Source organism: Callospermophilus lateralis, chromosome 1, assembly GCF_048772815.1.
Source record: "Callospermophilus lateralis isolate mCalLat2 chromosome 1, mCalLat2.hap1, whole genome shotgun sequence".
NCBI classification, from domain to species: domain Eukaryota; kingdom Metazoa; phylum Chordata; class Mammalia; order Rodentia; family Sciuridae; genus Callospermophilus; species Callospermophilus lateralis.
The window spans coordinates 86627455-86692693 of record NC_135305.1 but is presented as its reverse complement, the minus strand read 5'-3'; the positions used below and the strand labels follow the sequence as shown (position 1 = coordinate 86692693).

General features: G+C 44.3%; 1 protein-coding gene and 1 pseudogene across 6 annotated transcripts; one reads left to right on the top strand and one right to left on the bottom strand.

Annotated features, from left to right (window-relative positions):
• The first annotated feature begins 4684 nt into the window (after positions 1–4684).
• Positions 4685–60647, top strand: Nod1 (nucleotide binding oligomerization domain containing 1). 6 transcript variants are annotated; one of them, XM_076835974.2, is made up of 13 exons: positions 4688–4982; positions 23717–23799; positions 25480–25790; positions 27615–27789; positions 29602–31426; positions 33852–33935; positions 35352–35435; positions 36236–36319; positions 39164–39247; positions 40139–40222; positions 43219–43302; positions 51912–51995; positions 60464–60647. In XM_076835974.2, exons 3-13 carry the CDS (start codon positions 25596–25598, stop codon positions 60555–60557), a joined length of 2877 nt encoding a protein of 958 aa, XP_076692089.2. In that variant the 5' UTR covers positions 4688–4982; positions 23717–23799; positions 25480–25595; the 3' UTR covers positions 60558–60647. The 6 variants fall into 6 exon arrangements, with proteins under 6 accessions (XP_076692130.1, XP_076692112.2, XP_076692089.2 ...); XM_076835987.2 differs by lacking the exon at positions 60464–60647 and adding an exon at positions 56077–59533 and having other exon boundaries at positions 4692–4982; XM_076835997.2 differs by lacking the exon at positions 51912–51995 and having other exon boundaries at positions 4687–4982.
• LOC143411850 (U6 snRNA-associated Sm-like protein LSm5 pseudogene) lies at positions 26123–26666 on the bottom strand (annotated as a pseudogene).
• Positions 60648–65239: the final 4592 nt, after the last annotated feature.

Sequence of the window (65239 nt, the reverse complement as noted above, 5' to 3'; positions counted from 1 at the left end):
GGCCATACTTATGGCAGGCTTAAGGGTATAAAAGGGAAAACTGTTAAGAGACCATGGAGGCACCCTTATCACACAGGTGCATAGGAAGTTGTTTCTCTAGGATTTGTTTCACCATGCTCAGTCTCCCAGGTATTTGGAGACTGATGCAGCTGTCAACCAAGGGGGTCCAGTTACTTACTGCTCAAGCTGGCAACAGACCTTAGCACCATCCATATGGTACTGGTTCTGCAGGAATGTAGGATGCTGGAGTTAAGGGGTCATGTTTCTATCAAGATTTCAAAGAAAGGCATGGGAATCCAGGCAAGACGTAGCAGGATTAGAATCCCTGCCTAGAGAGGGTGATTCATGAAGCTATGAAAAGGAAGTCAAAGCTGCAGTGGAGACTCCTGGGATTAATAGATGCCAGTAATGAGGAACGTATGTCTGCAAAAGAAAGCTTTTGGATGCAGCAGAGCCAACCCAAGAGAGAGGCCACGTGAACTGCAAGCAGCAAGGGCATAATGGCAGGGCTTCCCAAATCCTTTGGACCCCAGTCTCACCACCATTTTTCCCAGATACTGAACATAGAGCTACAGGACTTCTTTGCTCAGCTGGGTTTCAGTTTTACATCCCTTCTTTCTATGTCCCTATTTCTTCCCTTTGGAATGGGAATGTTTATTCAGTGCCATTATATAGAAGCACGTTACTTGCTTTTGATCTTTACAGAGGCTCATATCAGAGGAGACTTTGGACTTGGATTTTTGGAAAATGCTGGGACTGTGAAGACTATGGGAACTCTTGGAGATTAACTAAATGCATTTTGCATTGTGATATGGGCACGAGCTTATCACAGGGGTGGGGGTATTATGGTTTGGATATAAGCTATCCCCCAAAAGCTCATGATTAGATGTTGAGAGCTGTAACCTAATCAGTGGTTTAATCCATTTGATAGATTAATAATTTGAAAGGACTACTGGGTGGTAACTATAGGCAGGTAGGGTATAACTGGGGGAAGCAGGTCACTGGGGCAGGTCTTTGGTGTTTACATCTTATCCTTGGCTCCTCAAGGTCTTTCTCTGATTCCTGACTTCCATGTGCTAAAGAGCTTTATTCCACCATACCCTCCCACCGTGATGTTCTGCTGCTTCTTGGTCCCACAGCAATGGAGTCATCCATCCACAGACTGATCCTCTGAAACTCTGAGCCAAAATAAACTTTTTCTCCTCTTGAGTTGTTCTTGTCAGGTATTTTGGTCACAGTGAAGAGAAGCTAACATGTGAACCATGTCAAAACTAAAAATATTTTTTCTTTATGAAGGCCATAATAAGTGAATGGAAAGATAAGCAAGGAGTAGAAGAAAATATTTACAAACCACTTATAGAAAACTTAAACTTATCTTAAAACTCAACAGGGGGAAAGAAAGCAAACAATCTAATTAGAAAATAAGCAAGAGACAAAGAGATACCGATGACAGCCAGGTGCAGACGCAAATGTCTGTAATCCCAGCAATTCGGGAGGCAGAAGATTACAAGTTCAAGTACAAGTGCAAGGCCAGTCTCAGGAAATGATTGAGGCCCTAAGCAACTTAGTGAGACTTGTCCCAAAATAAAAAATAAAAAGGGCTGAGATGTGGCTCAGCACCCCTGGGTTTAATCCCCAGTAAAAAATAATAGTAATAATAATAATACAGATAGCAAATAAGCACATGCAAAAACGTTCAACAAGCAAAGTAAAAAAATAATAATGTATCACTATCACTACACACCTATCCAAATGGCTAAAATGAAAAATTTTGACAGCACTAAATGCTAGTGAGAATGTTACAAAATAATTACTCATCCAGTTGCTAGTGGAAATGTAAAATTAGCCATTCTGGAAGATAGTTGCTCCCCTGGGTATTAACCAAGGAAATTGAAAACTTATGTTTACACATACATTATGTTATGAATTCTTGTAACAACAATATTTAAAATAGCCCCAAACTGGAAACAACCCAGATGTCCTTTGAATGGGTGAATGATTAAATGAACTATGGAAATTCATACCATGGAATTTCTGATCAACAATAAAAAGGAAAGAATTATTGATTCATGCAAAGACCTGGATGAATCTCCATAGAAAAATGCTAGGTGGAAAAAAAATCTTTCCCAAACTTATTACATAATATATGATTCTATGTATTTAACATTCTTGAAATAGCAAAAGTATAAAAATAGATAGCAGATTAGTAGTTGCCAGGGGTTAAGGAAGGGTTGAGGTGGTATAAAGGCAGTGTGTGGTTGTAGTGGTAGAAATGTTTTATATCTTGACTATATTAGTGTCCATGTTCTGGTTGTACTGTTACACCTAGCTTTGCCGTATGTTGTTATAATTGGGGAAAACAGGGTACATGCATTTGCATTCTTTCTTCGAATTACATGTGAATTTATAATTATCTCAAAATTTAAAAAAAAAACAAAAGAAATAAGCTGTTAATTTTTTTTTAAATTATGGATTCAGCAAAGAACAGGAGACTATTAAGTACAAACAATAGGGCTGGAGTGTAACTCAGTGGTATAGGGTGTGCTTAGCATGTATGAGGCCTTGAATTTGATCCCCACCACTGCAAAACAAACAAGAAAACTAGAAATAGAACTTAAAAAAAAACTTAGAAAATAAATATTGTTAAAATGAAGGACTTTTTAAAAATTTAGTTTTTACTTATTGGTGGACACAATGTCTTTATTTTACTTTATGTGGTGCTGGGGATCGAACCCAGTGACTCATGCATGTTAGGTGAACGTTCTTCCTCTAAGGACTTAAGGACTTGTTTTTTATTGCTATTTTTGTTGTTATTTGTTTTTTATTGCTATTCCAAGTTATCATAAATTTAATATTTTTGTGATAGTAGAAGCAAATGTGACTCCATTTTGTTTTATGACTTCATCCTGTAAAACAACCGTGCCTAGTAGAAGGGTCATGACTGGGGCAAGATGTTCTTTTCCTTTTGCTATAGACACCTTTAAGAACATGGAACTACCTAATGGGGAATTGTTTCTGTAACTAGGATAATGGGGTTCTGTTTCTGTAACTGGGGTGATTGGGCTAACTGATTGGTTAGGCTTCCTGCCACTAGACTGCACTGTCCTGCTTCTGTAACCTAGCTTGCTTGCGTTGGCTGGACCCCCCAACATTCCTTTTGCGGTTTTCAGGCTTATAAGGAGCGCCCTTGCAATTGTTCGGGGCTGATCAGGGGAACAGCTTTATGTTCTGGTCAGCCGTCACCGATGTGCTTCAATTAAGGCTTGATTCGATTATACGTGAGTGGTCTGGAAGTCAGTTTATGAAACCCCGGGACGAAGCTTTAACTATAACATTTTAATATTATCTTATGGTTCTGAAAGTCAGCTTTTCAAAATGTGTCTCCTGGGTTAAAATCAAAGTGTCAGCAGAACAGCAGTTCTTGGCTCACGTTCCTTTTCTTTATCTTCAAAGCCAGCAGTGTTGGCCAGTTCCTTCTCAGGCTGCTATTTTTCTGGTCCTTATTGGCCTCCTTCTTCCATTTAGGTGGACCCTTGGGATTACAGTGGGCCATCTCAATAATCCAGCATAATTTCCCAATCTCAAAGTCAGCTGATTAGTAACTTTAATTCCTGCAAGTTTAATTAACTGCAACTTCAGTTCCCCTTTGCCATATTCACAAGTTCCAGGTTTAGGACACTGACATCATGATAGGGGGTTGGGGTCACTATTCAATCTACCACACATAGTTTAGAAACCAATCCAAGCCAGTGTATGCCTATAATCCCAGCGGCACTGAAGGCTGAGGCAGGAGGATTGCAAATCTAGACCTTATCTTAAAATAAAATAAAAAGGCTGGGGGTGGGGAGTAAAGCTAAGCCCTGGGTTTAATCCCTAGTATAACAAAAAAACATACGATAAAAATTCAAACATTTACAAAATAACATTTGAAAGACTTGAAGTTACTCAGAATGCAGCAGGAGAAACCAGATGTAGAAAATATAAATGACAGGTTAAAATACATAAAAGATACAGTTCAGAATCCTAGAGGAAGTTTTTTGGTTTTTATTTTTTCCTCATATAAGGATGAGGTGGAGGAATTAAAATCTAGACTTCATTTTTGTACTTGCAAGTTTGCACGTTTTACCCCCTTGTGTTTGTGAAGTTTCCCTTTTGAGTTAAGATCTTGCTCTCCTTTTCTCAGAAGGCAGCCTTTGTTTGGAATTTTAATATGCCTAAGTATATGTGGTCACATGATCGAATGCACTTCTTTAGTGTGAATAAGTGACAACATTTTATGGCATCGATAACGTGTTTAAAAATATCAGGCAAAGTTATTAGCATGTTAAAAATTCCTTTTCAACTTGGGAAATGAAAAGAATATTAAATATGCATTGTTAATAACAAGCTTAAGGACACACAAGAAGAAAAGCTAAGATTTTTTTTTAAAAGTCTAAATCAAAGTCTATGCTCAGTTGCAAATTTGATTACTTTGAATGAGTTTTCATCCAGGTGGAGCACACGTGCCATTTTAACCAGAGCTCCCGGTTACGTCCAGGCATCGACTCTGGTTGCTCTTTAGGGGGCGGGCCTTGGCTCCCAGAGGCCGTGGCCAAGCTGTCACGACGAGTTCCCAGCTTGTCACCCCTCGGCGAACTCTGAGGCCTGTCCACTCGCCTTTGTGCGGTGGCGCGGGCTGCGTGTCTTTCGGCACAGAGCGCCCCTCGGGTTTCAGCGCCAGTCCACCCTGGCCCGCCCCCACCCAGCCTCGGCCTCCCGCAGGAGCCCGCCAGACTCCCGGCGCCGCCAGAGGGGCGCGGCCGCAGCAGCCGTCCCGACCAGTTCCCGTTCCGGGACCGCGAGGCGGCGGTGCCTGCTCTGCCCTAGCGCTGCTGCCGGCGCGGCGCTCTTGGGGCCTCCGCGCTCCCGCGGCCACTGCGCTCCCGGCGCACCTGGCGCTGGGTCTTGCCTGCAGCCGCTGCCTGTTCTGCAAACTTGGCCAAGTAAGTCTTAGGCGATCGCGCGAAGAGACTGGGGGCCGCAGGCGAGGAGGCGCAGGGAGGCGAGATCTGCTTGCGGGTAGAACACAACAGTGCTCTGGAAGAGCTCGGGTGGACGAGGTAGAGAAACCCAGGAGTTGGAGAAATGCCGCCAAAGTTCAGAAACGGGCACTGAAGCGTCAGCGGAAATGTTTATCTGGCTGTGGTCTAGCTGGCCTTCTCTGTACTGCGGGCAATTTAGAGTCACCTGGGGGGCATTTTAAACATCCAGATACCCAGGCCACACCCTAGATCAATGCAGTCAGAATCTCTAGGTGGGACCCAGGCATCTGTATTGTTGAAAAGCTCCCTGGGTGACTCCAGTGTGCACCAGAGTTAGAGGACCCAAGGGTGGCTTCCAAGAGAAGTTGGGAGCCTTCCTGGAGTCCAGCCATCAGATACGCTGGCTTCTTCCAGTGCCCTGTTTGGCCCTGAATCTGAGGTAGGACTTCCCTAAGTGTTCAACTGGCAACAAAATTAGGAAATGAGACAATGCTTGGCAGGGTCGCTGAATATCATATGAAAAATTGCTTCAAGTGTGCAATCTTTTGGTACATGGAACACAGAATGATAAGAATGATTAATGATGCCCTTTTGGTTCTGCAGTCTGTGAAATGCCTGGATTGCTGGTTTTTTGAAATTTAGTCTTGGGGAAGCTAAGTGCACCCTTGACAATTTCAACACCTTAGGCCCTAAGGGTGAAACCAGAGGTGTACTTGCCTGAGGGTGGGGTTGGTCTTCTCTTGAAAGCTCTCAGTTAAGATTTGCCTGTCTCTGCCTCAGAAGTTAGAAGTGGATTCTCTGTCCTCACCTGGGGGTAGACCCCAGGAGCAGATAGCTGTAACTCTCGGAAGCAGAGCCATTGGATAAGGGTCAGGCAGCTCCCCAGATGTGCTGGGCAGGTGAGAAAGGTAGATTTAAAACCACAGTAAAAAGGTAGAAGAGGGGTCTTTCAAAGGTTGCAAGAAAAGAGGGAATGGAGGAATGTTCAAGCTTTGGAGCCCACTAACCCTAAGTTCAAATTCAGATTCTGACACTTCTGTGATCTCTGACCTTTGGCAAGTTACTAGACCTCTCTGAGCCCATGTTCGATTACCTATGGAATAAGAGTAAAGTAGGAGCTCTCTCCAGAGGCTAACATCTTTTAGTGACATGATGTATATCAAACATCAGGCAGGACACACGGCAGGTACTCTGTCATTGGTAGTTACTAGTCACAGTAGTGGTAACTTGTGTCCAACAATTGTTTATTTTATTATATGATAGTGTTGGTCCAGAAGGTGTCTCCTTCAAAGTTTTATGCCTGCTGGGCCTGGTGGCATACCCCTGTCATCCCAGAGGCTTGGGAGACTAAGGCAGGAGGATTGTGAGTTCAAAGCCAGCCTCAGCAACTTAGCAAGGCCCTAAGCAACTCAGTGAGATCCTGTTTCTAAATAAAATACCAAAAAAAAAAAAAAAAAAAAAGGATGTGGCTCAGTGGTTAAATGCCCCTGAGTTCAATTCCCAGTACCCTGCAACCACCAAAAAAAGCTGGTCCTGCTCTTCTCCCGCCCTGCTGCCCTGCTTAGGGGAGGGATCCAGGGTATCTTCCTCCTCAGGTCTTTGAGGTCTGGGTCCTCAGACTACTATCACCAAGAGGGCTTATTAATGGCTCTAGTCTATAAGTTTATTCCATGTGATGGAAATAAATTTCTTCACAAAAGAAAGCTGTCCTGAATCTTCAGTCTTCCCGCACCTCACTGCCTCCTACATCCCCAAATGGCCTCCAGTGGGGGCTGTCAGCAGAGACTCCTGTGGCATACATGTGTATCTCCTGCGGGCTGCCATCTCAGATCATGCACCTGCTGTTCCTGTTTTGCTCCTGACTCTTGGCCTAGGGGTAGTGACTCTTTCTTTGATGACCAAAGACAGTAAGAAGTCTAGATCATGAAGCCCAAATCCTATAGCTGCTGATGCCTGCACCCCAGCCAAAACTTTCACCCCTCAGTGTGATATGACAGTCACTTTGATAGCAACAGCAGCGGCACCGTTTAGACTTTACAAATATAAACAGTGAAGTCGTAGAAGTATGAAGAGTAAGATTTATAGTGTCTGTGTGATCCCTGATATTAGCTTAAACAAGATACCAGGGCCTTATCTTTTATCAAAAAAAAAGTTCACTATTTGTTAAAAATCTAAGATACAAACCTAGGATTTGAAGTTCAAGTTACCAGTTTCTTCTACAATTCTTTTTTTTAGGGGGAGTGGAGAGTTAGGCAAGATGAAATTAACTAACATTTCTACTTGTGCTGAATTTTTGTCATGCAGAAGCTATAGGTATTTTGCAAGTTTCCAGGCCCTGGTATTTTTTGTTTTTTTGACATCATGGGGAAGTCAATTGCATGTCACACAAAGGATCTTCTTTCAGCCATCTATAGGTCTGAACTTGTTTTGGGGAACACTCTTCTTCATTGCATCAAATGCTCACTGAGTTCTGGCATGGGAGCACAGGCCTGTAATCCTATTGACTTGGGAGGATCACAAGTTTGATGCCAGCCTGGGAAACTTAGCTAGACCCAGTCTCAAAATAAACAATAGGCATGGGGGCAGGAAAGATGGTGGAATGAGATGGACATCATTACCCTCTTTACATGCATAACAATGTGCGACACTACATTGTGTACAACCAGAGAAATGAAAATTGTGCTGCAGTTATGTACAATGAATCAAAATGCATTCTGTTGTCATATATACCTAATTAGAATAAATACATTTTTTAAAAAAAATAAAAAATGAAAATGGCTGGGGCTGTATCTCAGTGGTAGAGTCCCTGGGTTCTATCTGCAGTCCAGGGGTGGAAGGAGTATTTGTTGAGGATAAGTGTTCTTTCCAAATTTGACTCTTGTGGAAAGTACTGTGTAGCTGCTACCATTTCAGTGAATTGATGGATTTTACCCAGTGCTAGGAAGTTTATTGAAGCAAGATATCCTGGCTTGGATTCTTGCTGAGAGACCTGCCCTTCCAGCATCGACTGTGGGGGAGCTTAAGAGCACTGAGAAACCCCTCCTGAGATGGTTTGGAGAACAGAGTATGCTTTATTGCACTGCAAAAATATCTTTTTTAATGGGCTGGGGTTGTAACTAAGTGGTAGAGTGCTTGCCTAGCACATGCAAGGCCCTGGGTTCGATCCTCAGCACTGCATAAAAATAAAATAAAGGTATGGGTCCAACTACAACTAAATAAACAAAATATTAAAAAAATAGCTTTTATAGTGGGTATGTGCCAATTTACATATAACATTCATGATAGGCCAGAGGTGATGCACAACATATCATCTTACAAAAGTCCAGACACCAAGAGTTCAGGAACTGCCACTAGGCTGACCTTGCACCAACCAAAGAATAACTTCTTGTCAAAGGAGCAAGGAAATGGCTCTTGCCAGTGTTCTGACAGCACTCTGTCCCAAAACATAGTGTTCTATTGTTCTGTGTTAGGACTTCCCTGCTGCACAATGAGCAAGATAAGCATTCCTCCAAGAGGGTCCAAGGTCAGGCCCTGCAACAGATTCTTATTTCAACTTGAGTTTTTTCTGGAACTGTCACACACCAAGCTAGGCAGATGGCTATACAGAGGTGGCCAACGCAAGTTCTCCACCACCTTTCCCTTTGCCTTCTCCGCAACCTCTGGAGCCAGCTGGGGATGCCGTTACTTTTAGGGCATCTTTTCTTGGTCCTTTGATGGAGCAGAGTTCCCTGAGAAGGAATGGCTTCTATGCAGCCAGCAAGGTGATTTTATGTCATTACAATCAATAGGCCACTCTCTAGTAAGCCACCACTTTGGAATTTGTTTAGCTGAGAAGTAATTTTACTTTAAATTAGAAAAAAATATAACTTAAAGAGATATTACATAGGTCAAGATAAGGAGCCAGGTCATTACCAATTAATTGAGTACCAGATTAGCACCAGGTTCTGGTAGATTAATATTTTAACAAAACATGAAAATTTTATCCCTGTGAGTTTTATTAAAATTATTTTATTAAACAAACACCCCTTGTATGTTTGAGAATATTGATGTCCCTTTTTTGTTGTCTCATCACCCCGATATAAGTTAGGGTCAGAGGAACTGGGAGGATGTAGTGACTGGGTATTTCTAGAGCCACATGCGACTGGAGAGGACAGTCACATCTGGCTGAGGAGACTCCTTACTTGGTGAGAGAGATGATGATGTACTTGGGAGAATATCACACATTGCTCTAAAAGATTAAAGATCTAATGACAGGAATGACCATGCTTCATTTGAATACATTCCCAAATTTCTTTCTATGATCTTGGACCAATCCTTCTGCAAGGAACTGTGTAAAAAGCTAGGCTTCTTTTTTGTTGTTGGGGGGTGGGTATCCTAAGTCTTTACAATATAGGACCACAGGCCCCTTCACTGAGAAGGCCATTCCTGACCTCACTTAACAAGACCAGTGTTCACTGATCATGAAACCAGCCATGTTGGTGATTTCAGGTGGAGATATGAGATCTATAACAAATGCCAGGCAAACAGGATTTAAGTGGGTTTTAGAGCCAGAACAAGGATCCCTCCCTTACCTTGTTAACTAACTGCATGACCTTGGCCAAGATCTTTAATCTCCCCAACTCTCTGTCCACCTTTATAGTGACTCCTTTCTTACCAGGTGCTTGAGTATTTTTTTTTAATTAATTTTTATTGTAGGTTGTTCAAAACATTACATAGTTCTTGATATATCATATTTCACACTTTGATTCAAGTGGGATATGAGCTCCCATTTTTACCCCATATACAGATTGCAGAATCACATCAGTTGCACAACCATTGATTTACATATTGCCATTCTGGTGTCTGTTGTATTCTGCTGCCTTTGGTGCTTGAGTATTGATGACTAATCTATGTGAAGCTCCAAAAACAGGAGTTAGCTCTTAAGAACTGGTGATTGTGATGGTGATGATAACTATGACAGCTGCTTTGGTTCCTGTGCTGGTTTTGCCATCAGCTACTGGTGTGTCTTTGAATAAAGTACTTGATCCCCATTACCCTCAGCTTTTGGTACAAAATGGGGATAACTCATCTGTCTGGAAAGACTGGTTTGAGACTTAATTTGATTAAATGAAATGATGATGCATCTGATTTAGTAGACCCCAAATAATAACAGCAGACACTTGCATTGACTTCCTGAGTACCGGTAAGGTTTTAGAGATTTTAATTTTGGTTTTTAGCTCATTAAATCTTTCCAACAATTCTACCCAGGACTTATCATTCCTTCCATTTTACAGATGAAACTACTGAGATTTTATTAGGTTAAGTAGCTCAAAGTTGACAGAGAATAAATGCTGTTCCCAGGACTTGAAGTAGGTAGGGCCCCTCTTATTTTTTTAAATTTATTTTTAGTTGGTGTGGACACAAAACCTTCATTTTATTTATTTATTTGTTTGTGGTGCTGAGGATGAAACCCAGTGCTTCATACATGATGGGCGAGTACTCTGCCATTGAGCCACAACCACAGTCCCAAAGGGCCCTTGTTCTTAACTTCTGCCCCAACTGCATAGAGAGCAGGGATTAGCCTCTGCTGGTCCCACCCACCTGCCCTGGCCACCACCTCCTAAACAATTAACTGGTGGGAGAGCACCTGTTCTGCTTAGAGCCCTGTTTCTGGACAGAGGGCCCCAGCTTCCAAAGAAATGGCTGCTTATGTAGTACCGTGGGGGTCTCCTCCTTCTGCCCACTTGGGTAACTTGTAAACCTCAACCATTTCTTAGATTGTGCTACCTAATATCAGCTAAAAAAGAGTGAAAAACAGAAGCCCCTGATATTGATATTGACTGATGCTATTAGGATGAATTATTGTGTTTGTTTTGCAGTAAGTGCCATCTGTGTGCACTGAGATTGTTAGCCTGTGTAAAGGTACAGCAATGCATACCTTTACCCAGACAGGTATGGGGATATTTAGGAGCACAGAAAACAGTCCCAGACATCCAGGATGGGATTCAGGTGCAAAATTGATTTTTGCAAAATTGGCCTTGAGGAAGATATAGGAGAACATTTTGGTCTCCAATTCTAAAATAGAATTCCATCAAAAATTACGGGTGGCTCTTCTAATTATACCCCTTCTACTGAAATCTCTTACCTTCCCTTACTCCAGTGGCTTTCTCTTCTTCTTGAAATCTCACCATCTTCCCAGGGGCCTATGTCCATGGAGCTTGGGAGCCCAGAAAAGCAAATTCTCAACTGAGCAAGTGATGGATATTTTAGCATTTCTGTGAGAGGTGACAATTTCGGGCTTTCCCTGCGGGGTGAAGCATTTTGCTGGCTCCCCAGCCTGGTGTTGAAGAGTATTAGAAAGCTATTTGTAATTCCTGGTTCCTACTGGCTCTTTGGGGCTTCAGCTCTTCAATACATTCATTCAATCAATATTATCAGACGGTCCTGCCAGGACCAGAAGTCGACTAAATACTTGGGATGCAGCAGTGAATGACACAGACCCAGTCTCAGGCCAAATGGAGTTGGCAGGTGACTGGAGGCTGTCTTTACCACAAATCGTCATGGATCAGTGGCTTCAACAACAGACCTTAATTTCCTACAGTCCTGGAGGCTGAGGGCATGAATGTTGGGTGCAGCACATTCAGGTATACAGGTAAACCCACCCTGGCTTGCAGATGGCCTCCTTATTGCTGGGTCTTCATGTGGCAGAGAAAGAGAAACAGAAAGCAAGAGATCTTCCTCGTGTCTCTTCTTATAAAGACATTAGTCAAGAGGGCTTTACCCTCAGGACTTTATCAAAGATGCATCTGCATCTTTGTGTGCGCATAGGAACTGTGGGGAACACAGAATTTCCATCCATAGGTGATGGGAGGGCAAACAAGAAAATATTTAGTCATCAGTTGTGGTAATGTTACTGGGAATAGAAGGTTCCACTATATTTTGGGAGGCAAAGGTTGGTGAAGGAAAACAGATTTATGCAAAATTGGCCTTGAGGAAGATATAGGAGAACAGTTTGGTCTCCAATTCCCCTTTTCTAGAGACTCAGGGGTGTGTGAACAGTAGGACAATAGGCAGGAAATAAACATGTACATTCCATGAGGCTGTGCTAGTCAGGAACATGTTGCAATTCATTTCTCCCCTAACACCCCCACTAGGAGGTAGCTTGGTAGCTTCTAGTTTCCATTCTCAGCAAGAGGAAACTCCAGATGGGGAGAAGTTGCTATGAAGAAATTGCTTTTATTATTTATTTTGGTACTGGGGATTGGACCCAGACACCCTTTACCACTGAGTTACATCCACCGCCCTTTTTTTTAATTTTTCATTTTGAGACAGGGTTTCACTTAGTTGCTGAGGGTCTCACTAAGTGGCTGAGGCTGGCCTCAAACACTATTCTCCTACCTCAGCCTCCCGAGTCCCTGGGAATATAGGTGTGTTCCACCACACCCAGAAAGTTGCTTTTAATTTTAAAGTTGTTTTTAATGTTAAAGGACTCTGTTTCAGTAAGGCTTTAAGTGGAAACTACAGCATGCTGATACAAAAGATCAGAGCTGTGCCAGGATCAGGAGAGTCTGGAGTTGTTTCTCCAAAAACTAGCCTCTTCAACTTGGACTTGGGGCTGCACCAAAGATGCAGATGCAAGGAAGAGTATGCTTGAAGACCAGAGGTCTCCCAGGATTGGGTGTGTGGGGGAACAGAGAGGCCTGGTGAGGCCTGAGCCTGGAAGCACAGAGAATAGCTAGAGAATGAACCAAGCCCAGGCCAAGCAGAGTGTTTGGGTAAGGAGTCGAGATTTTTTTCCTAATGTTCAGTGAGTGAGAAGCTATTGAAGAATCCGCCCCCCGCCCCCCCCCCCCCCCCCCGCTTCTTTTCCTTATCATTAATCTGTCCAGAAAAGGTAATTTATAGATAATTAATTAGTCTGTTTTCTGTAGCTATAACTAAAGAAATTTATCTCTTACAGTTCAGAGGCTGGGAGTCTGAGGTCAAGGAACCTCACCTGGTGCAGGTCTGCTTGCTGGTGGGCACTCTGCAGTGAGGAAGAGAGGGAACTCACAAGAGCCCACTATATCGGCTTGTATAACAGACCAAAGCTAGTGATAACTAACACTAACCCGTGATAACCTGCTGTGTTAGATTTCCAACACTGACAAAATACCTGAGAGATCAACTTAAAAGGAGGAAATGTTTATTTTGACTCATAGTTTCAGAGGTTTTAGTCCACAGTCACTCAGCCCTGTTTCCTTTGGGCCTGTGGAGAGACAGAACATCACGGCAGGGGGCATCATGGAGGAAACTGCTCACCTCATGGCAACTGAGAAGCAAAGAGAGAAAGGAAGGGTTTAGGGTGCCAGTATCCCTTCAAGGACACACCCCCAGTGACCTAACTTCCTCTAATGAGGCCTCACCTCTGAAAAGTGAGGTCACTACCTCCCGGTGCCGCAGGCTAGCTAGCAGCCAAGACTTTTTAGTATACAGGCCTTTGGGGGACATTTAGGATGCAAACTTTACCTTCATGAATCCATTAATGCTTTAATTCATGAATGGATTAACCCATCATGAGGACAGAGTCCCCAGACCCTGTCACACGGCACTTTTCAATTTCTAGACAAAGGAACCAAGGCTCAGAATAAAGTGAAAGAGGGCAGAACCAGGATTTGGAGCCAGATGTGCCCAGCCCACAGCACCTGCTCTAGAGTTTTCTGGGTCAGATGAGTTTGAATGGGTGGGGTCCTCCTAAGTACCCCGGCATTCTTCATCAGGAGCCTCAGGGGATGTCTGGTGGCTTCCAATCCTTCTAGGCTTCTGGAAGCAGAAACAAAAGACTCCAAAGGGTGAAGGGGGTTGGGGGAGTGGGGTCAGGTGTCAGTCTTTGTGAACACAAAATGCCAGGAACCCCCTGGGGAAGGGACATCCACCGAAGGTTTTTAGACATCTATTCTGCCTCCCAGAATTCCTGAAAGGGATGCTTTCCCCACCCTGTCACCTTTTAATTTTTTGGTACCAGGGATTGAATCCAGGGCTGCTTAACCACCGAGCTATATCCTCAGCCCTTTTTAAAATATTTTATTTACAGACAGCGTCTCACTAAATTGCTTAGGGCTTCGCTAAATTGCTGAGGCTGGCTTTGAACTTGTGATCCTCCTGCCTCAACATTCAGAGCCCCTGGGATTACAGGCGTGTGCCACGGGCCCCACTCGATCACTTTTGAAACTTCAAATTACACTACAGGTTGAAAAATTCAAATTCAACTACCAGCAGTTGAATTTGCATATACTTGGAGGTGTGGGGTTTGGAAGAAGGACATTCTTTATTTGAAGCTCCGGTGACTGGAAAAGGTTCCTCTATACAGGGCCAAGCCCCTACCAGAGCATGCTGGCTTGCTTCTGGCATCTGCATGGACCGATCCTCCTCCCTCAGTGGGTCTTGGCTGGTCACTGGGTCTTCTCCATAAGCTTGGAGCTCTCTCAGTAAGCAGCCCTGGCCCAGGCTGAGTGGGCTCCATGGAGAACGGTCCATGGTTTGTGGTTCTGTCAAAATCTCAATGTCTGATTGCCACTCAGGGCCAATGCATGTAAACGCCAGGTAGTCTGGCTGAGGTCTGATAGATCTGTGTCCCAGACGCTGGCTGGCTGAAGTAACATGTTCAAATGGGGTAATACAAGTCTTCAGCTAAGCACTCTGGCTAGCAGTCAGCAATGTTTATTTGCTCACAGCCAAGTTCCAACTCAAGCTTCTGTGGTGACTAATACATTTTGTTCCTGTGAACTGCTTTTCACTGGAGAAGCCCAGACACTTTCTGTGTCAATCCTAAATGCCACATCCAGATGTCCTCGGGCTTCCAGATCTGCCCTTTGTGTAGTGCTTTCTTCTGCATAAGCACTTAAGCCTTTGCTGAGTTCCAGGACCTGGGCTTCTGATTCAAGACTCTTATTTGCTATCAGTTATCCTTATCAAGGTGTTTTTATTCACTGGACCCTCAGAGATAAACCCCATGCATGATGTTTTTGAAACTCTTTGTTTTTCAAAGCCTGGACCAAATCAGGAAAGGGTCAATCCACAGTTGCCAACCAACCCGGTAAGGCACTGCAGGGAGAGGCTAATTACTAAGCAGTGGGTATTTAAGCAGCCAGCAACTGTACTGAGAGCTAGGCTCTGATTCACCTTTTTAAGGCAGTAACTAATATGAAAGACAACAGGAAAGGCTGGTGGTCCTACAAATGGGAACTTATACAAATAAACTTAGCAGTTGGCATTCCCTAAGGGGGATCTTGAACTATGGAAGAGCATATATTCTTCAGTGAGCATGATGAAGCACTGGCTGTAGGCAGTGAGTCGGGCCAGATCCATTCATTCCATGGTTTTTCTCTAGCACCCTATTTGTGCTAGAGATACAATAACTAAGCACATAGACGCCATTCCTTATAGTCAAATGCTGAGCCTCAAAGATTCCCAGGGCAGAATTCCCAGGTCACTGTGTGCCCAGGGCTGATCTAAACCCGGAAGATGTATCAATTCATTGCATCCTCATGGTGATCCTATGAGGTAGGTGCTCTTATTATCTGTGTTTTGCAGATAAGAAATTGCAAGCACAAAAGGGTAGTGTTATTTGCCCAAGTCACACAACTAGTGATTAGGGTCTTTGCCCTTCCCTGCCGCAATCAATTGATCAGAAAGAATGATCAATATAGGAAAGAAAGTACCACCTCTTCTGAGAGAGGTGGGATAAAGTACACCCTTTCTGTAGAGGAGGGACAGGGTGAAGTGGGACCACTGCCCTTTTCCCATTCTGACAGGTGTCAGTCCCCACTGGGAGATGGCAAACTCTTACCTGCTAAGAGGGCTACCCTAAACAGAAGTAAGCAAAACAAGCAATTGTCTTGGTGCCAGGAGACCTGGATTCTAGTTTTGGTTGATCCAGACAAGTTTCTGTGCTGCTGAGGGCCTCAGTTTCTGCATCTCTAAAATGGGTGAGTGGGTCAACATCCCAGTCCACTCTGGGAGCCCAGCAGAGTGGAGGGGCTGGCCCTCCATGCACTGTGAACAGGGTTTCTTGACCAGAGAAAAGAGCTACTTGACTGGAGAATGCGAGGCAGTTGCTTGGCTTCTCTGAAGGTCCAGGCAGCTGCGAAGGGACGTTCTGCATTTCATCACGGTCCCACCCTGAGTGCTTACGTTGACTGTGTCTGCATTCCTTCCTTTGTGGGCAGAATGACAGTGTCTGTGTGTCTGGGGTTCAGATTATACGGTGCTTTCTCATGAGAGGAAGATGGAGGGAAGGAGAGATGGAGAGGGGAAGGGGGAAGAAGAAGGGAGAGAAACTGAGAGAAGGCATATTGAGAGGGATTGACTGGCTTCTATCTGCTTTGAAGTTCTGAGGGACTAAGTGCTTCCTGATCCTTAAAGTAAATGAGTGTTAATGGAGCTTCAAAGTGTCCAGTAGTCACTATAGCTTCATGCACCTGTAGTTTCCTGCTGTGGCAAAGGCGTACCAGGCTGAGCTCATTTTCCAGGTTAAGTTCCTTAATGAATTGAAAACAAAACAAGAAAACAGAAGAAATGCCCCCCACCCAATGTGGATTTTTGAAGATTAAGCTGCAGAGAAAGCAGGACCCAATTTGAGTTGATGGAGCCTATGTGTTCCCTCTATAGCTCTAGCATAGTGTATAAAAACAGGCTGGGCATGAGCTTCCTGTTGGAGTGCTCTTGGGATGGGTTAGTCCTCTTGCTTCACTCTTGGGCATCTTGAAGGATGATGGAGACATGTCATTCACATGATCACCTTGTCCCTGAATATCTGGGTTCATGTCAACTGATTCAGTGTGGATTATCTTCATCATTTGCAAAACTCCTCTCAGGAGATAGTTTTGTATTAAATTCAGCATCATGAATGTTGTTCAAGAGAGAAGCAATTTCCTCAAGGAGAATCCAGCTACAACCCTTAACATTTATGGGTATATATTCAAATTGTGCTTGGGTTATTGTCAAGTTGCTGGGGCCAGAATGTCCTAATGACATACTGTCATCCTGATACTATGAACCCCGAGGTGGGTAGGCTGGAAATGATGGTTATAACTTATTTTAATGAATAAATAAATGCTACCAATTATCTCTTTCAATCCTCCAGGACTGTGGTGGACAGAATATCTGGAAGCCTATTTGGCAAGTATGGCAAGTTCTGGGTTTGCTGTGGATGTTTCTGATGGCTAGACTCCAGTGGTGGTGTGTTCTTAACAGAAAGGGAGTGTTTGTAGTGGTTCCCTGGGTAACCATTTGAATGGGGAGCAAGTATGGGGTGGGGAAGACTAAAGTCCATTTGGCATCACACATCTGCTGCTAAGAAATTGAAATTGAAACACCACTTGGGGTGAGAATGGTACACGAAGGCAGCTGAGCTGAGAATGTTTTGCAGCGTGTGTTACAGGAAAAGAAGGGGAAATGATAAAACATCTTGGGAATCAGGAAGCATTTCTTCAGTATGGTGTTTTTTGAGGCCCTTGGATTAAAAAAAAAACAACAAAAAACCTACTTGAAAGTCATCTTTGTTGACTTTTGCTCTGTGCTATTTTTGCAGCTATTGATTTTTCAGTTATTTCAAACCAGACTGATTCCTTATTTCAAACCAGTCCATGAGTTGATAGCCTTCTCCTAAATCAAAGACAAAATACTCCTGCTCACGCTCAGAACAAGCTCATCAGATTCACTGTGATATTTCCCCAAACCAGGAGGAGCTTTTCACTTACTTCCAGTGCACAGGAAGAGCCTTGTGTCCATGTGTGTTTGGTTTTAATGAACCATTGTTTAGTTTAATGAGCACTGAGCATTTTTTTTTTTTTTCTAGCTGGCCAGGATCTTTGAGTCGAGGTGATTTCCTTAGGATGAGGTGATTGCTAAAATGCCTCCTTTAATGGAGTGGGTTTCTGTCCTGTAGAAACTGCAGTCTCATGAGGGAGAGAGGACTATGCTGAGCTTCCTGGGCTAGACATTTTAACTGTTCCTCCTCTGCTTCCAATCCCACTGGCCTTAGACATTTCAAACCAAGACGCCCCATCTTGGGCCTTGGTTTCTTCACGTCCAGGATGTTCTTCTTATCTAAAATTGTATCTGTCAAATTATTGGGCAAGGAGGAACCACAGTGACAGATAATTTTGAAATCTCAGCAGCTCAAACAACCATCACTTATTTCTTGCTCACCCTCTATGCAAATCCAGTTGGCAAGGGTGCCACTCACTGGAGTTATTTGTGGACTTGGCCTTGGGCTGATGGAGCAGCCACCATCTTGCATGGTGTTGGCCGTAGTGCCAAAGAAGAGTTGCCTGTTGAGAAATGGTGCACTGATACCTCAAGCTGCCTGCCCAAAGCACCTCTCTCCACTTCTGCTCACATGTCATGGGTCAAAGCAAGGAGGTAGGGAGTGGTAATCCAGGTCTCTAGGAGGAACACCTGGGCTATGTAACTAGCAGCATATTTCTACCACTATGTTGATCCTCGAGGAAGGGGTGGGGAAGTCTGTGAAAAATAGCCTATAGTCAGTAACATCCTATTATAAGCCTGTTTCTGTGTATGTAAAAGCATTAGCCTTTACCTAGGGCTGCCCAGGTTCCTGAGCAGAAGACTGTTTGAGAAACTTGCATTTCAAGAAAGAAAAGAACTTGAGAAGAGAGAAGTGGGATGTGGCCAGGGAGATGACCTGGGCCAGATTCCAAAGCTGGCCTTGCTTTTATTTACAATTCTATTTGTTTCCAATATATTTGCAGAAAGTTTCCACAGCAGAAATACTTTCAGAATGGCCTGACTACATCGATCTCACTGTTTTTTTGTTTTTTTCGTTTGTGTCATCTTTTGAGTTTTAACTCAAAGTTAGCATCTGCTACATTCTTTATGTTTCCCTGAAAAGGACTCAGAAGTTTGGAATCTTATCTGCTGGTATTGCAACACCAATTTGCAGAAGGCTGTGTTGTTCATTTTGAAATACATATGTTTAAAAGAGAATGAATGATGATTTCCAAGAATTGGATGTCTTGGCAAAGAGTGAAATAATAGAGCCAGTGTAGATGATGGGAAATGACTTCTTGAGATTTCTCCTCTTGCCCAGCCCTCATCAGTTGGGATGGAGGCCAAATTCTGTTTTGGGAGAAGATTGTGTCTGCTTGCTCTGGGAGTAAAGAGTCACAGCCACACTCGAGGCAGGGTGACTTCTGCATCCAGGCACTGCTGGATGATCTTGCACAGGACAAAGCTACCTGCTAAACAGGACTGTATTTGCTAGTGTTAATAGGCTGCAGGAACAAGGGCATGCTGGGAAGATTTGTTCATGGGGTTTATTAAAAGGCCACTTGAAATAAGGGCTCCCGTGTCTGGTGGCTGTGGAGACCATTTGGCTGTTACTCATGTGTCTGAGTTATTCCAGGTCAGTGTCTGTGTGCCTCAAATTCAAACTCCCTAAGGGAGAGGGGCTCTACCCACATCTACCTGTCACATTCCACTACAGAGGGCTCCCATGGAGCAGCCACCTCTGTGGTCACCATGACTGGAGCCCAAGGAAGCTCTCTAGAGAGCTCCAGATGGGCTCTCTCTGCTTTTCTCGTTCCATTTATGCACTCACTCTTCATTCTGGAGTGGTCTGCCCTGCCCAGCTGTGAACCACATGAAGACACTTAACCTCAGTTTTCTCATTTGTAAAGCAGTGGTAACATTGGTCTCTGCCACCTGCGGTTGTGGTAAGGATGGAGATGACAGAAAAGATCAAATGATTTGAAAATGACTGAGGTCTATTGTCTGCAGCCCTGGTCTAGACATTTTGTGCACATTAACTCAATTCTTCCAGCAACACTTTGAGGCAGGGATTCTCACTTTGAGGAAATCAAGGCCCAGAGAAGCTGGCTAACTTGCTAGTGAGTGGCGGTCCTTACAATGAGCCATCTGATAAAGCCCATGAACGAGATCACTTTGGTGTGCCCTGTTCCCTGTAACCTGAAAATAACTACTAGCAACCAGTCCTTTCCGCCATGGATCTATGCAGCAGGTGCTTCCTTCTAACTTGCTAATGATCAAGTTTGAACACCAGAGAAGGACTCCAGAGACCATGTATTTAAGCCTGCCTTTTGCAGAATATGTAGAGCATTAGGTCAATGCAGGTCCCCAACCAAAGCGCTTACTCTGTGTTTGCAACGATCATCTGCCTGCTGGGGCCCCTCACAGAGCCAGGCTGACTGTGAGTGTGAGCAAGTGTGTAGTGGATCTGTGTGGAAGGAATGCATGAGGCTGCAACATCATGGAGGCGTTTCCACAGCTCCCCACCCTGACAGCCGTTCCTCAGGTCAGGTGGAGGGTAGAACTCTGTTGGCTGATGTGGCAGCTGGTGGAGGCTGCCGAGCACCCAGGTTTGCTGCACAGTTCGGGAAGGCAGGGTCAGGCCAGGGAAGGTGCAGCCATCTGCCATCGCTTTTGAGCCTCTTTTGGGTTCAGGGACTTGCACAGGGGAACAGCAGCGTGGCTCGTGGCTCATGAGTTCTTATCTTTATAAAAGGAAAGCCAGGTAAGGTGAAGCATTCTGCTTTCTGGAAGCCTGGTGGGTTGGTCAGAAACCAGCTTCAAAACAGGACCCTGGCATTCACAAAGAACTCTGAAATAAAGGGTGCGATAGAAACACACCAGACAGAGTAGGGACAAAGAGCATGAGAAGAAGATTTACATTAAACAGGGATGAGAGGTGGGAGGGAAAGGGAGAGAGAAGGGAAATTGCATGTAAATGGAAGGAGACCCTCAGGGGTATACAAAATTACATACAAGAGGAAGTGAGGGGAAAGGAGGAAAAATATAAGGGGGAGAAATGAATTACAGTAGAGGGGGTAGAGAGAGAAGAGGGGAGGGGAGGGGGGAGGGGGGATAGTAGAGGATAGGAAAGGCAGCAGAATACAACAGTCACCAGAATGGCAATATGTAAATCAATGGTTGTGCAACTGATGTGATTCTGCAATCTGTATATGGGGTAAAAATGGGAGCTCATATCCCACTTGAATCAAAGTGTGAAATATGATATATCAAGAACTATGTAATGTTTTGAACAACCTACAATAACAATTAATTTTTAAAAAAAAAGAATTATTGGTTTTACCTAAAAAAAAAAAAAAAAAAGAAACACACCAGAACCCAATGTACCCACAAATCATATAGATGAAAACTGAAAGAAAAGGCTTCAAAATGTTAGGTGGTTATTGCATGTGGGTGACAGGTGACAATTTTTTTCCTCCAAACTTTTTTCTGCTTTTTCCTCCTTTTTTCCTGTTCTTTTTTTTCTTTCTTTCTTTTCATTTCTCTCATTTTCTTTTTTTTTAAATTTATACATGACAGCGGAATGCATTACAAAATTCTCGAATTTTCTACAGTGACCAGGTGTTGTCACTATAGAAAAGAGGACAAGTTATTAAAACAGAAAAAAATTATTAAAATCTAGAAAGATGTCTGGAAAACACCTCCTTTCAGGGTGCCCTAGAATAGTAAAGAGGAAAAAAAAATCCTGGGGTAAATCCCCATTTAGAAAGTGACATTGAATATGTGTGTCTGTGGTTTCTCCCTGTGATTAGGGGACAGAAACAGGAAGCTGGTTTTGGCCCCTGAGTCCCAGTTGCTCTCCCTTCTAGGATAATCATTTCTCTGATAGGTCCCCGTGACCTCATCTCATGTGCTGATGCTGAGTTCTGACAATCATCATCGGCAAAACCCTGGTAATCCCCTGACCCTACTTGCAGTCCCCAGAGACCTCTCTGTATTCTAGGGTTCCAAGTTCCCCTTACAAAGTATTTTCTTTGTTTTTGATAATTTGGAATATGCCTACCAAAATCAAAGTAAATCACTGTCATCCCATCAGTCAAAAGTAATCACAATTAGTTGGGTGGAATGACACATGCCTGTAATCCTAGGGGGGGCTGAGGCAGGAGGATCACAAGTTCGAGGCCAGCCTAAGCAATTTATCAAGATCCTAAGCAACTTAATGAGACCCAGTCTCAAAATAAAAATGAAAAGGGCTGCGGATGTGACTCAGTGCTTTAACACCTGTGGGTTCAATTCTTGGTATGAAAAAAAAAATCACAATTGATGTGGATTTCCTTCTGCTGTTTCTTTCTTTCTTTTCTTTGCCTTGATTTCTGCCCCACAGCCCTTGGTTGCTTCCTAGATCTGCCTCACCAGGGTCTCCCTCCAGCTGCCAACCTCACTGCCCTGTACCACTGGCCAGAGAGCCCCACCCAGCAGAGCAAGTCCTACTTCCAGAAACTTGGCCCTGGCCTGACCTTGGCCTTGCCTTGCCTTTTCTCAGAAGGACTCACCCTTTACCAGCAAATACAGTAAAAGATCTCTCAGGGCCAGGAGATCCCTGGCTCCCTGGTGTTCCTAGTTATAGATGCCCATGGACTCTGAATTTCCCCGCCACGTGCATGGTATGGATTTGGTCTCCCTTTGGATCCTGTTCACCCGACAGTCTTGAGTTCCTCTTTTTGTCTTTCTGACATCCTGCTGAATTGAGCTAACAGCCCCCTGATTAAATCCCAAACCAGGGCTCTGGAAATTCCATATGAACAGCCTCCTCACCAGCTGGCCGACCTGGGACATAGTGTTTTGTTTAGGTGGCCAGAAATCGGGAGAACGTTTCCACCTTTGATGGTGAGAGACGGCGATGTCCCAGGTGGTCATTACAGGAAAAGTCTAGGGAGAGAAGTCACTGTTCCTGTGGGATCATGGATGACTGAAGCAGAGAGGGGGTACGGGAGGGGTAAGCAAGTATGCCACCCCCATTCCCAGCCCCCTAAAGAAGAGAGAGAGGCATTAAAACTGCATCGTCTACTGAGAAGCTACTCCTTTCTTAGTTGGCATCATCTTTTTTTTATATATTTATTTTATTTACATTTTAGTTTTCGGCAAACACAACATCTTTGTTTGTATGGGGTGCTGAGGATCGAACCTGGGCCGCATCCATGCCAGGGGAGCGCACTACCGCATGAGCCACGTCCCCAGCCCCTTAGTTGGTATCAAAAAAAAAGTCACAACACTGCGCTACTAGGTCTTTAACATCTCTCCAATGCTTCCAAGAGGAAAGGGCCTCACACCCCTAGACTCTCCAGTCAGTAACACCAGCTGGAATATACTTAAACATTGTTTTATTTCTGGTGAATTTATTTACTTTATTGCAAGTAATTTTTCCCTGTTTCTAATTAATCTATTAGAGGGTTTGTGGGTTTGGTTTTGTTTTTTTCCTTTTTGGTACTGAGGATTGAACCCAGGGGTGCTTAACTACTGAGCCACATCCTTAGCCCTTTTTTAAATATTTTATTTAGAGACAGGGTCTTGCTGCATTGCTAAGTGCCTCACCAAGTTGCTGAGGCTGGCTTTGAACTCTCGATCCTCCTGCCACAGCCTCCCCAGCTGCTAGATTACAAATGTGCACCTAATCTATTACAGTTTTAAAAATTCAATTTAAATCAAAAAGGTAAGCAAGTAAAGGACAGGTGGGACTCAATTATGGCAACAACAACAAAACAAGTGACGTAGTGCCCCAATGATTAACATTTGGAAAACTGTCCAGAAAGAAAATGGTACAGAAAGTACTCTCAGATCGTGGAGTTTGGGATTTTAAAACTATCTTATTAGCAATTTCACTCATTCCTTCACCATTCCGCACAATAGAATTTTCAAAACACCTTTCTTCTTTTTCAATTTTGCAGATTCCAGAAAGAAATTGAAGTTTTAAGGCGAGAAGTGAAATATTTTTACTTTCTTCCCAGAATGATGCCAGACATTTTAAAAGGTATTATTAACCACTAACTTAAATTTAATATTATCAGCTGATATGTCTTAAAGGAATTGATTTTCTAAAGCTTTGGCTCTTAAAAGTGGGTCACAGAATTGACCACAATAAAAAAGGCTGCATTCACATCTAACAGGTTAGCATGCTGTTAGTAGAATAGTAACAAATCATTCTCATCCTTTAAATTCATTTTGGTAAGAATCTCTTGCTCTTCTGTTGCTCAAAGTTTTATTTTATATTGTCACTTGCTTAGTCACTCAGGTTAAAAAAGGGAGGTTATTATGTGAGGTACAACTGAGACTCTATGAAGACTTAGCAATTTGGTAGGTAAAATAAGAAGAAGGCTGGGCGTGGCGGTCATGCCTGTAATCCCAGTGGCTTGGGAGGCTAAGGCAGGAGGATTGGAGTTCAAAACCAGCCTCAGCAAAAAGTGAAGCACTAAGCAACTCAGTGAGACCCTGTCTCTAAATAAAGTACAAAATAGGTCTGGGGATGTGGCTCAGTGGTTGAGTGCTCTAAGTTCAACACCTGGTACCAAAAAAAAAAAGAAAGAAAAAAAAAAGAAACAAATGGAACTATGTTAGTGTAGAAACTCACAAATGACTTGTTAAACAAAAATTTGAAAACCGCTAGACTAGAATGTTAGCAGGCATGGTTCATGAGACATAAATGAATAACACTGTTCAGAGGTCTATGAACTTTTTTTTAGCTCAACAATAATAATTTTACACTATTTCTGTGAAATGTATGGATTTTCCTACCTGGGCAAAGGACCAAGTGGTCAGTTCAAGGTCTTTCTGCTTCCAAGATTTTGATTCTTTCTTCACATATACGGATAACCAAAGATGTAGCTCAGTGATCTTAGTTTGTTGTTGTTGCAAGAAAGCAAATCAGTGCAACTTGGAGATAACTCAGATGAACCCATTTTTAATACCCAGGTAAAATAACTTGGGTCCCTTTCCTACCAAGACTGGAAATTCATTATATACATGAGGTTTTCAAGGGTTTCCAGAAAGATGCCTCTCTTGGTCACCTCACACTAAGAACCAATGTTCCCTCTGTCCTCTCAGTCCACACATGGCCATTGCTTCTCCTTCCTCCCCATGGTGCTTGCATAGAACAGACTTTGCTGAAGGTATGAAGATAGTAGGGTCAGCGGAGGTCTAAGGCCCAACACAGAAGGGGCAGTAATGACACATCATTGTCCCCAGGTTTCTTGGCTCTGGTCACCATAGGAGACCTCATGCAGGCTGTTTCCTTGGGTCATTTTCTGCACACTCTGTATCTCACCATCCCCTGTAGTTCCTCTATTCCCAATTCTGAGATTGCTGTGCTCTTCACGTGGAGGATGCAGACACCTCCCATCCCAGTTAACCTTGGTATGTGAGATCATACACCTTTTCAGCTCGATCACAGTCTTTCTTTTGCTTTCTCAAAGAAGATAATAAAAATTAGGGAGCTTTGCTAAACAAGAGGTGGGTGCTTTTGTTCAGTTACCCTAGTAATTATTAAAAACCCACAAGCCAAAAATTAAATATATTTTTTTTCTGGAATGCATCTCAGATAAAAGTCATAAGCATGCCTCTGTCCTGCTGTAAGTAAAGAAATCCCATGGGAGAGACAGCTGGGGGAACCCTTCCAGGGCTTTTGCTTTGTTGATCACTTCCTTTATCTCTTTAGAGTCTGCACTGAGAGGCAGGGACCCTGAGGGTCCTGAATCCTGATTGCCCTTGTACCAGGAAGACACCTGCAGCTAACGATGAATGTGGGAAAAGTAGCTATTTGCTACTTTAACTATGGAAACGCAGGAGCACCGTGAGAGCATCCCAGCTGGTTCTGACTCCTACATCAACTTGTTGAAGATCAACCGGGAACTTCTGGTCACTCACATCCGTAACACTCAGTGTGTGGTGGACAACTTGCTGGAGAATGACTACTTCTCAGCTGAGGATGCAGAGATCGTGGGTGCCTGCCCCACCCAACCTGACAAGGTGCTTGGTGATGGGATTGGTACTGGCAGGACTTGAGCCCCTGAAGCTGGAAGGGTCTTGTCCCTTCTGGCCTGAGTCAGGGGTTTTGTGAGTTTAGTAAGCGGGGCAGAATTTCACATTGAGTTTATTTGTTGTTGTTGTTGTTATTTTAATATTTTAACCAAAAATACCTTTTTTTTTTTAATCTTCAAAAAAACCCCTAATTTCTTCTTTTTCCAAGATAATCATGACTAACTTAGAAAAAGGACCACATAATACATTTTCAAAGCATTTCCCTTTAACAGGAAAATGAGCTTTAGAGAATCTAAACATTAGAAGATGTTTTACAAAATCTATTTTGTTGCTATTACAAAGTGGAATCTAGCATAAGTCAAGGAAATTCGTTGGACTCCAAGTCCTTCTCCTCTAGGAATCAGCATTGTTATATTATTTCCCTTTAGCAAAATCTGATCTAATTTAGTAATCCTCTTCCTTCTGGTGTGATTTCATTTCCATTTAGCAAAATCTGATCTAATTTAGTAATCCTCTTCCTTCTGGTGTGATTTTTATTGTATCAGTAAAAGCATTTGGGGGCTGGGGCTGGGGCTCAGCTGTAGTGCACTTGCCTGGCTCATGTGAAGCACTAGGTCTGATTCTCAGCACTGCATCTAAATAAACAAAATAAATGTCTATCAACAACTAAAAAAAAAAAAAATTAAAAAAACCTAGGCCACCACCACTTTTTAAAAGGATGCTGACAAAGTCATCAAATCCTAGAAGTGTTCCAACAATTTCCTTCTCACTCTTCATCACAGTGTGAATGCTTGATCCTATACACTTGTCCACAGACTCTAGTGGCAGTAGCTACGACAGGTTGGTGGTAGTGGTAGATGCCATGGATGAGCTGGAAGTGGTCAGCCCATGCTGAGGTCTTGTTAGAGCGTCAGTGCTCCAATTATTGGGTTCTTTTCATGGTCATGCATATCAGTTCCGTGGTTGTAGCTGGAGCAAGCTCTTAGATCCAGCTTTCATTGCCGTATATATTGGTGGGAGAGAAAAAGCAGATGAGCACAGAACACTAGCAGTGATGGTCACTCTGTACCTTGAAATCCTATGGGCTGCTGATAGCAGGCTAGGACTCAGGATGGACACAGCCTTGTGTTTAGGAAGGACTAGATCCGAGGTGGGTCCCAGCAGAGGAGGTCTCCACGCTCCATTGTGGACGATGTAGCAGCAACTAGTTTCACCTAAGTTTGGTGTTACCTTCTGAAAAAATATAATTGAGACCCATAACTCCATCTCACTTAAAGGAATGACAGAACTTATTTGAAACTCAGACACTTGTTTCCCTGCTGCATTTTTAATAAAAAGAAAAAAGGGCTACTTAAAACATATAATACATATGGGGGTCTGTTACCTTCTTGCTGCATGGCCCAGCTGCCGCCTCATTAGGCTTCAAGGTGTTTTCTCCCTCTCCATAATCATTCCTGATGGCAAAAGTGCAGGTTAAGATAAAAAGCTGGGATTCGGCCTGGTAGTGGAATACTTGCCTTCTATGTATAAAACTCTGGGTTCAATCCCCAGGGAAAGCAGACAGAGAATTCCATGGGTGGATATGGTTCTAGTCGTGAGTCTAAACTTTATTATTTTTAGGCTCATGGAAGCTTCCCAGTTTTGCTTCTTGCCAAGCAGATCTATTTAGAAGATGCTAGGCTTCTAATGCATCAGATTTTCATACTGGCTTAGTAAGAGCTCAGAGCCCTGCACTAAGCCCACCAAGGTATCTTTCTGTCAGGAAGGACCCCTCATGCCAGCTCATAACCCTTCTGCTTATGCTGCCACCAGGTCCGAAAACTTCTGGACCTGGTCCAGAGCAAGGGTGAGGAGGTTTCTGAGTTCTTCCTCTACGTGCTCCAGCAACTCGCAGATGCTTATGTGGACCTCAGGCCGTGGCTGTTGGAGATCTGCTACTCTCCTTCCCAGCTCATTCAGAGCAAAACTATTGTCAACACCGACCCAGGTATGAGTCAGCTCCAAGGGGACTACAGGTACCTGTGCACAAGGACGGTGGGTCTGGAAATGCTGTAGCACTGAGACCCAAGTGGGCATAAAAGTCAGTCTTGTATTCCACCTCAAGTTGGAATAGCACCAGATAATAAAATTAATTTAATTTTTGCTAGGCACTATAACACATGCTTGTAATCCTGGATACCTGGGAGGCCGAGGCAAAAGGATTGCAAGTTTGAGGCCAGCCTTAGCCATTTAGCGAACCCTGACTCAAAATAAAAGATAAAAAGTACTAAGAATTGGCTCAGTGGTAAAGCACCCCTTAATTTACCACCAGTACCAAAAAAAAAAAAAAAAAAATACAATTTGACCTTGGAAACAGAAGCAAAGAACATACCTAGAGAGCCAGGTGTATTTTTAGGGAGAACAAGGCCAATGGCCAACAAGCAGACTTTTAGGGCCAGGGATGGACTTGCTCCTGTAGCTGCCACCCACAGCCAGCGTCTTGCTCTTAGTGCTCCTTCCCCTATGAAAAAAGGAAAAATATTCCATGGTGAGTAGTCCTCTCAAAGGACTTCTCCATTGGTTCCTTTAGCCAGTTATTTCCTAGCCTTTAAAGTATAATTCACTCTATAAGAGCTGCATGCAAAAGACTGAAACCATAGGAGAAGCTGATTTATAGAGAAAGAAAGCAGAGCAGTAAAGGAGGGGACAGGGATTGGTCGCAAATAGGCATGAAAAATCTTCAGGAGTGCGATGGATGTGTTCTAGAACTGGATCGTGCTGATGTTTGCACAACTTTATACACTTGTAAAAGTCAATGATAAGTCTGTAACACTAGTGAGTGAAATTTGTGGTATATAAATTACACTTATAAACAAAATACAATTTACTTTACAAATTTTAAATAGGCAACCAAGTTGGAAAGTTGATGGGAAAAGGATTGGAGATGAATCTGGAAATATCTGGGTATCCAATTTTGGCTAATTGAATTATAATTAAGACTATTATAAAGGAATGTAGATAACTGCCTTTTGTTCAGGGAAGAACCACTTGCTTTGTGACATTAAGTCCCATTTTTGTCACTCAGGTTTGCTGGGAGCATGGCACCCATGTGAACATCTCTGCCCCGTGGGCTGCTCAGACCTTACCCAGTCGCTATGCCAAACATTGGTGACCCGAGGCCCACAGCTTGGGCGCCAGGGCTGGTGCTGCCTTCATCTTAGTGTACTAGTTGTGGTATTTTAGGTGAGGCATGTGGCCCCTTTGTAAACCATAATGTTCATCATTGTATAAAAAGTTTTGGCCTCTGGCTTTGAGACCAGCTGCTTTAACAGCTGTGTTGCAAGCAAAAGAAAGGTCAGGGTCATTTTTTCTTTAACAGTGAAACTTCCAATGGGAACTGGCTTGTGGTATTTGAACAAGGCTGAGGTATGGGACAGGGAAGCAGGGCCATCTGGCCTGGCCCTCCAGTGTAGGGGCTTCTGTCTTCAGCTAGAGTTCAGTGACAACACTGCAGAGGAATAAGAGGCCTATCTCAGACTCTGATCCCAGTTGAAGTGTGTCGCCCTCTAGCGGGACTAAAAAGGAAGGCAAGCAGAGGGATGGAAACCTGGAGATGCTCAGTTTCTGGAGTGTGGGCTCTTCCAGGTTTCAGAGGGCCTGCATTGAGGAATGCCTGCACTGAGCACCCCAGGGGCCCTGGGGGGTGTTTGGTTTGCTTGAGGGCTTGCCTTTCCTCCTTGATATCTCCCTGTTTGATGTGGTTTCCACTTCTCTCTCTCTGCCTCTTACCGCGACATGTGCCTGCCATGCATCTCTCCAGTGAGCAGGTACACCCAGAAGCTGCGGCACCAATTGGGTTGTGACTCCAAATTCATGCTGTGTTATGCCCAAAAGGAGGATCTGCTGCTGGAGGAGATCTACATGGATACTGTCATGGAGCTGGTGAGCTTCAGCAACGAGAACCTGGGCAGCCTGGGCAGCCTGTCCTGCCTCCTGGACCACAGCTCAGGCGTCCTCAACGAGCAGGGCGAGACCATCTTCGTGTTCGGGGACGCGGGTGTGGGCAAATCCATGCTGCTGCAGCGGCTGCAGAGCCTCTGGGCCTCAGGCCGGCTGGACATAGGGGTCAAGTTCTTCTTCCACTTCCGCTGCCGCATGTTCAGCTGCTTCAAGGAGAGTGACACGCTGTGCCTGCAGGACCTGCTTTTCAAGCATTACTGCTACCCGGAGCAGGACCCCGATGAGGTGTTTGCTTTCCTGTTGCGCTTTCCCCACGTGGCCCTCTTCACCTTCGATGGCTTGGACGAGCTGCACTCGGACTTCGACTTGAGCCGCGTGCCTGACAGCTGCTGCCCCTGGGAGCCCGCCCACCCGTTGGTCCTGCTGGCCAACCTACTCAGCGGAAGGTTGCTCAAGGGCGCCAGCAAGCTGCTCACGGCCCGCACGGGTGTCGAGGTGCCCCGCCAGCTCCTGCGGAAGAAGGTGCTTCTCCGGGGCTTTTCCCCCAGCCACCTGCAGACTTACGCCCGGAAGATGTTTCCTGAGCGCCCTGCGCAGGACCACCTGCTGCAGCAGCTGGAGGCCAACCCCAACCTCTGCAGCCTGTGCACCGTGCCCCTCTTCTGCTGGATCATCTTCCGGTGCTTCCAGCACTTCTACACCACCCTCGAAGGCTCCCCGCAGCTTTCGGACTGCACGGTGACCCTGACCGACGTCTTCCTGCTGGTCACCGAGGTCCATCTGAACAGGACGCAGCCCAGCAGCTTGGTGCAGCGCAACACGCGCAGCCCGGCCGAGACCTTCAGCGCGGGCTGGCGCACACTGCGCTCGCTGGGGCAGGTGGCTCACAGCGGCATGGAGAGGAGCCTCTTCGTGTTCACCCAGGAGGAGGTGCAGGCCTCCGAGCTGCAGGAGGGGGACCTGCAGCTGGGCTTCCTGCGGGCCGTGCCAGAAATGACCCCTGAAGGGGGACAGCAGTCTTATGAGTTTTTCCACATCACCCTCCAGGCCTTCTTTACCGCCTTCTTTCTCGTGGTGGACAACAAGGTGGGACACCGGGAGCTGCTCAGGTTCTTTCAAGAGTGGGCGCCTCCTGGGGAGGCAGCGGTAGAGTCCTGCTATCCTCCCTTCCTTCCTTTCCAGTGCTTGGGGGGCGGCAGGCTGGCACGTTCTGATCCCTTCAAAAACAAGGATCATTTTCAGTTCACCAACCTCTTCCTGTGCGGGCTGTTGTCCAAAGCCAGACAGAAACTCCTGCAGCACCTGGTGCCTGCTGCCACCCTGCGGAGGAAGCGCAAGGCCTTGTGGGGGCACCTGTTTGTCAGCCTGCGCGCCTACCTGAAGAGTCTGCCCCGGTGTCAGTCCGGGGGTTTCAGCCAAGTGCAGGCCATGCCCACCTTCCTCTGGATGCTGCGCTGTATCTACGAGACGCAGAGCCAGAAGGTGGGGCGGCTGGCGGCCAAGGGCATCTGCGCCAACTACCTCAAGCTGACCTTCTGCAATGCCTGCTCCGCTGACTGCAGTGCCCTTTCCTTCGTCCTGCACCACTCCCGCAAGCAGCTTGCCCTTGATCTGGACAACAACAATCTCAACGACTACGGTGTGCGGGAGCTGCAGCCTTGCTTCAGCCGCCTCACCGTTATCAGGTCAGACAAGGGTGGGGGTGGGGCTTGGAATGGGACCAGGACTGGCATCACTGATCAGGATCCCCTAGTCTGTTGTCCCCTAGGACAACAAAAGCATTAAGTCTGGTCTTGGAACATCTGGACTTTCTTTCAGGGTGACAGAGGGCAAGGACTAAAGAGAGTCAGAACTGGTCCTCCCCAGCTGGGTGCACTTGAACAAGCTGCTTAGCCTCTGAGCCTTGGTGAATTCCTCTGGAAAGAGGAGATGCTCATAATCCCAGCAATCACAATAAGAACAACTTAGTTTATTGAGGATGGGTGAAGCACATTACCAATATTACCTTATTTAATGCTCTTCACTCTACAAAGTAGGTACTATCATTGTCTCCATTTGGGTAAATGAGGAAACAGAGACACAGAGGAGATAATTACTGACTCAGATCACATAGCTGAGATGGGGTAGAGCCAGAATAAAGATGGCATAAAGAAGCTATATTTTAAGACCAACTGAAGGGTTAGAGATAGCCTGTGAAAAGTTTCTGGCATGGGGGAGGTTTCATCACTGCAAAGAAAGCAGACCTGGAGCTGCTTGGCATGAGTTGCCTTCCACGGTAGCCCTATTTGCGGCTGGAGAGCTTGGTGAAAATGCTGCCACATGGTAGTTTTTCCATTTGAGGGTTTTCAGGAAAGAGGCCAGTCTGCTCTTGTCTATTAGCATTTCCTGCATAGAACAAACCTTGTCAGTCTTACCAGCCTGGAATTCTCTATTACTTGGCTCATATATTTCCGAAGAGCAGTGGGGATTTGCACCTGCCTCCCAGGGCCTGATGTACTGGTGCCAGAGAGGAATCTGTGTGGGCACATGGAGTGTCAGGAGCTGCACGCTTCCCTGGCCTGGGAATTAAAAGCCTGGAACCTGTCCTCTGCCTTAGCAGCCAACCGCTCTCTTTTCTGCAGCCTTTGGCAATCTGTCATCCTGCGCCACCTTGCACCCATCCTATGAAAGAGAGACTTGGCAGCAGTGTGGTGGTCCTGATCCATTCTGCTGTACCCAGGAAAGGAAAAACAGCTCACAGGAAAGTAGGAGACTATGGGCAACTACGGGGAAGCTCTCTGATTTCCCCCGAGAGTACCCGATAGGATTCATTTCAGCTGAGAGTTAGACAAACTACAAAATCTTGATGTCTTAAATAAGTTTTAAGCTTATTTCTCTTTTATGCAAAGGCTAGAGGTAGGTAATACAGAGCTGGTATAGTGTCTCCATAACCATCAGGAGCCCAGGTTCTCTTCTGCCTTGTTCTAATGTCATTCTCACTATCTCGCTTCTATGCTTTAACCCAACATGGCTACCCATGCCCCAGTCAGCAATCTAGCCACCAGGACAAAGGAAAAGGCTAAAAAGAGCAAACCTTATTATTTTAAAAAGACTGTTCAACTACTGCTAATGATACTGTTTCTTCAATTTCACTGGTAGAATTGAATTGTATATGTCAAGTAAAAAAGGAGGGAGGTTTCTATTGCTAAGAAAGCATAGACACTGGAAGTGACTAATAGCCTCTGTCAACCTGGGATGATCATACAGGACATGTGCACACGGTACACCACCACCAATCTGGCTACAATAGGGGTAAGGGTCTGGAGTGTCTGACCTGATCATTTTGATGTGGCCTAAAAATCAAGCTTTTACCTGTTTGGCCTTTAATTTATTTCAGAAGTCAGCTTGTGGACTAAATTCGGCCCATGGCTTGTGTTTGTCAATAAAGCTTTATTAGAGCCCAGTCACACTCTGCCGCGCGACCAGCACGCTAGCTTCATACTAGAGGTCCTAAGCATAGAAGTTAACTAGTGAGATCAAAATAAACACACATAAACTCAATTTACTTTTTCTTGACCAGGTCAGAGACGGCCCCCTCTGGCTCCTCCCTCTAGCCACCTGGTGGGGTAGTGAGGTTTACACAAGAGACTAGCAGGAGAGAGGAAGGGCATGCCAGGGAGTGGCCTTTTATTGGGGAACAAGAAATTCAGGGGAAAATTCCATCCAATGAAGGTTGAGGGGGACAGCATTCCAAGGTCAGGGTCAGTGACTGGTCTCAGGGTCAATGGTCAGTCACACCCCACATGGACTGGCTCTCGCACCTAAAAAGGGTGGGGATTAGTTCTGACACAGCTTGGCCGGATCACCTCACACCCAGTTAGGGAGGTGCCCAATCACGTGTGAGAACGGCTTCCCACACCATACCACTTGATTACTTACTGGCTGCTTTACTGCCTTGGTCAGATCCTTTATGGAACAAGGATAGTGAAGCAGTGTTGGGGCTGGGAACCAGCTGCAAAGCCTAAAACATTTGCTCACTGGCCCTTTACAAAGAGGTTTGCTGACCCCAGCCTCTTCCCTCTGATTTAGAAACTGCCCAAATTTGTCATTGTCTTTGCTGTTGTGTTTCAGACTCAGTGTCAACCAGATCACGGATAGTGGTGTGAAGGTGCTGTGTGAAGAGCTGACCAAGTACAAAATTCTGGAGTATTTGGGGTATGTCTTTCTCAGGAACACTGGGCCAACTACTTAGTAATGATACTAAGCAGCCGAAGTTGCCATCCATATGGGTCCCCAGCAGGTTGGCCAGGATCAGGGCGGTGGGTGGCAAGTGCCTGGGATCTGTTTCTGTCTCAGCCTGAATTCTTGCTGAGCCTCAGATTCTTCACTTATAAATGGGGATCCTAATCCATGCAGGTCATCTAATACCTGGTTATTGAAAGATGCTAAGAGGAAATACATGGGGGTAAGTTTTGTAAACATTAAAATACTGTTTGTGACCAGGCACAGTGACGCACAACTATAATCCCAGTGGCTCTGGAGGCTGAGGTAGAAGGATTTCAAATTCAAAGCCAGCCTCAGCAATAGCAAAGCACTAATCAACTCAGTGAGACCCTATCTCTAAATAAAATATAAACTAGGGCTGGGGATGTTGCTCAGTGGTCGAGTACCCCCGAGTTCAATCCCCAGTATTCCCCTGCCAAAAAAAAAATACTGTTTATGTATTAGATTTTCATATGTGAGTCCATAATCCCTCCTCCAGAACCCTTGGGCCAAGCCAAGGATCAGGGTTCGGTGTATTTGCTTTGTAGTAGTGACATAGCCAGAGGAGTCCAGGGCAGCACCCCATTATCCTTTACCTTGATATTTCTGCAGAGAAATGTGTGAATGTTCAGACCAAGTAGGGTAAATAGAGACCATAAATAGGTTCACATTGGTTGCCAAAACAACTATGAGACACTTTAGGTTTTCAGAGCCTTTGGGATTGTGGAGTTTGAGATAAGGGATCTTGCCCACCCCACCCCATCCCACCCAGGTTACCACTGTCTCTGTGAGCCCAAGTGGTTGCTCAGCTGTGTTGGGCCTCAGTGAGCTCCTTCATGGAACGAGGACAGTGAAGCAGATGATCCCAGGCCACCTCTCTTTCCACTCAGGAATGCTGTGTGACAGTGGGGTCCTCAAAGCCTCAGCTTTATTGCTAAATTGGAATTGAGTGGTAAAATGACTAAGAGGTAAACATAGAGAAGGTTCTGTGTGCCTGCCTCTTAGTCATTCAGAAAGAATGTCTTCAGAGTGAAACTTCTCCTCAAGAGACTGTGTACTGATTGACATATCATCATTTGCATGAATGGCTTGGTGAACCAAGCACTTCCCTGCCAGGACTTTGCACCATGTCGCATGCTCCTCATGACAACCAACCTCATGAGGAGCTATGATTGTCACCCCCACTATACACAGAGAGACTGAGGCAGAAGCGGCCAGTGGCGGAGCTGGTCTTGAAGCCAGGCTGAGACCACACAGTCCTGTGTGTCCTTTCAACACACTTTGAAACTCAGTAAGCAGCACACACTGAAAGGGTGTTCATATGACCTCGGGAGTCATGAAGTGACCTAACTGTGCTTTCTCTTTAAGTTTATACAACAACCAGATCACCGATGTGGGAGCCAGGTACGTCGCCCAAATCCTGGATGAATGCAAAGCCCTCACCCACCTGAAGTAAGTAAGTGGGGTCTGGTGTGAAGTTCCTTAGTAGCTTCTTGTCTTCTTCGATTCTTTGGGTCACCCTTCCATTATTAGAAGAATAAATGTCACTGTAAACAGCTTTTATCCTCAAGTCTTCTGCCTGCCCCAGGACCATGCCGGTCAAATGCAGGAGACCTGTTGTGTGGAAAGTGAGCTTGTTCTGCAGAGAAAGCATGACCAGGCGAGAGGCTCAGATTTTGGACGGGACAGCCAGCTGGGGGGAGGGGGAAGGAGGCAGGGAGAGCTTGGCACTTCGATTTCATTAAAGACTGACCAAGAAGAAAGACCTATCGCCCTTTCTCGAATACCAGAGAAAAAGATCTGTCTCCACCCGCAGGGAACTTACCACGTGATGGCAAGCCAGAGCTTGATCCTTAGCCCTGTCATAGAATGCCCTGCCAAAGGTGACAGAGTGCCTTGGTCCACCTGGCGATGGAAGCACACCTTGATCATGAGTAATTGAAGTGGGCACTGCCAGGCCTCCTGGTGGAATGGATGGTCCTGAGGCCATGTAAAGAAGCCCAGGAGGGCTCAGGTCTCTAACTTTCTGCAGAGATTATGGGCTGTCCCCTGCAGAGGATCCCTGTCTGGCTATCCCCAAGGCTTCAGGTGACTTCCTAAGAGGAGGCCCAGGGCTTGGCTGCTGTACATCCCAGGAGCAGGAACAGACTGGCAAGAGGGGCTGGGAGGGACTCCAAGCCGGGGAGGAGGGAGGCCCCTATTGGAGTCCCTACCGCACAGCTGGAGGCTGACTGTGCGAGGATTCTCTGCAGACTGGGGAAAAACAAGATATCCAGCGAAGGAGGGAAGTGGCTGGCCCTGGCTGTGAAGAACAGCACATCCATCTCTGAGGTTGGGTGAGTAGAAAGGGATGCACACATGGGGTGTGTGACCTGCTGGGTATATGTGGGTGCCCAATGGTCTTTTGTACATCAGTATAGCAGGACTGATGTGTATGGCTGTGAGGAGGCAGAAACAGAGATGTCCCAGCAGCTTCTGCATGGAAATGGTGTGGGAAGACCCAGGGTTGATTATAAAACTGACTACACAGACTTTTCTAATTAAGTCATGCAAACCCAGCATTATTGCCACCAGCAAATGGAGGGAGTTATTCTAGCTCTATGTGGTGGTTAACACAGGCAGATGCTCTTAGTTTAAGGAAATCTATCCTCTGGAGGTTTTTTTCCTTTCAATTTTTAAAATTGTGGTAAAATATGCATAAAATTGACCATCTTCACCATTGCTAATTGTACAGTTCAGTGGGATTAAGTACTTTCATATCATTACACAACCATCACCACCATCCATGTCCAAAATTCTCTTTATCTTGCAAAACTGAAACTCTTCATCCATTAAGCAGTAACTCTCCTTTCCTCCCTCCCCTGGCCCTTAGCAACCCCCGCTCTGCTTTTTGTCTCTTTGAATTTGACTACTCTGGGCACCTCCTGTAAATGGAATCATATAGTGCTTGTCTTTTGGTGATGGCTTATTTCAGCTAACCTGATATTCTCAAGATTGGTCATGTGACATGCCAGCTTCCTTCCCTTTTTTTTTTTTTTTTTTTTTTGGTGTGTGTGGGGGCATACCAGGGATTGAATTTAGGGGCACTTAGCCACTGAGCCACATCCCCTTCCCTATTTTGTATTTTATTTAGAGACAGGGTCTCCCTGTGCTTTTTAGTTTCTCACCATCGCTGAGGCTGGCTTTGAACTCGAGGTCCTCCTGCCTCAGCCTCCTGAGCCTCTAGGATTACAGGCATGGATCACTTTGCTCTGCGCTTCCTTCCTTTTTAAGACTGAATAATGCTCCATTGTATGTATGTTTGTACCCTGAAGGTGATACTCGGGTAATTCCTTTCTGAGACAGTCAGGAGCTGAGGCTCTTGATGGGATAGCTCATCCACCCATCCAGCAGCAAGCATTTGGTTGTTTCCATATTTAACTGTCACAAATTATTGTGAATAAGGCTTCTATGAACAAAGGCATACAAAGGCATAATCTTTGAGATTCTGCTTTTAATTCTTTTGGAAATGCTGAATTCTGTGATGATTCTATTGTTAATTTCTCGAGGAGCCCTTGTGCTGTTCTCCAGGCGCCTGCTCCGTCTTACATTCCCATCCTGCTCCCTGGCATCCTCACCAACACTTATTGTTTTAATAGTAACTGCCATCCTAGTGGATGACAGGTGGCATCTCATTGAGGTTAAGAAGCTTCTGAACTGTATCATTATAATTCTATGAGATTATAAAAATAATGGTAATTTTATTTTAAAATTGTGGAAAATATAAAAAGTAATTTTCTTTTCAGAATTAATTACTGGTAGCATTTGAAGCTATTGAAGCACTCCCACTTTCTCTTTCCCCCACTATTATTATTATTATTTTAATAGTGTAGAGGTCAGACTACATGTACAGAATTTTATCCTTCATTTTTCACTTACTCTCAGGTCATGAGTAGTTTGCTACCTTATTAAACATTTGATACCATTCAGTTGTATAGTTTTGCATTTTTTAAGCAAAAACTTAAAACTCTTGTTCTGGGGCAGCAGCAGGCCTTGCCTGGAAGGACTCAGGCAGGCAGCTGCTGGATCTGTTGTTGAGGCAGCCATGGTTATGTTGTGAGTGGGCCGGGCAGACTGCTTTCTGTAAATGGAGGCCCCTTGTCCTATTAAGAATAGCTGACTTTTTTACAGGCCGAATGGTGTTCTAAATGCTTTGCTTCTGTTAACTTACACATCCTCACACACAACCACTCTATGAGGGAATGCTCTTAACATACCCATTTTACAGATGAGGAGACTGAGGTCCACCATGTTATATAATTTTCCCAGGGATTCACAGGTAGTAGGTGGCAGAGCCAGGATGGGAGACTGGCACCTTACCATGCAGACCATGTTAGCCAGATCTCAGATCACCCATTCTGGGGACAAAAGTTAGCTTCATTGTTGCAGCTGCCCACCAAGATTGCAGCAGTCCATGGTTCCTGACTTCCTGACATTCCTCTCCACATATAAGGAATGCTGCTGGTGCAGTTGGTACTCGGGGTCCCTGACCCTTACATCCTGAAGACACTTTGCAGTTGCTGCTTGCACCACTCAGTGTCGCACATGGCCGTCCTTTCAGGCCAGCATGGACCTTTGTACTCTGAAGGTGACATGCAGGTAGTTCCTTTCTGAGATAGTCAGGAGCTGAGACTCTCAACTGGCAGCACTCCAAAACTCTGCAGTGAGACCTGGTCTCTAATTGTGCAACTTCCTGATTGACAACATCTGTTCACAAGGTCTCCACTGCTGTTTATTCTCTTTCTTTTTTTTTTTTTTTTTTGGTGCCAGGTGTTGAAATCAGAGGTACTTAGCCACTGAGCCACATCTCCAACCCTTTTAAATATTTAGAGACAGGGTCTCACTGAATTGCTTAGCACCTCACCATTGCTGAGGATGGCTTTGAACTTCCAATCCTCTTGCTTCAGCCTCCTGAGCGGCTGGGATTACAGGCATGCACCACTGTGCCCGGTGCTCTTTATTCTTTATGCTTCTCCCTTGCATTGGAAATCCAGAGCAGTTCATTAGGGGCCAACATGAGAAATAGGTGTGCAGGCCACAGCTCCAGGGACTGAGTGAAACAGCTGCCTCTACTGACAGAAAAGAAGGGGGAGCCTGGCCAAGTGGGAGGAGCTAACTTGAGCTGTCTATCTCTTCCTTAGGATGTGGGGCAATCAAATAGGGGATGAAGGAGCCAAAGCTTTCGCAGAGGCTCTGAAGAACCACCCCAGCCTGAGCAATCTAAGGTAAGAGCTGCGCCCGGGGCTCCAAGGCCCACAGGGATCCTGGCCATTCTGAGCTCTCCAGGGGAGGAGCTGGTGGGGAGAGGGCTGGTGGCTTTCCAAATTTGGCAGGGATTTACTGCTGTGATTTTTCTTTGTCTAAGTTTTTTCTTGATGTACAAGAGGGGAACAATAAAGTACATTATTTTTAAGTGTTCAGCTCAAGGAGTTTTAGCAGACTCACACCAATGTAGCCACCAACTAGATCAAGATGTGGGACACTTTGCAGCCATTCAAGTGCCTTTGGAGATCAGGGAGGAATTCCTAAGTCTAGATAAAACTGAAAGGAATGCTAGTTGATAGATTCCTGCCCCTTTTCCCTCATGATGGTACTAGGACAGAGGGGACCCCTCTCCTCTGGAATCGGAGTTCCACTTTCCCAACCCTCCTTCAGGCCTGTGGCCTAATCCTGGAGCCTCCCAAGCTCTGAAAGGAACTACCTGCATGTCACCAGAGTCTCCCAAGCTCTGCCTCTGTCCCAACTGCCACTGAAGGGAGTCCAAGACGGTGGGAGTAATAGCAGGAGAGACTTCTCAGGTTCTCATTGATGGGGCCCACAAATGTGGCAGAGTGCCCTGGCCTCCTCAGCCTCTAGTCTGCGTATAAAAACCTGAGTTCTGTGTCCTTTATCTGTCTGGACACTGCTGGAACTGTTGGTCTTCAGTCTTGTGCCTGTCCTGAGCGTGACTCTTTAGCAGCAAGGCCTGGGCAGCTGCTGACATGACTGAGCTCTTCCACGTGCTGCCCCAGGTTGGCCTGGGAGGTGCCACATCCAGATGAGGCTTCCCCAATGTTTCAGTATTGACGCCAAGGCCAAATGTGAACCCGTCTCTAATGAGTTGTTTTCCTTCCTAGTCTTGCAGCCAACTGTATCTCCACGGAAGGAGGAAAGAGCCTTGCCAGGGCCCTGCAGCAGAACACAACACTGAAGATATTCTGGTAATGGCCAGTCATTTTGAAGGGTTGGGCGGTGGTAATTGTTCCAGGGACTGCTTACACACAGCCTGGAATCTTTACTGAAAAGGTGCCTCTCAATTGCAAAGGCTCATTTAATTTCCTCCCAGAGAACAAAAACAGCTGTTTTCAGAAACAGCTGGGGAAATGGGCCTGCAACTTATGGGTTTATGGTCTTATCCTTATTGCCATCCTTGGCCTCAGGAGAACCAGAAGGCTGGCCACTGGAACTGCCAGGAATCCCCCCAGAACATCCTCCATACGCCTGGAAGAGTTCAGCTCCTGCCTTCCCAGGTCTCTGCATCAGCATTTGGCCTTCAGTGCCCCTGCTCAGCCCTCACCCATCACCTGTCACTGGAAGCCCCAGTCCTGGCTTCTTCCTCCCTGAACTCCAGGGCACTTACTAAGTGGATGGTGCCACCTGAGAGTGCTTTTTGTTGTTCCTTTATTTACTTTCCTGTATCATAAATTCCTTATGGGTGAGCAAGTTGCATTACACCCTCTATTTCATCCACCCAGGGCCCAGTATTAGTTTCTGCTCAGATGTTTACCGAAAATAATGCCAGTATTCTGATGCTAGATCTACTGGACAGGAAATGCATTTTTTAATTATTTTCCCTCAAAAAAGTCTTTGGACATTTTGAAAAGTAACATATGCTTTTTTTTGAAGAAAAACCAAGTATGACTGAAAATGTTGGATGGAAGTTTGAAAAGTAGGAACTGAAACTACCTCTCTCATGTTTTCCAAATATGATTTTTTTCTTCCTAACCATTGTTTTTCTGTCTATATTCAAATATATACAAAGTAGAAGAGCATTTAGCAAATGGATTTAAAAATATCTTAGCTGCCTGTTGTACATATTTGACATGTCCCTTTATGACATTAAGTTTCTCTCCTGATCTCAAATAATACTACAGAGCTTTGGTAACAAAAACAACATAGTATTGGCATCAAAACAGACAGGAAGGGCTGGGGTTGTGCTCAGTGGTAGAGCACTTGCCTAGCATGTGAGAAGCATTGGGTTCAATCCTCAGCACCACATAGAAAAATAAATAAAATAAAGTTATTATGTCCAACTACAACTAAAAACAAACAGACATGAAGACCAGTGAAATAGAATAGAAGATAAAGAGACAAACCCACATTATACAATCATTTCATTGGGCACAGTGAAAGTGCCAAAAACATATGTTGGAGAAAAGATGGCCTCTTTAGCAAATGATACTGGATAAATTGGATGTAGAAGAATGGACCTAGATCCCGATCTTTCATCCTGCCCAAAAGTTAAAATAAAATGGGTCAAAGACCTAGAAATTAGATGATAAACTTTGCAACTGCTAAAAGAAAACATAGTCATCACAACACATTTTTGCAGTCTCTAACTCCCTTAACAAGATACCTAAAATTCAAAAAAATAAAACCAAGAATCAATAAGTGAGATGGAATCAAATTTAAGAGCTTCTGTACAGTAAAGGAAACAGGAGTGTGAAGAGGGAAATCTGCAGAATAGGAGAAAATCTTTGCCAGCTACTCCTTTGACAGGGGATGAATATCCAGACTATATGAAGAACTCAAAAAACTTAATATAAAAATCCAAATAAACCAATCAATAAATAGTCAAAAGAACAGACATTTCTCAAAATAGAAATACAAATGGTCAATGGTTGTATGAAAAAATTTTCAACATCCCTAGCAATCAGGGAAATGTAAAATAAAACAGATTTTTGTCTCAATAAATAAATAAATAAATAAATAAACAAACAAACAAACAAACAAATGAAAATTTTAAGACAGAGACTCATTAAGTTGTGAGACTGGCTCAAACTTGCCCTCCTCCTGCCTTGCCTCCTGAGTCCCTGGTATTACATTGTGTACCACCATGCCTGGTGAGAACACTCAAATACTGTGCCCTCTGCCACCTTCTTTGTTCAATCTATCTCACTCTCTCTAAGGCTACACAATGTTGCATAGATGTTCATCATTTTACCAGTTCTTTAAATTATTCCAGTTTTGCATTTTGACAGCTAATATCAGTGTATACTGCAAGGTAGAAAGCTCTGCTGTACATATCTTTGCACCTGACTTTTGTCTTAAAGGGAAATACATTTAAGATTTGGATAGTGCTGGGCGCGGTGTCGCATGCCTGTAATCCCAGCAGCCCAGCAGTCCAGGAGGCTGAGATAAGAGGATAAAGAATTCAAAGCCGGCCTAACAATTCAGTGAGACTATGTCTCTAAATAAATGAGTTCCCATAAGGCTAGAGATGTGACTCAGTGGTCAAGTGCCCAGGTTCAATCCCCCAGTACTCCCCCGAAACAAACAAACAAAAAGATTTGGATAGTGATCACCCGGCCCTTCAGGGGAAGACTTTTAAAAACAGTATACTATTCCATTATCCTCATTATTCCTTCATCCACTGAAAAAGAGGGTCCGACCCTAGTTACATGGTGAACTCCTGTGCTTGTCCAGACCACTGCTGGTTTTAAGAGCAATTGAGAGGCTTCCTGAACTTTCAGTCACTGAACCTGGGTCCTTTGCCACTGGCCTCGGAGCACAGTACTGAGCACACTTTACCATGTAGTTGGTGGGTTTCCCCAGGTTTTCATCTTGACTTGGACAAGCACCCTGTCAGTGATGTTCCTGGGTCTTGGAGCTGGAGGAGACCTGAGTCCAGGCCCTGGCCCTGGTTCTCTGTGGCTCTCTCTTCTGTGAAATTGGAGGCTCAGTGAGAGTGAGGAGTGCAGGCTCCTAGGCAGGCAGGGGGCTACGAAGTGGGAGCTCAGAGCAGGACCTGCACTAGAAATGAGTTCCCATATATGTGTGGGGTGGGGGGCTGCTGGGAGCCTGCACTCTGCTGCCTTCTCAGCAAGCAACTAGCTGCAGAGCTGGACAGACCCAGGCCTGGTTCTGGCTTCTGTGAACTCACTAACAATGTCTTCCGACTCAACCCTCCTGAGTAATCACTTCCTCTCTTTTCTAGGCTGACCCAAAATGAACTCAATGATGAAGTGGCTGAGAGCTTTGCAGAAATGCTGAAAGTCAACCAGACATTGAAGCATTTATGGTAACTCAGCCCCAAAATTTCCAGACTGAGACTTTCATATAATATTTTTTAAGATAAAATTGACATATACAAAATTCACTCTTTTTAGGTATATACTTTAGAGGATGTTTTAGTATATTCACAAGGTTGCACAACCATAATGATCTATTCTAGAACATTTTCACTGCCCTGTACTCCCCAATGAAAAACCCTTGTATGCCTTAGGCAGCTATGCCCAGCCTTCCCCTCCCTCGACCCCTGACAAACACTAATTTGTCTCTGAATTTGCTTATTCTTGGCAATTCAGATAAATGTGAGCTTTTGTCTCTGTTCCACTAGCGTAAGTTTCCAAGGCTAATCTTTGTTGTAGCATGTATCAGTACTTAACTACTTACTTATAGCAAATGATATTCCATAGTGTGGATATATGTCATTTGATGGTGGTTGAGTGGTTCCTACTTTTTGACTGTGTGAATAATGCCACTGTGAGTATTTTTGCAAATGTATTTTCATTTCACTTGAGTATATACTTAAAAATAGAATTGCTGGGTCATATGGCACTTCTATGTTTAACTTTTTGAGGAACCACCAAGTGCTTTGCAAAATGACTGTTTTATGTTCTCACCAGCAACATAGGAGGATTCCAACTTCTCCATGTCTCCCTCAACGCTTGTTGTGGTCCCTTCTTTTGAATCTAGCCATGCCAGTGGGTGTGAAGTAACACCATATTGTGGTTTTGACATGCATTTCCTGCTGACAGTGTCGAGAATCTCTTTTTGCCCCTGTTGGCTACCTGTATGTCTTCACTGAAGAAATGTCTCCACATCCTTGGCCTATTTTTAAACTGGTTTGTTTTTCATGCTGAGTTGTAGTGTTGGAGTTCTTTATGCTGGGTGCTAGACTTTATTTTTTTATTTTTTTGTAATGGGGATTAAACCCTGGGGTACTTAATCACTGTGCCACATCCTAACCCCCCCCCCTTTTTTTTTTGCATTTTATTTAGAGACAGAGTCTCCCTGAGTTGCTTAAGGCCTTGCTAAATTGCTAAGGCTGGCTTTGAACTCATGATCCTCCTGTATCAGCCTCTTGAGCTGCTGGTATTACAGGCATGTGTCACTGCGCCCATCTAAACTTTTATTGGACAAATGATTTGCAAGTATTTTCTCTGTGTGTTTGAGGTTTTCCTCTTCCTTGATAGCAACCATTGAAGCATAGAAGTTTTTGATTTTGATGAAATTGAAATTTTCTATTTCCTCTTTCGTTGTTTGTGCCTTGAGAGTGTTATTTAATAAATAAGAACCTAGCCAGGTGCAGTAGTGCATGTCTGTAATCCCAGTGGCTCATGAGGCTGAGGCAGAAGGATTGCAAGTTCAAAGCTAGTCTCACCAACTTAGTGAGGCCCTAAGCAATTTAATGAGACCTTGTCTCAAAATAAAAAGGGAGAGGGACTAAAGATGTGGCTCAGTGGTAGAGCACCCCTGGGTTCAATCCCGGTATCAAAAAAATATAAAAAGAAACCATTATGTAATCCAAGGTCACAAAAATTTACACCTGTTTTCTGTTAAGTTTTATATTATAGTTTTTCTCGCATTTAAGGTCTATAACCCATTTTGAGATTTATTTATTTATACATACATACTGAGGGTTGCATCCAGAGGTGCTCTACCACTCAGCAACATCCCCAGATATATTTTTTCTTTTTTTCCATAGCTTTATTGAGGTAAAACTTAAGTACAATAAAATGTACCTATTTGAAGTATGCAATTGCAATTTGATGAATTTAACATGTATGTAACTAATACAATCAATATAAAAAGCATTTCTTTTTTAAAATTTGAAATCAGGCAGACTGTGTTTCCTGCATGTTTTATTACATTATAAATCAATCACTTTAAGATATATAGAGCCCCATATCAACTATTTCAAAATTAAATGGTGCACTTATAAATGTCTCTGAGGTCAAGGGAAAAAAGCACAAGAAAAGTAAATAAAAAGTGCTTTGAACTAAGTGATAATAAAAGCTTAAAATATCAGGATCTCTGGGATGAAACAGTATTTAGATGAATATTTATAACAGAAAGAAGCTAGAATAACAAATCGTTTTCAAATTAAGTAGTAGGAAGAGAAAAATAAGAGTAGAGGAAGACATATTTGAATTAGAGAAGAAATAATACATCTAAACATCGATAAAAATCAAATAAGTCTAATCAAGAAAACAACAAGAATACAGAAATTAATATCAATAAAAGGGACCTATCAAAATAACCCTACAGATGCTAAAAGTATATTAAGGTAATATTACAATTGTATGCCAACATATGTGATAGCTTACATAACATGATCTATATTAGAGAAGGATCCGTGTGCTTCTAAGAAGGTATATTCAGTCATTGATGAATGAAGTATTCTACATATGTCTGTTAATCTAAATTATTATACTATTTAGTTCTATAGTTTCCTTGTTTAGTTTTTATTTGGAGGATCTACCTAGTAGTGAGAGAGGTATGTTAAGTCACCCAGAATTATTATGTTGTCATCTATTTTATTCTTGAAATTGAGAAGTGTTTGATATATGCACATGCTCAATTGTTTGAGGCATAAATATTTATGATTGTTATGTTTTGTTGATATATGATTCCCTTAAGCAGTATGAAATGGCCTTCTTTATCCCTTCTGATTAACACTGGCTTGAAAACCACTTTATCTGATATGAAGATAGAAATCCCTGCTTGTTTACAAGATCCATGTTTTTTCCCATCCTTTCACCTTCAGTCTGTGAATGTCTTGGAGACAGCATATTGTTGGGCCTTGTTTTTTAATCCAATTTCCCAGTCTATGTCTTTTGATTGATGAGTTTAGGCCATGGATGTTCAAGGTTATTATTGAGATATGATTTGTGTTCCCAGTCATTTCAGTTTATTTCTAGTTTTTAATTTGAATTAGTTTGTCCTTTGATTGACTGTTCCTTTAGTGTAGTTCTTCCAATTCTCTGGTTTTCTTTTTTCATTTCGTCTTCATGGAATATTTTGTTGAGAATTTTTTGAAGTACAAGCTTTCTGGTTGTGAAGTTTTTAAATTTTTGTTTATCATGGAAGGTTTTTATTTCATCTTTAAATCTGAAGCTTAATTTTGCTGGATATAGGATTCTTGGTTGGCATCCATTTTCTTTCAGAGCTTAATATATGTTATTCCAGGACCTCCTAGATTTGAGAGTCTGGACTGACAAATCAGCTGATATCCATATTGGTTTTCCCCTATATATAATCTAATATTTTTCTCTTGCAGCCTTTAAAAATTCTATCCTTATTCTGTATGCTAGGCATTTTCATTATGATGTGCCTTGATATGGATCTGTTGTAATTTTGCACATTGGGGTCCTATAAGCCTCTTGTATTTGATTTCCCATTTCATTCTTTAGATTTGGGAAATTTTCTGACATTATTACATTGTAAAGATTGTGCATTCCTTTGGTTTATATCTCTACACCTTCATCTATCCCAATAAATTTTAAATTTGGTCTTTTCATGTTATCCTATATTTCTTGGAAGTTCTGTTCATGGTTTCTTAACGTCTTCTCTCTCTGGTCCATTTTATTTTTAAGGTTATATATTTTATCTTCATTTTCTGAGGTTCTGTATTCCAAGTGGCCTAGTCTGTTGGTGATGCATTTTATTGAATTTTTAATTTGGTTTATTTCCTTCATTTCAAGGATTTCTGTTTGATTTTTCTTCAGAATCTCTACCTCTTTATTGAAGTGATTATTTGCTGCCTGTATTTGCTCTCTTACAGCATCCTTTACTTTGCAGATCAATTTAACTATGTACATGCTAAACTCCTTTCCTAACATTTCTTCCATGTTGGATTGATAGATTCTGTTAGTGGAGTATCTTGGTTTGTTTGGGACAATTTGTTCCCTTGCTTTTTCACATTGTTTGTGTGGCTACTCATCTAACAGTATGGATCTGAGGCAGTAGAGTTTCTACCCTGTGGATTTATAGAAACCTGAAGGTTTCTAGTACCTCATTGTTTGGGGGAAGAAAATAATAACAACAACCATGCAAACAATTTACAGCATTAAACCAAATGTTCCTACTATGATGTTAATTATCACAATAAACAAATGATAGAATCAGTTATTGCCTACAATAAAAACAGCAAGTTTGCGAAAGGGTTTACATTTACAAATGGTGGACAGGGAGAGAACAGAAGTGATGATATAGGATGTGATGGTTATGTGGGAGGAGAGAAAACAGAAGAAAAGGGTTAATGGAAGAGTGAAAGATAAAACAGTAGAGATTGGCTGTTAGCAGAAGAAAAGTGAGAGTCAAGGGAAACAGAAGAAAAAAATATATATATAAGTAAACCAAAATTTAAAAAAAATTTAAAACAAAAATAAAGGAATACAAAACAAAACTAAAATATACTAAATATGCTAGTTCAAAAAAAATCCATTTAAAATAACTAGCTTCAAAAATTCTAGAGATGAGAAGCAGAAACAAAAAGGCAACTGTATAAATGTCCATGTACCTTGAAGGTCACAATTAAACAGTGAAAAGGAATTTAAAAAAAAAGAGAGAGAAAAAACAAATCTTGATGAAAAGTTAAAAATTCTTTCCCTTGGAGTTCAAAACATTCTCAGCTTCTCTTCTCAGCAGTTTTAGGTGGATCTTCTGGAGTGTGATGTTCCACCCTCTTGATTGCTAGGATTCCAGGAGGAGTTCCTGGAGGCAAGGTTTAGGCTTCGGTGGGCTCCAGGCTCTTTACTGATTGCTAACTGGTCTGGAGATTTTAAATCAGTGCACCTCCAGCACCTAGTACTTGCTGGTCCATGCTGGAAAACTGTACCCCAAGGATCTCCCCTGGGTTCCATTCCTGTGCTGAAGGATCCAATCCTTAGTCCCCTACATCACCTGCAGACCCCACATTTCCTGGTCTCCAAACAACCCTTCGTGCTCCCACCCTTCTGAGTTTCTGGTCAGATGCATCTCTCTCAGCTGGCCCTGCAAGCAGTCAGATTGTAGGGGGAGGGTAGAGCCAGGTGGGTTTCTTTGACTAGTTGTTCCCTGTGTAAACCTCTTTCCATGTTTGATTTTCTCCTGGTCACTTAAGCACATTCTACGTGGTGCAGCATGTGTTTAATGGGCCTGTATTTGGGGCCAAACTTGGGTTTGCCAGGAATTGACCCCCTTGACTGCTGGACCCCCACTCAATGGCTGCAAAATGTTTTTTTCATCTTCCATAAGCACCTAGAGAGATGGCAGCTTCTTTCCCCACACATGGGTACACATGGCTATCATGCAGCAAGTTCTTCAGGTTTGCCAGGCAATGTCTTTGATATCTAATTGCTCTGTACCCAGACACACCTTGGGCCTCCCAAACTATGGGTTCCTTTAATGTCCTTATCCCTCTACTGTGCTCATGGAGGGACTGCTCTGGCTGGAGCTTCCAGCCCTGCTGGAGATCCATATGCAACAAAATGAAATTACACCTCTTTCTCTCACCATACATAAAACTCAACTCAAAGTATATCAAGGACCTAGGAATTAAACCAGAGACCCTGCGACTAATAGAAGAAAAAGTAGGCCCTAATCTCCATCATCTCAGATTAGGCCTCTGCTTCCTTAATAAGACTCCTATTGAGCAAGAATTAAAGTCAAGACTCAATAAATGGGATGGATTTAAACCAAAAAGCTTCTCAGCAAAAGAAACAATCAGTGAAATGACTAGCAAGCCTACAGAATGGGAGCAAATTTTTACCACACACATATTAGAGCACTAATCTCTAGAATATATAAAGAGCTCAAAATCTTAACACCAAAAGTACCCCAAATAACCCAATCAATAAATGGGCCAAGGAACTGAACAGACACTTCTAAGAAGATGATATGCAACCAATCAACAAATATATGAAAAAATGATCAACATCTATAGCAATTAGAGAAATGCAAATCAAAACCACTTTAAGATTTCATCTCACTCCAGTCAGAATGGCAGCTATTAAGAATAAAAAAGTGTTGGCGAGACTGTGGGGAAAAAAGCACACTCATACATTGTTGGTGGGACTATAAATTGGTGCAGCCAATATGGAAAGCAGTATGGAGATTCCTTGGAAAACGGAATGAAACCACCATTTGACCCAGCTATCCTACTCCTTGGTTAATACTCAGAGGACTTAAAAACAGCATACTACAGGGACACAGCCACATCAATGTTTATAGCAGCTCAATTCACAATAGCTAAATTGTGGAATCAACCTAGATACTCTTTCAGTAGATGAATGGATAAAGAAAATATGGTATATATACACAATGGAATATTACTCAGCATTAAAAGAGGATAAAATCGTGGCATTTGCATGTAAATGGATGAAGTTGAAGAATATAATGCTAAGTAAAGTAAGCCAATCCCCCCAAAACCAAATGCTGAATATTTTCTCTGATATAAGGATTCTGATTCATAATGGGGTTTGGGGGCAGCATGGGAGAAATGGAGGGTCTTTAGATAGGGCAAAGGGGAGGGAGGGGAAGGGAGGGAGGATGGGGGTAGGAAAGATGGTGGAATGAGATGAACATTATTACCCTAAGTACATGTATGAAAACATGAATGGTGTGACTCTACTTTGTGTGCAACCAGGGACATGAAAATTTGTGCTCTATTTGTGTAATATGAATGGAATTGCATTCTACTGTCATATAAAACTAATTAGAATAAATTTTTTAAAAAATTAGATTAAAAAAATCAGTTGATAAGAAATGCATGTCTAGACTCTATTCTAATCTGTTGATTAATTAATTAATTTTTGGTACCAGGATGAACCCAGGGTGCTTTACCACTAAGCCATGTCTCCAGCCCTTTTTATTTTTTATTTTGAGACATGGTCACATTAAGTTGCTTAGAACCTTGCTAAGTTGGTGAGGTGGGCTTTGAACTTGTGATCCTCTTGCCTCGACCTCCCAAGTCGCTAAGATTATAGGCATATATCAGCGCGCATGTATCTGTCATTATGTCAGACCTCACTGTCTTGATTACTATAGCTTCATAAGAACTTGTGAAATCAAGAAGTGCAAACCCTTCAGTTCTGCTCTTTCTCAGGTTATCTTGGCCAGTCTGGTTGCCTTGCGTTTTCATAAGTTTAGAGCCACATTGTCAATTTCTGCAAAAAGGCCAGATTGTGCTTTTACATCCATTTTCCTTCCTCTGTGTTTATCTGCTGTCTTCTCTTCTGCCCTCCCCTAGGTGCTGGGCCAGCCCCTCCAGGGAGTGCAGAGCTTGCGCAGGGCTGGGGAGTCTTGGTTGCTGCTTGTGTGCACAGCCAAGCTGGCCCGAGCAAAGGTAGCCCTGGCAGGCCATTGGGCTTGGACTGCAGGCCTGTTAGGGACCGTAGGAGCTTTCCTCTTCCTGGCCTCATGCCACTTCTTGGTTGAGGGCAGCCTGCCTTGCCCTTATGGAGACATCGGGGGTGGTAGCGGTAGCCACTATGAAGGTGGCGACTAGAGAACAGTAGTTCAAATGGATGCAGAACTCAGTGCCCACCTCCAGATTCTGTTTTTGTTCTTTCTGCAAAAGTGTCCAAGTTCCACTCTTCTTCCCATTTTACAGAGACAACTAAGGCACCGGTAAGGCTTTATGGTTCTGTAACTGAAAAGGATTGTCAGGACCAGGGCTGCGACAGTAGCTCCTGCTTGCCAAGTGGTCCTGCCTCCAGGGCAGGCCCCTTCATGCTGAATCTCTGTGACCTCATTCATCATGAGAACAGAGCCCTCATGCAGAACCCCTTTCTGGGTCAGTGTCCAGGGTTTCTAAGGGTCAGTTTAGGAGTAGTAAGGAGTGAGAAGTGAACCTGGGCTGAAGGGTAGATACATCAGTGCCTCGCTCTGCATTTATTTCCTGGTTGGGTTAGAATCATCACCGCCTAGATCAGCATTTCAGGAAAGGTCAGGCCTTCCCAGCTCTACCAGAAACTTTCATTTGCATCATTGCTATTCAGCAGCGTGGGGACACTTTAAAAGGCCCCATCATTGATGCTTTACAACAGGACCCAGGAGTGGCAGGAACAGAATTGTTTCTCTGTCCTCCCTTACGGATGGTGGGAAGATGTGGTATCATTCTAGAAGACTTTGGGTCCCTCAAAGAAGGGATGACCATTCAGTAGCTACTTAACTTTTAAAACTGCCCTCAGTTTCCCGAAGTACCCGGAAGGAGACCTTGGATGACCTTTTACCCTGGTGATGTGTTTCTTGGAATTTGTTGTTCAGATGGGTGGTATCCATACCTTTTTGGCTGGGCACCCCTATGATGAAAAAGGTCTCTCTCTCTCAGACACACACATGCACACACAAACGTATGCACTTGCCCCTACTCATGTATTACACACATGTACACACACCCCTCTTCATGTATGACATGTCTACATCTAAGTCAACAGGTGTATTATGGGCACTAAGAAAACAAAAATTTTAAAGGCTGTTCATTATTTTCATGTGAGACTACCTTAGCTTGATGAAGAGTCACAGGATCTGGTCCCCACCTCCAATCCTATCTCTGATCCTGTTGGTCCCTGCAACTCCCTGTGAAGGGGGCAGGTTTCACCCAGCATTCTGTATTGGACACAAAGTGTGCTCTTCTTTCAGGCTCATCCAGAATCAGATCACAGCCATGGGGACCGCCCAGTTGGCAGAGGCCTTACAGAACAACACTGGCATAACAGAGATTTGGTAAGGTTGTCTGCTTGTCATATTGACAGGGACTCTTGACTCAGCACTACTGTCTGTGTCCAGTACCACATGGGGACAGTTCCACTGACTCCTCCAATGACCCTCTAGAGTGTTGATGTTGGCTTCACTATACAGATGTAGAAACTGGGGTCCTGAGCAGCAGAGAACTTGTCCATGAGCACAGCAAGAGCAGAAGTAGAATTCTGCCCAGCCTCCTGGCTCTACCGTCTGTGCTCTGCTGCCCTAGGCCCCCGTCCTTGACCTTCATGGTGTTGCATGAGAGACTGGCTTGTGAGAGGGAGTCCTGCTGAGGTGGACCTCATGAGCCTTAGGGGTGGCTGTGCTGGTCTGGAGTTTAGAGCTCTCTCCCTCTTCCTTGGCATCCTGGGATTCAGGAGGCACCAGCAGCCTGGATTTGAGCTGATGTATGCTCTTCCTGTATTCTTGGTTCTGCTTTGAGAACATACTTATGCTAAAGCAAAAAAAAAAAAAGGAAAAAAAAGACCCTATTCTTTTGCTTTATAACATCGAACCCTATTCTAGGTTTTTCTTGCCTCCACAAGGTCCCCCCACCCCACACTCCATAGCCCTTTGGAAACAACTCTGTGGCTGAGGTAGGCCTGGTAGATACTGGGAGAGTGGCTCATAGAACACACAGGTGTTTCCCAGTAGTCATGAGAGTCGCCAGGCCTGTGACCTGCTACATGCCAGGCACCAGAGGTGTAGCAGTTAAATTGATGGCAGGAGCCCTGACTGCTCAAAAGTGCTGGCCTGAGCCGAGAGCTGAGGGCCCCAGTGTGCAGACTCTTCAGTGCTCTGGATATTTGTCCTCATGACTCTGGTGTCTCTGACAGCCCCTGCCAATGTGAAGGTAGAGACCATTGTGGAGAAACTGGCAGAGGGCAGAGCTGGGTTTCTGTAGAGGACACTGACCATGGGAGTTACGTGTCCACTGTGGCTTCTCTGAGATCCATGGGGCAGCCTCACCATGACCCCAATCCTTCAGCTCAGCGGGTGCTTGCCCATTAACTACTTCCTCCCTTCAAGACTTTCACAGCCAAGAGAAAAAATCAAAGTACAGTCTTCAGCCTTGGATCCCTGAATAGCGTTTTACTTTGCTTTGGAACTGGTCAGTGGAGCAAAAAAGCAGTCTGGTGATTTGCAGAATGCATTATTATTATTATTATTATTATTATTATTATTATTATTTTGGCACTGAAGGATTGAACTCAGGGCACTTGATCACTGAGCCACATCCCCAGTCCTATTTTTTATTTTATTTTGAGACAGGGTCTCACTGAGTTGCTTAGTGCCTTGCTTTTGCTGAGGCTGGCTTTGAACTTGCAATCCTCCTGAGCAGCTGGGATTACAGGCGTGTGCCAGGGCAGCTTGCATTATTTTCAAATAAAATTGAAAAGGACAGAATATTGGGCTACGACATGCATAGCAGGGTATTCTAACTTCAGGCATGCATGTGGGTGAATTTAATTTCTATTTGGGGACAGGGTCAATGGTATTTTTAAAAAATGCTGTTGTAGAGAATGGAGCCTAGATCCAATATGACAACGCTGGCATCTATGCCCATGAGACTCTCAGCTGGCTCTTCTGCCTGGAAAGTGCTGGAGAGCTCCAGAGGGTCTGGCCTGCAGGCATCTCCAGCTACACTCACATTGTGTAGCTCTCACTGGGATGGCTCGGCTTCCTATTGATTCTGTGTCTGAGGACCGAATGCAGAGAGGAGCAGTTTGCAGACCACAGTTGTCCCACACTCTTCTTCCAAGCTGGTTGAGACAGTTGTCTGTAGCTGCTTTAATTTTGCCAAGCTTGAACACATGCATTTTGTCCCTCAAGGCCACTGTTCCTACACAAGGAACTATCTGGGTAGGGCCAAGGGTCTTTGGCTTCAAGGCACACTATCCAGAGAGTAAACACTTGTGTTCAGGTGGAGAGGGTGGATTGGCCATCAATCCAGACATGCGACAGGACAGGTGGCTCAGTACTGGCCTTGGGGACATCTTCCCTTCAGTTCCTAGCTTGTGCTGGGAGCTACCAAAGGGTATTTATCTGTGCATGGCTTCTAAGGACTAGGCCTGGTCCAGGAGCTGCCACAACAGGCCATAGGGCTGTGCTGGACTGGGAGGGGAGCTGTGGCTCCTGGGGCTTAGGGACACTGTGCTTGAGGCCACTACTGACAGAGCATCTTCTTGGACTTTTTTTCTACTGACATTTATTCAGTAGAGTTTTTGTGTTTGAAGACGGAGCTTCCATGAGGCAGTGTCAACCCTGTGAGCTCCTGAAGGGTAGAGCCTGTGTAGTGGTCACAGCTGGGTCCCCAGGGGCTAGTGCTGCATCTTCATTCACTCCTTGAGGAACACAGTGCTTGAGCGCCAGGCACCACAAGTGCCGAGCATCTGTGGTAAATTGGATCTTCCCTCTTGGGCTCACTAGCTAGTGAGGGAGAGGCAGAGGAGGGGGGAACTCATTAAGGAGTTATGTAACTATCATTGTGAGGGGTGCTCCCAGGGGGGAGGCCAAAAGCAGGTGTCCAGGAAAGGTCTCCTAAGGAAGTGGCATTTAAACGAAGCCAGGGGGGGCAGAGTGCAGCTCAGCAGCAGAGCACTTGCGGGGCATGCTCAAGGCCCCGGGGTTCTACCTCCAGCATCACAAAACAATACCAACAAAACCAAATCCTAAGGGCGAGTAAGTTAGTCAGCTAGGCTGGGAGGGAAGGAGAGTGTTGCAAGGTAGGGAGAACAGCATATGCCCAGGCTCTGGGAAGGAGGGAGTGGGGTGTCCACAGAGAACAGCAAGAAGCTGCCGCATTAGAAGGTTCAGACTGTGTGAGAGGGTAAGGGGAGGCAGAGCCCAGGCCATAAAAGATCTGTGAGCTATATATCATGTATTTTGGTTTTTATCCTAAAAGTAATGGAAGGTTCATTGAAGGGTTTGAAGCAGAAGGATGTGGTCAGATTTCCAAGGCATAGGGACCACTTAGGTCCCTTCTGGAAGCTTGATTTGAGACTAGGGCACTTATGAAGGGCCTGATGGGGGGATACTGCAGAGGTCCAGGTTGAGAGCAGATGGGTGCCCAGCCCAGGGTGTGGAATGGAGGCCACAGAGAGATTCCAGGCAGGGATTCTAGGGATGGCTAGGAGGAGGAGGGTGTCAAGGTGGACCCCGGGTCCTATCTGACACAACTGATGAAGGGAATCCTGGGGAGGTGTTATCACTTTGAGGTGCCTGGAAACTCCAAGTAAAGACATAAGGTAGGAAACAGGCTCCACTGACCTCTGAATGAGGCTGTGGCAAAAATGATAAGGTCTGGGGGAAACTCAGTAGTCAGAGGTCACATGGAGAGTACAGGAAAGGAGGCTGAGGCAGAGTGCTCAGATACAGGAGAAACCCGGAAAACATGACATCAAGCCCAGGCAAGGTAGTGCTTCAAAGATGGAGAGCTGGCTCTGGAGTAGGAGGATCTCAAGTTTGAAGCCAGCCTGAGCAACTTGCTACAACCCTGTCTTAAAATAAAAAAGACTGGGGATATAGCTGAGGGCAGAGTGCTAGCCTAGCACACAATGTTCATGGATTCAATCCCTGCTACTGCAAAAAAAAAAAAAAAAAAAAAAAAAAGGAAACTGTTAGGACAGCTAAATGCTGCCTGTGAAAGCCCAGAAGACCAGACCTGAGAAAAATGTCACTAAGTTCAGGCTTTTGGAGGCTCTAGATGACCTTAGTGAGATAATCCAGTTATGAAAGCAAAAGTGACTGGAGAGGATTAATATTAGTATCAAAGCACCACTTGAATAGAGCCTGTTCCTTACCTTGAGGGCTGTGTTATGCTCAAGAGTGAGTTAGGGACACAGAAGGAGCATCCAGTAGTCCCTAGTGCTTCCTGTGTATAAAATTTGTTTTTCTCGGGATGGGGTTGTGGCTCAGTGGTAGAGCACTTGCCTTGCACGTGTGAAGTACTAGGTTCTATTCTCAGCGCCACATAAAAAAATAAACAAAAGTTATTGTTTCCATCTACAACTAAAAAAAAAATATATATATATATATTAATTATTTTTCTCCTTCTCACCAGTCTAAATGGGAACTTGATAGAGCCAGAGGAGGCCAAAGTCTTTGAAGATGAGAAGCGGATCATTTGTTTCTGAGAGAACTTTCCTATGCTTGGGTCTTCGCCCTGGGAGGCCCTGTAGCAGCTGCTGCCACCCTGTGCAGTCAGGGCAAGCAGGCTGCGACCCAGGGCACGCAGCCAGGGGCCTGTTGGAGCACACTCCTAATGATGCAGACCCACCTCCATGGTGATGTCCACCCTAAGCTGTTAGGGTGTTGCAGAAACAGTGTGCACCCTGTGAGCTGCGGTAGTCACTGCAAAACAGTATCAGGTTTTCTATACTATGAAGACTTCATTGTGTATCTGTAATTATTTTATCCAAAGCTGGAGGAATAAGACTGAAGAAGAGAGAAGGCCAGCCTCAGCTGGCACAGATGCCTGCCCTAAGAACCAGAGTCAGTGTGTTGGTCACTGCTGTCTTCAGGGGAGAGTGGAGGACCTGGTGCAGAGTCAGTGCCAAGCTTCTCGGAAAGAAGGTTCTCAACACACAGGAAATATCCACCCTCCTTAGTACTTCCCCACGTACTAATGTCCCCTTCATGGCTGTGGATACTGAAGGGTGTAGGACGTGGGGATGTGGCTCATCCAAGGTCCTGTGGGGAGCTGTGTCAGGAGCTCATCACAGGCTTCTCAGTTCTGAGTCTGTGTGCTGACAAGATCAGAGATGCTCTCTAGGCCAGTCTAAGAGGAAGATAGTGACAATGCCTTCATCACATAGAGCTTTGAGTCTGGCCTCTACCTGTCCCAACTGCACTTCACAGCTGATGTGCCTGCCCAGGAAGAAGCATGGACTCCTGTTCTCCAGAGGGATAGGCATGACTTGTCTTGGTGGCCCTGGCACCCACACCACACAGAAGCTTTTCTCTACATTGCCCTCTTAGGAAGGGAAGTCTCAGCCAGGCGTGATGGCACATTCCTGTAATCCCAGTGTCTGGGGAGGCTGAGGCAGGAGGTTTGCGGGTTCAAAGCCAGCCTCAGCAAAAGCGAAGCACTAAGCAACTCAGTGAGACCCTGTCTCTAAAATACAAAATAGGGCTGGGGATGCGGCTCAGTGGTCGAGTGCCGCTGAGTCCAATCCCTGGTACCAAAAAAGGAAATAAAAAAGGGAAGTCTCTTCCTGCCCCTGAACACCTGGGGTGGGGGTGGGGTGAATGAAGATTCAGGGAGCCTGCTGAGAACTCAGCCAGCAAAGTGTGCTAGACCCCTAACCACTATGGAGGGCACATGGTGGATGCTCTGTGAGATGGGATGGGGTGGGGTTATCACAAGAGAACTTGTTCTTTGGCCACCTCATTTGTTAATAAAATATTTAAAATGCTCACCATTTTGAAATGTTAGGGCTGGATTGTTTGGAGGGACTTGGCCTGGTGTGCTGTGAGCCTCAAGCCCAGCCTGACTCAATGCACTGTGGACAACGTTCTGGATAAAGTGCTCCGGGGGAGGCCTGAAGAAGGGAGGCCAGAGGCGTCCTAAGTGTGGTCCGGCACGGTCCTCTCCACCTACCAAGGGACAAGAAAAGGTGGAGGCACTATCTGAGGCTGCTCCATCTGGCCTCTGAATCCATACGGGGGCGGGGGGGGGGGGCTCTTGTGCTGGCTGGGCTCAGGACACATGGATTGGCCCAATTTCATGCATTCACCACAGCACACAGTAGGTCCTACCAGGTCCACTACCTTCCTTGGCTGTTCACTGATGGATGGAGGACAAGGTGGTCCTGAGGCAAGAGGGGACAGCATGGGAAGGGTAAGGGGTCCCTCCTAGAAAGCCACAGTGTTCTAGGTTCAAGCCTGGCTCCATATACAGCCTGCTAAGGTTATGGGGGATATCCTGTAGCTCAGACCACCGTACGGTGATGGTTCCCTTAAAGGCACTGCTGTGGTGCTTCCTCCAATGTCTCCCCCACTCCAGAAACAGATATTCACCTGGTCATCTCCCTCTGAGGTAGCAGTCTGTTCCCCAGCACAGAATCTGGGCAGTAGATCCTCTAGCAAAGGGCAAGGAAATCCTCAAGGTGAGCTGAAGGCCAAGGGCATGAGGAACACAGAGCACAGACTCAGACTACAAACTCACCAAGTCTTACCAAGAAACACACTTCCTGGGGACAAAGTTCAGATTTTATCAAACAGCTAAATGTAAACTCTTGAAAGTCTAACATTTACTCAGCAACTACTAAACATTATTGCTCTAAAGACTAGCAAGACCGCAACCTTTCAGGGACTCTATTTGTGTGGTTATAGTCTGAAGTTCTATTTGTAACACCTCCATCTTCTACATGGTGAAAGGTAGATTCTGATCCTTTTATAAAACCAAAAGCAGGTTTCCAGCTTGCCAGAAAGGGTCTCCACCACACAGATGAGCTGAGCACAGGTGTGCAGGCCTGTCCTAATCATGAAAAAGACAACAGAAAATAAAAAAGGGGGCTCTGTGAACTTGGGATATGACTGACCATTCCTTTCCATAGTATGCCTTGGCTGATTTGAGGAAAGAAACTATTGCTTCTGTACCTCATCCCTGCATTTATATCATGTTCACACTGATTTGGAACTCAATTTAAAAAGCCATGGAAAGTCACTGTGTCCAAGTGTAATTAGCTCCGAGGAGCTCCAGCCTGCTTTTGCCCTGATGCGTGGCTTTGGGCCCAGCCTAGGTCTGCTGGAATCTTGATATCCTCTGTGAAAAATGGGAATCCAAGAGCACTGACTCAGGAGGTTATTGAGAGAAGATGAAATAAGGTGTTCTAGAAAGTAGTTGGTGGTGCCTGGCTGAGGGTCCCCTCCTCCGTACTCACCAGTTACTATAAAACCAGCCTTTCTCATTTCCCCTCTCACTCCTAGGCTTAGAGGGACCTTTCCAACAAGACTAAATATGGGCAGTGGAATTCTCAAAGTAAAATTTGACATCAAGGTTCCTGTAGTATCCTAGCTTTGTGGTATCATGTCCTCATTGCATAGTAGGGCAGAGGCCAGCACCACTGCACAGAGCCAGGCACATGGGTGTGAGCAATATCCCAATTTCCTTTCAGCTCTGGAACCAGGCAGGAGCACTGGGATCATAGACATTTTTCCAGGTGTGGTACAGTATGTCTGTTTCTAGTAGCATGTAATGGAGGAGGAGGGGGTGAGAAACAGGGGTGGAGGAGCAAGAGGAGGAGGAGGAGAAGAAGAAAAGAACACAAGATGAAACTTGCTTTGGAGCTGAAAGACAAAACTATGACCATGGAGGGGCATTTCAATGAAAGCAGACTCGGTTCATGAGGAGGCCAACACTCACTTCCAGCACTGTTCTCTCCATCTGAAAACCGAATGAACTATACCCACAACTGACTGAAGATTTCTAGAGACACTACACACTGAAAAAATGATCTGTGATTTAAGAAAGACTTAAAATACTAGATTAAATAAACACAAGGTTTTGAAGACCACTTGGGGTGCTTTTTGCAACCAATAACAAAAGTCAAAATGTCTCAAAAAATCTTCCCTGATTTTTCCCTCTGTCTCACAGTGCATTTATTTTTGTTGTAAAAGGGGTATCACAATGTTAAAGGGAACCTTGAAAATGTGTATATCAGCGTACCAAAGCAGCTATTTTAGTTTTTACATATCATCTCCTGTGCTTTGTCTGAACATCTTTTTTCATAGGTATAATTCCAGTGCCCATTTGCAGTTCTTAATCAAACATTTTCCCACATCATTACCATAGTCTTTAAAATTATCATTAGTAGTCTATGAGTTTGAGAATTTGCTTATTATGTTCCAATTGTTAAGACATTCATGTTTCTGGATTGGCTCTGATTATTATAGACACTGTTTGGTAGAATTAAAAACTTTATGGTTATTTCTTCACAGTGGGATTACTGAGGCTAAAATCTCTTGCTATGAAGTTTCATTTCTTTTTTAAACTGTTAGGGATTTAAAAAAGTTTAGATATACAGGTGAAAGAGAACAATGTTAACCATCAGTGTCTCCTCTAAGGAGGAATAAAACTCCCTGCCCCTACACCTCAGCAGAGACAATTTCCAGGCTCTGCCTGCACAGGGACATGTGTGTCTAAGACTCACAACGCCAACAAATATAGCTGAAGGAAAGAATTAAAAAGCCCACAAATTGCCATCTATTTCGGTGATAGTGTACAAGGTGATGACTAATGTGCATGTGTTAAGACCTTCAAAGTCAGTTTTCCTGGATGACGTGTGCTTGTGTGCTTGCTTTGCCTAAACAAACCTGGCCTGACTCAGCCCTGCAATAGCAGGTCTGATGGAAACTACTTCCTCTCATAGCCTTGTAATGTAGAAATTATTTCATGAATGAGGAAACTGAGGACTAGTAACATGAATATGTATCTTATTAAACAGGATGTGTACAAAAATTAAAAGAAAAATGGCGAAGAGGAAAACCTTCCGGGAAGGGGGCTCAGCAAATGTGGAATGCCGCACCTGGCCCATCTAAGATCTCCAGATCACTTAGTTCAACCCCTCACTCTACCCACCCGGAAACTGGTATCAGAGAACAAAAGCAACTCGCCCAAGGTCAGACACTTATTCCTGGTGGAGCTGGTTTTATTGTGCCTCTGTTCTGATAGATTTGCAACCTTCAGTTCACTTTGCAACTGATCGTCTTTCTACCAAGTCTGTTAAACGTGGTTCCAATTTAGGCCAAGCAAAATGATATTTGGTCTTTTTGTGTTCCTGGCTTTTCCACACACACAAAAAATAACCTCTTATTTTTCTCCTATGTTGATGATGTTAAAAGCATCTATTACAGGACTCTATTATACCTGTGAACCTCACTGACAGTCCTAGGTTAGGAGCATACTGGAGAATGGCAGGTTAAGAGTTTTGACTCTACAGAGTCAACAGCTTCATGTATAGTTGCACATCCCCAATCCCCAGCCACAAGACTGGACCAAAGGAAGGAAGTATGTGCATTCAAGAAAGCTACAGGTCACATGGGGGTGATTTTCATCACAAGAGGGCAGCATGCTCCACTAATTCATTCATTATATAAAAGTGGCCCAAAGAGTTCACAGTGCATGGGGCCTGGCACATTATTATATTTAATTAAGACTCAAACCCAAGTACATTGTGCTAAGAGCAATATTATCTTAAGCCCATTCATCCATGAATTCAAAGATGTCCACAAGTGCAGAGAGTTGGCCAAGGATACATTAAATTAGCATTTGGCAAGTTCTCCAGGGACCAAGGGTTTGGGTTCAAATCCTAATGCTACTAGTAGCAGTGTGACCTTGGACAAATGATTCACCTTTTCTGTACCCGAATTCCCTCTCTGTACCATAGGGTTGATAAAATAGTGTTCTCCTTATAGGGTTGTTTATGAATAAATGAATTAATTAATCCAGGCACAGTAGCATACACCTGTAATTCCAGCTGTTTGGGAGACTGAAGCAGGAGGAACACAAGTTTGAGGCCAGCATGGGCAATATAGTGAGACCCTGTTTCAAAATAAAATATAATATAAATAATAATAAATATAAATAAGAAAGGCCAGGGATGTAGCTCAGTGGTAGTACTCAGTCCCTAGTACTAAAAAAATTAATACAAAGCTCTTAAAAACAGTACCTATATGTAGTTATGGCTCCCAAAGTGGAAATTCTTGTTACCCAATTAAATTTTTTTCTTTCCAACATTGCCTTAATGGGAATTAGGATAAGGCTGGCGATAAGAGGAGATGTAGTGGACCATCTTTCATAACCCTAAGAGCACCAAGACGACATCACCGTTTCAAATGGCAAAGTCCAGACTTTTAAGCCCAGAGACCAGAAGCCATATTCAAGGTTGAATACCTACCTAAGGGATTAGAACAATACATTGCCCACTTTTGAAACTGTCTTCACTTTTGTTTTGTAAGGGAACCATGCGTCTAGGTGAACATGGATAAAGCAGCATGGATTAGGAAAGCCAAAAGCTTGGTTTGCATTCTGATTTGATTTCACAGAGAGTAGAGTAGATGATCTGGCTTTCCACACTGAAATGATTTGGCTGAAGATTCTTTCTTTCCTATCAGGACATGGCTCTCTTTCTGGCATTCTTCTTACTCACTCATGAACATTGCTACTGATTTTCCTGCCTGTAGCAAAAACCAGAGCTGGAGAGGACAGGCGGAAGAGAAACAGAACAAATGGGAGGGTAGGAAGTAGGTGGGTTAATTTCTAGAATCTTGACTTCTAATCAAGTCTTCCTCTTGCTGTGTCTAGGGGGGGTCCCAGTGTGTGTGAGGCCATCAGCCTGGCAGTCTGGGCACAGTGAAGTTTTATGCGGTCAGCAAGCTTATCACCTACTGAGCAACCATGTGGAGCATCCCAGCTGCCCACTGCTGCATTTAGATTTCCAACACAATGTCCTCTAGGTGATGTGTAAGATCTTTTTCCACACAGGGCATGGTGGCATGTGCCTGTAATCCCAGAGACTCAGGAGAAGGCTGAGGCAGGAGAATCACAAATTCAAAGCTAGCCTCAGCACTGGAATGAGACTCTGAAAATAAAAAGGGGATGTAACTCAGGCTAAAACCTCCCTGGGTTCAAATCTCAGTATTGCAAAGAGAAGTAGGGGAGGGGGGATCGTTTTCCTTCTGCTGAAATAGTGCACTTGTTTCATTTTCCAGGAGGACCCACTGGTGGTCAAAAAAAGCCTTCCACTTGATTCAGGAAGTCAAGTGTTTTCAACTTTTTCCTTATCACCCCCGCAAAGACTATTAAAGACACTTTTCTAATCCCCCTCCTCCAGTACATTTTAATACACAGAAACACTGTATATCTATTTATCCTCCAAAGAGCCACAACCATGGAACATCTAAGTTCTTTTTTGTCTTTTAAGAACCCATTTCTGCCTCCTCAGGGGTGATATCTCCTTGTTGAGAACACTTGATCCAGTCCAAACCTGAAGATTCTTCTTATCCTACCATCTCCAAGAATCCCAAAGAGCTATCTGCCTTTCCATACATTATTCAACTTTTAATTTAATAAGCCTTAATGGCTTTAAATTTTACATTCTCTTGCTTTCTTTTCCCTCTTTTATCTGTCCTGAAGGTAGTTGTAATCTGTGTGCAAAAACTTTGCTTAAGTCGTTAAAAAAAAAAAAAAAAGTGCTGTTTGCAAAAGGGGAACAATCCCTTTGGACAGCTGTCATCTGAAGCACTCTAGCCCATGCAGCCTCAGAGAAGAATTTTCGAGATGTGTCCCTAACTCCTGCCACCAGCCAATGGGCAGGACTTGAGGCCACATTTGCCTTTGCTGCTGTCCCACTTCTCTTTCTCACTTCCTGGATCCTCTACTCTCCAGCCCCCTTCAAGACACCCAGATATGTTTAGAATTCCCCTTTTGCAATAGAACCCAAGCTTCTGCCTGCCCCAGGCTGCCAACCTCCTTCATCAGCCGTCCCCAAACATCACCACCAAGTTCAGCTCGACATTAGAACATTAGATCAAGTCAAGTAATTCAGGAAGTACAGCTATCTGATGAGCTTACCCCTTTAAATACCTTACGTATCAGAATAAGAGCTGGTTGAACAAAAAAGTTCTAATTAGGCACATAAATGCAGAGACTTAAGGATAAATCTTTGTGTCCCCCCCTCAACTGTCATGTGTGCAATCTCAGGATTCCAGAACGTGGTTGGCATTTCTGGAAAGGTTTGATCCCTGCAATGTCTTAAGTATGAGTTGAGAAAGTTCATCTATCAATGTATTCATCTTACACATAAATACTGAATATCTACTTTCTGCCAGATAGTATGCGCTGTTAGGAGAATAATGGCTAGGGTTATGTCTGGCACTTTTTAACCTGTTTACAAGTTAGTAATAGACTTAGTAAGTTCATGGATGCTGACACAGACGCAGCCTCCTAGGTCAGAGGTGTAGAACTGTGACAGGACAATAGACATCATGAGCACTGGCAGGTCTGCACATTTTCCATGCTCCTTATCCCCACAGGGATAGTATGGTGGGGTCCATAGTACGGTGGATGCTACACATACACATATAGTGGCTTTGCAGAAGAACACTGAGCATGGGGACCCTGATGTGTTACAGAAAGCAGCAAGCAAGTTTGCTGTCTCTCCTGGAGGAAGATGATAGTTCAGACCTCAAGATTATCTATGATCAACACAGTATCTGCTGGGAAACAGCCTGGGAAGAGTAGTCAGGGCCAACAATTGTACACATAGCCAGCAACAAGGTGCAAGGATGCTCAAGATGCAGGCAGACTACCTCTCCCAACAGTGAGCTAAAACACAGGGACCCTGTCCTCCTACTATGTCCAGTCTACTGGGGAAGATGCAAGTATTCAAATCATCAGGCAGATAAATATCAAATTACAACCATGATGAGGACTCAGAGGGCCTATCTTAAGGTACATTCTTCGCCCCCAGAACAGGGAACATGATATGAGGGGAGGAAGGTGAGGGATTCAGTAGTCAAAACAGCCTGGGAAAGGCCCTGTGGCCCTGTTGCTGAAAGCCTGGCCACTGCAAAGGAGCATGGTTCAGGAGGAGGAGGAGCACAGCATGGGCATGGCTGGGAAGAACAAGGTAGGGGCCCATTCCTGGACAGGCCAGGATTTCTTAGACTATATGTCGTGTCCTGCTAGGGGGTTGTGGAAGCATTTTGTTTTGGTATAACCCTGATTTCTGTTTTTAAAGGTGAAGCAGAATGTCAGAGTTCATCAGAGAGTAGCTTTGAGAAGCAATATGGATCTAGAGCCAGACAGACACTAACTTGTTAATAAAGCATAAGTATTGTTTTGTGACACTTTTCTATATAAAATATGTGCCAATTATACTGAGTCTCAATATAAGTTGTGTTTCTTATTATGGGTAAAGGTTTATAAAACTTAAGGGTTTTGGTCTTTGGGAGTCAGTGAAGCCACTGCAAGATTTCAGCAGAGGAATGTGGTGACATCAGGTTTATATTTCCGAAGATTGCTTTGGCTAATGTACGGAGATTGGGTTGGGGGCCTTGAGGCAACCGCTGAGTTGCTCTTGTAGTTGAGGCAGAGTAGATAGTGGCTAATGGACAGTTCTGGAAGGTGGTAGTTCTGGATTCTGACATTGAATACAGAGGTCTTGAGAGCCAGTTTGTGTATTCTGTGGTTGGGGCTTCAATCAGCATCGGAGTCCACC

Bases quoted from the DNA above. Each gene is read 5' to 3' on its own strand.
- Nod1 (XM_076835980.2), top strand. From the start codon at position 25,596: ATGGAAACGCAGGAGCACCGTGAGAGCATCCCAGCTGGTTCTGACTCC. The intron at 25,791-27,614 runs GTGCTTGGTGAT...TGCTGCCACCAG, and splicing joins GCCCCACCCAACCTGACAAG to GTCCGAAAACTTCTGGACCT. The intron at 35,436-36,235 runs GTAAGTAAGTGG...GATTCTCTGCAG, and splicing joins AAAGCCCTCACCCACCTGAA to ACTGGGGAAAAACAAGATAT.